Consider the following 65000-nt stretch of genomic DNA (forward strand, 5'->3'; position numbering starts at 1 on the left):
CAAAACACACACACACACACACACACACACACACACACACACACACACACACACACACACACACACACACACACACACACACACACACACACGAAAAAGGCTATTTGGCCAGGCCAGTCACCTGTGGCCAGGGCTGATTTCTGTTGATTTGAAAGTTAGATTGCTTCTGTGATGAATGAGGCTTTTGTAGGCGAGTGGGCAGAGTGAGAGTGTAATGGACTATATAACTATATTACAGTAATCTGATTACACTAAGTTCACTGCTAGTTTTCTGTAGTTACATAAAGAAAAGATGGGGAATACAATTTAAAAGTTGGAGATGTGGTGTTAATGAAATTACTGTGAAGTACAGTAGTTGTGGGGGGACAGTTTGTTTTTTATTTCATAACTTGTTTACCTGCAAAACAAATTGAAAAATACATATTACATTAAGTAATGATTTAGTCATTTTATTTGGAGTAATTCAGCAGTCTACCACAAAATTTATACAAAATACTTTATGGTAAATGAGAGTGAAAAAACAAATCTGTCAGTGGGGATAATGGACAAAAGCTAAACCCAGTCAAAGTTCTTTGGACACACACAGCAAACCACAAATGCAAGTGTGTTGATGCGTGTTATAGTGTGGTCACTGGCAACCAGTAAGTACTTATACGTATATTTAAATCATGGCCGGAGTCAAGTGCAGACTACGTAAAAGCCAGCATCATGTGACCACCAAAGTTCACTATGTACTGTCTCATATAATAAACATAAAAAATCCTAAATTAAACTGCCAGTAATTACCAGGCACACTTACATGACATTATTTACAGGTATATGACACATCCAACATCCAAGTATTACAACATTTTTGATGCTCTTCAGGTTTAACCGTCCTCATGGATTAAAAGTGTTTTTCATGTTTATGTGTAGTATGAAACGTTAGCTACTTTTAGCTTTGTGTGCCGGACACTGGACGAGTATATTTGTTTGGTCATGGCCATGTGGAGCACTAAACCCACACAACTGGATCTGGATCTATCTGAGCATGCACACTAATACAAATGTTAGATACACACATAAGAACAAACATATAATGTACACTCCTGCATGTGCGCACACCACAACCACATCCCCACACACCAAAAACAGATAAATGGGATCAGGGGCCTCTGTAGCCCGTGAATCATGAACAGAGGCCCATAGGGGCCAAAGGTCAAGGTCTTTATGAGGAGCTGAAAGCCCCATGCTCTGAAACACAGGGATGTAATGTACTGTTTTCTGCAGCCTATGCAGATGATGTCATGATTGTGGCTGAAAACTAAAACTCGGAGCCGGGTCTGCAGATGGTGGCTGTGGTCCTGGAGTCCCCAAGGCAGGACTCACAGGCAACCCCTACTAAAAAGTGTGTAATTTGGCGGGGGGTGTCTGGGGAACCTCCTGACCCAAAGGCAGGTGCGCCCCCAGCTAGATAAGTCCACTGCCATTACCACCTTCCTGAGGCACAGGCTTAACATGTCTCCCATAGCTTCTGGTTGTTGATGCTAGATTCTCAACATCTTGGTATTGACCAGAGTCTTGGCCGATCTAGCTTGATAGACATAGCAGAGCCAGCAGGCATTTGAGAACATTGAAGTGTCCCACTGGTAAACTACTGCTACCTTCTCTCTCCTGCTTTGTCTATTAACATGTGACAGACAGAGGGTTGGGAGCATGTATGCATAAAAAGAACTGGATACAGTGTTCCATAAGGAATAAAAATGACCCGGATGATCAGCGCTACAGACTCCGAGACCTCCACCGGCTGAGCCGTCTACTTCCGGTTTAGCGTTCCGGCTAATTTGAATAATGATCAGATGATTTAATTGTGCTGCTTCTAGACTTTCCAAATGTTATCAGACCAAATTATTAATACAATTTTGATAGTGCAATGAGTCATTTCGCTGGGGTTTTTATGCTCAAAAAAATATTTACAGATGTCTCTTTCACCATGTAAGTCTATGAGAAAACAGTTTTTTTTTGTGTCAGAGGGCATGGAAGTTGCAATTCTACCATTTGGCCACTATGGTAAAATTGGCTTTGGACCACTCTGGACCTGTTTGGGAGCCTTTTTACTCCACTCACTCCTAGGAAACGATAACAAAATCTTCACCATTTATGGCTTTAATGGCTGTTAGTTATTGCTAAATCAACCACTCAATTCCTTGCTTAAGCTTGCTTCAAATGTGATTCAACCTGGTATTGAATTCATTCGAAAGATTTCATTCATTCATTCATTCAACCTGGAATTGAAGGTTACACAGCTACACTGATGTGTAATCCATTCTGTAGAGGAACCCCATTCTCTAGCTACTGTATCATGCATCAGGAAAGGCATTATATATATTAGATAAGATGTATAATAATAGCAAACATAGACATCAATCTGTCCTGCTTTTATATTGCATCAGAAGTCCTTCAACTTAGCATCCGTCCAGCATTATACTCTATACTGTATAGTAGAGATCTTCTGCATTTCCCCATACAGTGTAATATGCTTTAATTCCACAGGAATTAAAAAAAACTTCTCCAGAGGGGCTGAGCACAAGTTAAGTGAGCATGCAAAGAGGAACTTTGACAATCGCAACATATGTAGGTACAGATGTTCACACAAGAAGAGATTCAATTAATCATTAAGTCACTCCACATGTCACTGCCTCAGCTAAACAAGGTCCAATGTATCTGAGCCAGAACTACTATACATTCCTGTGTGCGTGCAGGTATGTGAGTGTGTGTGCATGTGTGTGTCTCTGTTTGAGTGTCAGGGCTGATTGCTCTTGACTTCATTAATCTCTGCAGTGTGGTTATGATTAGCTCTCTGAGGCATGCCAGAGGACATCTGACACACACACACACACACACACACACACACACACACACACACACACACACTCACTGTCAGATCTGGCCACCTCTCCAGCCTGTTTCTCTCACGGTCGAACCAATTGGCTGGGAGCAAAGAGAAACAGACTAGCTCCTGTGGTGACAGGACATACACACGCATGCTAAAGGTATGTTATACTTCACACAGACCTAACAGTGTATGTGTGTGTTCAGAATGTCATAATTGCAGAAGAAAAAAACAACTGTGGGGAGAAAGAGAGCGAGAGAAAGAAAAATAAACTAAGAAAGAGGTTAATGTTAAATAAATAGTGGGAAAGAGCAAGACAGTTGTGCAAAATGTAAAAAACAAAAAACAAACAGGCAATGATAAAGCTAGTACTAAGCAATGCAAACCAGACAGAGCAAGCAAAAGATAGATGTGAACCAGAACTAGAGAGCAAGACATGAGCGTAATAGCGGACGGGTAGGGGCAGATAAAAAGAACAAGTGAAGTATAAGTGGTAAAGTGCTACAGAGAGGGAGAATATAGGGAATACTTAGATGCATGCCTACACCCTGCCATGATCAGAGTATGCACTGGATGATTTATTTTCCCTCTCTAATATTGAGTCATTGGAAGAAAAGAAAAATCGACATTCCATTAAACTACTGAGGGTTTTATTTTGAAAGGATTGTGAGGATGTGATTGTGGGTATGGATGTGGATGTGTGGGGGTAAAGGAATGGCCATCAGATGTGGCAATCATGCAACTAAAAATGTATCTCCTTATCTTTATTGTATTCCTATCCTCTTTGATTGCTGTTCTCTCTTTTCTCTCCTTTCTGTAAAATCGGCAATGTATTATGAAAAAAATGCTACCAAATAAGAGAAACTCTTTCAGCCACATTCACTAAGCCTTTGTTTCTGACACATACTGCACGTGTTATGTTATTTTGCAGACTTGCACATCAGCCTACTGTAGAAGAGCAGTTTGTCTGCCATTTGAAATGCACTGTATTTTAGGATTGAACTGCACTTTTCTTAATTTTGCATACATTTGAGGGAAGAGCATGCAACAAACACGAGTAGATATCATATGTGTGACTAACTGCGGGTTACACAATTGCGGGTTACACAATTCGGTTTGGAGATTTGAAAAATTCAGCAAAAAGCAAGATTGTGATCAGAAAGTTATTAAATTATATCAGAAAAATTGTATCAGAGGGCTCAACTACAGTAACATTTTTAGTTTTAATGTAATTTGTAATTTAATAATTATTTCTATTTCGGCATCACATTTAGTTTTTATAAAACCAATTTAATGTTTGTAATTCTGGCCTTGACCGTCTCTATAGAAAACATGGTGCCATATGAATCCGTGTGTCAACACAGACAGCAAAATGACAAATTGTTGAAAAGAAGAATGAGATGAGTAATGATGGAACAATAATGCCACATGTGTACTGCTTGTGTGTGTGTGTGTGTGTGTGTGTGTGTGTGTGTGTGTGTGTGTGTGTGTGTGTGTGTGTGTGTGTGTGTGTGGTGATGAATCTCTCATTGTGACAGTGGGGCCGGCAGCAGCAAATGTCCTTCTGGGTGGGACATACAGACACACACACACACACACACACACACACACACACACACACACACACACACACACACACACACACACACACGCATACGCACAATGAGACACGCATGTACACAGATGGAAACGACCACACTAATGGATCACCCCTGTCTGCACGCAATCCGCCACAAATAATGATGAACCACCCCTGCATTAAACTATTTTACACAATGCTCAATTCATTACTCTCTCTCTCTCTCTCTCTCTCTCTCTCTCTCTCTCTCTCTCTCTCTCTCTCTCTCTATCTCTCTCTCTCAGCCTCTCTGTGAGTATAGGTGAGCTAATAAAGGTATGATATTTCTCCTCCACCAGCACAATCATAGTTTTTATCCATTAGTAGGATATTAGGATGGGGAATGAGGAAAGGTGGGAGGGAGGAGATGGGATGGAGAGGGAAAAAGAGATGGCTTCAAATTGGTTTAAAAGCATTGCCACTGTAAAAAGTAACAGCAGCCCCAGATAGAAAATATTGAGGAGCAATTTGCACAGAGAAGACCAGGTGTAGCTTCGGGCCTTTTCAGGCCCTAGGCTTCTGTGTTGAGGACCCCTCTTTATTTTTCAATAACATTTTAGTGTCACATAGATGACATCAGCTCAAACTGGAAGTCTTTTAATCACTTTTTGGAGTTAGCCCTGTGCGTGTGATGGGGAAATTTAATTGTCTTTAACTGTATTTGACAAAACTGGGAAAATAAGGCCGAAAATAAATAAAATTTGATGAAAACTGTATTTTAAGTAGTTTTTTAAACACTAAACTCACTTTGGAGAACCAAACACTGTACTACCCTCTTTTGTATTCGCCCTTGCCTTAAAGTCTAAAATGAACATTTATTTTATTTTAATTTGTTACCTGATGATTCATATATGTTGCCTGTGTGTGGAGTGGGCTTTGGGACAAGTATCTCACTGTGACCTTTCAAAAACTGTCCTATTGAGAATTTGTGAATCAAGGGAGAATACGTAATAAAATAAGTCTTTTTGTATTCTTTTTATTTTTTTAACTAACATTTTTCCCCTATTAGAAAAAATATTAAACTGTCCACAGCACAGGTAAAATACATTGAGTTATTGGGATAGAAATATGAAGTGGCACAAAAAGGACACATAGCACATACAAGCCAATACAAAGTTTAGATCTTTATTGATTTGGAACAGATTTGTAACAAACATGTGGAGCAGGACATTGTTAAATGTTGGTTTGCACCAGGTGCCAACAGAAAGTAGACTACCCAAAACAAAAAATAAGCTTTGCACAAAGGAAACAGCCCCGTTTTTTTGCTCCTTTTTCGCTGATGCTCTGAGCAAGCCCGGACCAAAATGACTTACAATCATCCATCATACACCTGAGCACATTATTTTGTGATCGGCTTCATTCTAATTAATTCTCAAAGAAAATGTTTATGAAAATATTATGAACCTTTTGTCAACTATGTATTTAATCACAATCCTGTGCTTCGTTTTTTGTTTTGTCTTATTCTATTTAATTTCCTTATTTTATTTGGACTAATAGACAAACAAAACCACACAATTCTTAACTTGGTTTAATGTTTCAGGAAATGCAGTCATCATTGTTTCTTTATTTTACACAAAATCAAGATGTTGTGTGTTACCTTAAAAGTGCTTCAAAACAATATGACAATAGATGATAGAATGATTTGATAATAGCTGATATAAACCACAATTGTTGTCTAAAATATATTTTCCAGCTTCACTTTGCTCAGTGTGGGAGAGAAGAGAAGAAAGAGTCATTATGGATTTCAATTAAGTGATCCCTGGGCAGAGAGGGATGCGTCAGAGTGGGGGAATTAATGTGCTGCGGACAGATGTTTAATAATAATGGCCGAACTGGTCCTGCCGAGAAACACACATTCCATCCACTGCACCCCACTGTGTCTGTAGAAACACACATGCAGACACACACACAGACAGGCCCACATACACAGACACTCACATATAATTACTCATATACTGACACACACAATAATGATTCATACACACGCGCTGTGCAGAGCAATGTGTGACAGTCTCTCTCTCTCTCACACACACACACACACACACACACACACACACACACACACACACACACACACATTATCACATAGACACACTGGTATCCCCATTTGCTTGTGTATGTGCGTCTGTGTCTTTATGACCAGAGCTGGCCACAGCGCATATGGCCCTCATTTAGGAACAATGGGCATGGAGAATGACTGGTTGGATGAGCTTCCTGACTGTGAGAGGTGACTGGAGGCATGTTAAATGACATGCCCCGTATGGAGAGATGGAGCGAGAGAGAAAGAGAGGGAGAAAGAGGCCATACATGTCTAATCCTGGATATGGAATCATTGCCTCGCTGAGCAACAAAAATGTTTTGATTGAGAAGAGACAGAGGATGGTGAAAGAAAAAAAAGGAAAGGAGAAAAGGGGAGAGAGCAACTACATAGGAAGAGAGACGAAAGGGGAGGTACTTGATGGAAGAGTGTATTACAAGAGTAGAGGGACAGGGAGAGGATGATGGTCTGGTTGGGTCTGGAAGTGGGTCATTAGACAGTGTGTAAACAGCATGTCTTTTTATGAAGTGCTCTCGCTCGCCTTTTTGTGTCGTTCTCTCGCAGATACACTACTGGTGACACCTAATCAGTGTTGTGGCAGGACGAATGGCTTCCAGCTGTCCTTACAGTCTTGTCAAAAACAACACTTCCCTCAAAATCTCTCTGTCTCTCTCACTCACATTCGCTGTTCATACCGTCTTGTCACAACAACATTTCTCCGGTAATTACCAGGGTGGCCGCCCTCCTGCCGCCCCTCGATGGATGGGCTGAGCCACCATGGGTTCGCCCCTCCAGCCATAACTCTACCTAGGACGTCTGACTACTGCTCTTCACCACTGTGGTGGCCCTCAGACAGCAAATTAGCCTGAGAGAAAGACAGAGAGACAGAAAAGATACTTAAACAAGCACACTGCCTGGCTCACAGAGGCAGGAATGCCAGTACACAGACATGAAAGAGCATGGAGACAAATACGCACATGCTCATTCACTTTCACTATTTGTCGTTTGCCTGTCTCTAAGGAGTAATTTATAATACAGACAATCTTTTCCTCTGACCATTGGCCAGACAGATGTCTTTTCTCGCACAGATACACAAGTGCACACACACCCTGCTGAGGTGATCATTTTTACAGGTGAAAATCGCTGAAGAGGAATGGGTGAATGACAAGGAGAGGAAATAAGGAAGGAAGAGTGGGGAGAAATGAAGTGATAACTGTATGATGAAGGGTGATAACGTCAGGATAGGGAGGAAATGGATGTTGGGATGGATGGAAGAAAGGCAGCCTGCAGATCAATACTCAGATCCACAATCTGCATCAACAGAGCAGGCTTTTTTTAAATGTCGTTTCTGGGATTTTTTGTCTCACAATAAAATGCAAACATGAATTAATTTTTTTAAAAGAAGATCAAACAAAAACAAGAAGGTTGATGCCTTTAACCTCACAGAAAATCTCGATTTAAAATTATAATAGACAAATATGGACACTTATATCAGCAGAAGGCAGAGGCTTTTTCATTAAAATCCTACTTTTTAGAAGCGTTGAACACATCTCCACCCACTTGGGAAACTGCTGTGTTGTCAAGACAACGGGTAAACTGTCGCCAAAGGAAACATGGCGGAGCTGCTGAAAATAAAACGTGAAGTTGAGGAATTCAAAAAGGAATACTTCTACAGAAACAGGTATTTTTCACATGAGTACGTATCATTAATATATGAAAGACTATTGTGGCTGTTGTTAAAAGTTTGGCAGTTGAAGCCAAATAATTACACCAATTAGCGTAACGTTAGTTGCTAACTAGCCAGATAACGTTACCCAAAATGTCAACAAACGCTAGCGTCATGCTTTTTTCCCTGCTAACTAGGATGTCATGTTAGTACAAAGCGTTAGCTAGCTGTCATTGTTAACCAGCAAACAGCTGTTGCTCGTTGAAAAAACGGAGACAACAGATAGCTCTGTCGTGTTTTAGCAAAGACGATTCTTTAACGTTAGCCAATTAATTACGGTTTAAAAATATATAACGTTATACTGTCAATTGTATGCATCGTCAGTGGTGCCATAACGAAAGCAATTAAAATCTCTGAAGCACAGCTAACGACACATGGAACCCACAGCAAAGGCTATGTACTTGCAAGTGCAGATATTGTACTACTATTGTTTGTATGGCATATTAATGGGCGTTAATATACATATGGGATAATGTAGCTAACATACAGCACACTGTTATTTTTATGTGTCTCTATGTGTGCCTTAGCCAAGCTGAGGAGAACAGACAGAGGGAATACCAGGCCGCCAACCGGATTCAAAGCTGGTTCAGAGCCTCCAAGGTGCGGGCTTACCTCAGGTATGGTGTGTATGTGTACTAGTATGTGTGGTGAGTGTGTTAGTCCAATTTGAATCTTTAAACCAGAGCTTTTTGGTAGGCTACTCCTTCATATGCCATAGGCAAAAAAGAATACAAGCCTTAATATTTTATATACCAATTTAAGGTTTGCTTTACCCCCTCAGGGGTTGGAAAAACATTCAGGCAGGACTCTAAGAGTTAATTTCAAGGGAAACCCTGATAGTAGATTACTCTCATAATTATCCCACTTCTAGAGCTTTGCAAATGGCCTGGAGAAATAAATGTCGCTTGTACTCTATGCTCCTTTCATACACAGAAAAATGAATGTCCCTATGTCTGTGCTTGTTCCTATACTGTGACCCCAGCACCATTCTGCAGGGTCAGCAGACAAACTTCCAGACAGTAGGTTAATTCAGATTACTTTAGTTAATTGATCAATGCATTAAGTGGATAATTAGCAACAATTTTAGCTGCCTAAGTGCAACTCCGGGGTTGTGCTATCCCCGCTATAAGCATTGATTTTCTGGGCATATGAATGGCCTTTTGGAAATTGATGGCCTCATTGGAGGCAGAGAATCGCAGTGGACTTGCATTTAGAGTATGTTTGAAGATGAATACAAATGTGTGCCGCCGACTAAAGGGGGTGAAAGGCTCATCAGACATGATCGAAAAGCCTGGAGGAGCAGAAATGTTGTGCGCGTGTGTGTGAAAGCGTGTGAAAGTGTGTGTTTGTAAGCATAATGTTGCCCTGACCTTTTAATTGAAGTCCTTTACGACCTAACATTTGTATGCAGAAAACAAAAGCACTCTTTTCTTTATTGTTTTTCAGGAAAAAAAACAACAACTAGATCACAGTTTATTAAAGCAGCAGTGATTTTAGGGTATTTTGTGATTTATTTAATTCAATTGTATTATATACAGGAATGCACATTTTTGTAGCTTTTAGTAATTTTTTGTTGCAGCTCCCTTATTTCTAGAAGGTTTACATTTTCGATCTTTTTAAGTATAGTTTTTTTGTATTCTTTCTGAGCATAAAATAGACTATCTAAAGATCAATCTAAGAAATCCACAATTTTCTTCCATGTGTATCTGAACTTTTTTCAGTGTTTTCCTTCATTTCAACTACTATAAACTACATGTCCAATCCTCTCCTCAAATTGACTTTTTTTTTTTTTACAGCCATCTGCACAAGAAGGCAATCATTATACAGAGGATATGGCGGGGCTTCACAGCAAGGGCACGTTTCAGACAAATGGTGAAGGTAAGCCAGCACCGGGAACGGCTATAGATATATTGATTATGTTATGATAGCATGCATTAGAATTCAATTGCTATATTCCTAAGTCCCTGCGTCTGACCTTAAGAAATATAATTCACTCATTACACATTGGGAAATTAGCACTTAGGAAATATGATGCAATATGATAAGGAATTCCATCTATATCGCATCCTGGGATGTATATAGAAAAAGTGTGGAGAGGAATAGAGAGAAGGAAAGAGTAGAGGAGTTTGTGTGTGTATGTGTGTGCTTTAGTAAAACAAGGCCTCATTTTCAGCATATTGCCTCCAACTGCTTCTTAATTGAACAGATTGTTGATACCGGATCCAATACCCAGCGCTCTCACGTATAATTTTCTCCTGGATTGAGTTTTGTAAACGTATCACAACAAGCTATTTATCATGCCTGTAAATTGACTGTTTGCTAAAGCATAACTGCCAGCCGCCGTTTGGGAGGCGTTCAAGAAATGGAAAGGGGGGGTTGGATGGTGGGGGTGGGGTTGAGGAGTGTTAAAATAAACGATGAAGGATGTGTCACAACACACATATGGGCTAAAAAGAGGCTGTTTGGTCTCATTTAGAAACAGACGAGCACTAATTTGAATCACTCAAAATTGCCACAGCGCACTATTTTGAATTAGCCTTGAGAGATTCTATCCTTCCTCTTCTCTCTCTCTCTCTCTCTCTCTCTCTTGTTCTCTCTCTCACTCACTGTCTGTCTTTTTCCTCTCTCACTCGTGCGGACCTTATCATGTGTAATGTGTCATGCACAAAGCCTCATCTCAAAACATCAAGCTGAATTTACAACCTCCTTTCAAGTCTTTGTCATCCTTCCCCTTCCTCTCCTCATTCTCTTCCCTGTCATTATTAAAAAAAGACGTGTTGAGATATGAGTCCCTTTTATGGCCGACTCTCCAGTTTGCTCCTGAAATGTGCCCCCAGTGGTCGGCCTGCACGTTTGGTGTGCGACAGCTCATTGAGTACACCACTGAATATTCTCTGGCCTTTTGTTTGTCACTTCTGGCAGTGCTGTCATTGATTATGAAATCCAGAGGAGAGCGTTTGGCCGTCATACATCTCCATTAGCTCGCTGCTTGACTACCATAGATTTTCTTGGCCCTTGTCTGCGTTGGTGTATTAAGAGAGCACCGTCCTCCCCTTGATACAAAGTCCTGCTAACCTCTCTCTCTCGCTCTCTCTCTCTCTCTCTCTCTCTCGCTCTCTCTCTCTCTATCTCTCTCTCTCCATTCCCCCGACTTCTTGTCTTGTTCCTCTTGTCTCTTTTGCTTTCCCTCTCTCCTTTTCTGCCCCCTTCCCTCCTCCCTCCCCTTTACAGTGGCCCTATCTGGCCTGCCTTTGTGCAATGTATTATGTATAAAGAGCTCTTTATCTTTGACGCCTGCTGTGGACAGATCAGAGGGCTGGGAGACAAGATGTAACACCATCTTTTCCTTTGTGTTCACAGGCGGCATATTTTATCATGAAGATGAATTTCTACGAGGAGATGGCAGTCAGGGTAAATATCACCACAGTGTCTTGTTTTAGCAAATGGAGTGTCTGGGTGGAGGGGACACGCTGTTTCTTTGTGTGTGCTGCGAATGGGAGGCCCATGAAAAGCAGCCTGTAAGCACGTCATCACACCTCTTAATTGCAAACATTATCCATCATAGCAACTTTTTTAAAACTTCCATGCAGTTTTTTGTCTTACTTTTTAACATCTAGCATTGTGTTGACATTCCTGTACAATTTTAGTTTTATACATCATTTAGGCTTTAGAATCAGGTATAATACACAGAAAAGAAAATCCAAATTATGCTATTTCAAAATGTTTTATCGTAATTATGTCTCGACTCATTAGACATTAGTCCATGTACACTGACAACATTGTCCACTTCATTGTCCACTATTAAATCTGGCTTCTATCTCAGTTTTAGCAATATTCATTATTTTTCTCAGTGCTCATGACCATCCAAATGTTCCCTCAGCAGACACTAGTGTTCAACTCATAAATCATAAAACCGTGGCTGTGACTGATGCTTTGGCACTTTTACACAAGGATATTGCACAGAAACCTTATATTTTTACAATTCCATATAGCCTACTCGTTTGGCTAACTGTTTCATTCTGCCTAAACCATTAAAAGGTTTTATAGGCCAACAAAAAAAACCCACTAGTGTTTATTGAAGAGGGTGTGTCGCCGTCCAGCTGGACAGAGATGGTTGCAGTATTTTCATATTGGTGGAAAAGCCTGGAAATTGAAGGCTTTAAGTTTTACACCTAATAGAAATCCAAACAAATAAAGCTGACCACCCCGTCGTTTCTATAAATGTCACATAATAGGAGAGACATAGATCCAGGAGTAGTGTTTGACCGAGCTGTTTTAGGTCACAGGGCGAAAGGTTAGGGTTGATCTCACCATGTAGAGCAGAGCAGAAGCTTCTGAAGTTAGAGAAAATAGGCCTTTATTACCCATATAAAATAACCATAGTTTCCTAAAGGAAGCAATAGGAATTTTAATGGAAAATAAAAATATATGTGAATAGGGCAGCAAAGTGGCTCAGTGGTTAGCAATTCAAGAAGGTACTGGGTTTGAACCCCACAAGGGCCATTTTATTGTGTGCGTCTGTCTGGGTTTTCTCTTTTCCCCTACTTTTCTCCCACCATAAAAGAGATACATGAAGGTATTAGGAAGACGCCTGCCACTATCCTTGACTAAGGCTTTGGCCTCAGCAGTAAAGTTGGTCCCTGAGCACTGCACTGTGTAGTCCTAAAGATATGTCACGGCTAATGTGTAAGTTAATACTTAACAAAGTTAAAAATTGTTATAACTACAATATAATAAAAGGGTATTGTAAAAGTATATGTAGCACCTGGACCTGTTCTTATTCATTATGCCACCTGTTGCTGTGTATGCCAGACTTAACCCCTGTGTTGACTTCGGGTCACATTGGCCTGTTTTTAATTTTTGTTTTATATCAGAAAAAATGGGACGTAGAAATAAGCGCTGAAAATGTGTAGAAGAAAAATTCTTACAATTTAAAACGTTGGAAAAAGCAAAAACAAACTGTGAAAAAAAGTCGTAAAAAACGTCGAAAATAAAGTTGTTTTTTTTTCAAGGTTGATGGGAAGACAACACAAGGGTTAAAGAGAAAGTATGTTAGTATTTTTTAGATTGCTTATATCGTGGAAAATACTGGCAGGACTGTGAGCGCTTAACTACCAACTAACCATTAGAAACTCTTGTGATACATTACACTTTTTGACAGAATGAAGCAATAGTCTTTGTTCATATGTATGAATCTGGAATAGAGAGAAAGAGAGAGGGAGCTACATTCTGCTAAAGTGAATGAGTGAAGGACATCTCTACTCAAAGACCATCTTTTACCAAATAAGTATTCAGTGTGTAAATAAAGGGAAAAAGAAAAAGGGAGACACAAAGGGAGAAACAATCATCTCAGAATCCCCTTGTGACACTTTCTTTGAATCAATTTGGATTCTTTTATTTTTTCTCTCCCCTCCTGTTGTCTTTATCACGGCGTGGTAGCTAACAGAGGATAATGTATTAAGGCCGTAATAGAAACCCGTGTTTACATGCCGCACCTCGGATTTGTATTAGATTCAACAGCATCGATTTCACTAGTCAACAAAGGTCAGCAAGAACTCGGGAGGCGGCAATTACTTTATTTAAAATTATCTATTGACTGGCAGATCAATGCTAATTCTCATTTTGCTCTTTGTTGTTTTTCCCCATCCTCCACTCCGCCTCTTCTCTCCTCTCCCCTCTTCTCATAGTGTGATTATTCTTTTACCTGCCATTGTTTTAATCTCCTAATTAGTCTGAAGGACATCCGCCCCCTTGCTTTAAAACGGTCCACTGGTGTATGTGGGTGTGTGTGTGCTAGCTAATCTGCAGCCTCCACAATCAATGTAGACTGATACAGTTAAACGTTTGGAGCTGTGACAGCTGGCCTCCCTTTGATTGTCCCTCCATCACTGCAGAGGAAAAAACTGCATACATGGTTATACATGGTTTAAAAGTGTTTTTAACATATATGTTAATACCAACATCTATATTATTTTTTATGTTTTTTATTTGTCCTCTGCAAGTTTATGCAATGAGAACAAGCATTGGCAAGACTGTATTTACAGTAGACAGCATATACAATGAGAAGACACATAACAATGTCTGTTGGAAGTGCAAAATTAATCTGAAGAATTAAGACCTGGCATGACATGACATGCCATGATTCTTTACCTAGTAAGGTAAAGAATCTGTTAAGAGCAACACTATTCAGTAATAGTCATTAAAACAATTGCTATGTGAAACAAATTATTTCTTTCATAATTTTTTATAATTAAGCATCAAAGATGCCACACTATTAGATTTTCCATACCCCATGTTGTTGAAAAACATCTGAAGAAAACTTATGTCATTCTTGAATCCTTCACAGATCCAGAAGAGATGGAGAGGATTCTTTGTGAGGAAGTATATTCATAACTACTACGCACGCAAGAGCTATCTGGAAGGACTTTCCAGGAAAAATGAACTTGTGAGGTAAAAAAAAAAGGGCTTGAGGCTCAAGAAAGCAGACAGTTTGATAGCATGGCAATTGAATGAATACTACACATACTGCATGTTAAGGAAAAATTTAAAAATGTAAACATTTTAAATTTAGAAATAAAAAAAAATGTAACAACTCATTTCACATACGTGAAGAAGATTTGGGAGACCTTGATGAATTACAAAGCATGTAATGAACACTCAATTGAGAAGGCAGGACAGTTTAACCATGATGTGTTATCGTGTCGTGCCGTCCCAACTGTCTGAAGGTCCTGTCTTCCTGAAGGTGTATTTAAACTAAGTTTAGCTGAACCTTCGAGGTAAACAAAGATATTGCAGGCTCCCAAATATCTCAGCACAGTCAAAATGTGTTATGTGTTTACTTTCTCTATGGTCTTGGCAGGATGAGAGCACTTGAGGCAGCACTGTCTTATCATACAGCTGTTAGAACTCCCGTCTTTCCATGGAGACACAGAGTTGAAGTAGTCTACTTATCATTGCATTTCTTTCACATCTACTGCAGCCATATTCACTGTGTTCACTCGGAAGGAACCAGAGCACCCTAGGCCAAAGGTCAATGATCGATTTTATAATCGTTTCATCTGATCTGAGGCCGTATGTTTTGGACACTCGGGTGAAGAGAGGGGCAAAGCTGTCAACCGATCACCATCTGGTGGTGAGTTGGGTCAGGGGGTGGGGGAAGACTCTGGACAGACCTGGTAAGCCCAAACGGGTAGTGCGGGTAAATTGGGAACGTCTGAAGGAGGCCCCTGTCTGACAGACTTTCAACTCACACCTCCAGCGGAGCTTTTCGTGCATCCCTGTGGAGGCTGGGGGCATTGAACCCGAGTGGACAATGTTCAAAGTTTCCATTGCTGAAGCTGCGGTCTTAGGTGCCTCAAGGGGCGGTAACCCACAAACACCGTGGTGGACACCGGTGGTCACCGAAGCTGTCTGACTGAAGGAGTCTTTCCGGGAATCGTATCCCAGAGGACTCCGGAGGCAGTTGCAAGGTACCGAAGGGCCCGAAGGGCTGCAGCCTCTGCCGTGAAAGAGGCAAAGCAACGGGTGTGGGAGAAGTTCGGAGAAGACATGGAGAAGGACTTTCGGTCGGCACCAAGGTGCTTCTGGAAAACCGTTCACCACCTCAGGAGGGGGAAGCGGGGAACCGTCCAAGCTGTGTACAGTAAGGATGGGACGCTGTTGACCTCAACTGAGGAGGTAATAGGGCGGTGGAAGGAGCACTTTGACTCCTAAATCCGACTAATACGCCCTCTATGGTAGAGGCAGAGCTAGAGGATGATGGGGGATTGTCGTCAATTTCCCTGGTGGAAGTTGCTGAAGTAGTTAAACAACTCAACAGTGGCAAAGCCCCAGGGATTGATGAGATCCGTCCAGAAATGCTTAAAGTTCTGGGTGTGGAGGGGTTGTCTTGGTTGACACGCCTCTTCAACATTGCGTGGAAGTCTGGGACGGTGCCTAAGGAGTGGCAGACCGGGGTGGTGGTTCCCCTTTTCAAAAAGGGGGACAAGAGGGTGTGTGCCAATTACAGGGGTATCACACTTCTCAGCCTCTCCGGGAAAAGCTACTCCAAGGTGCTGGAAAGGAGGGTTCGGTCGATAGTCGAACCTCAGTTGAAGAGGAACAATGCGGATTCCGTCCTGGTCATGGAACAACGGACCAGATCTTCACTCTCGCAAGGATCCTGGAGGGAGCCTGGGAGTATGCCCAACCGGTCTACATGTGTTTTGTGGATCTGGAGAAGGCGTATGTCCAGGTCCCCCGGGAGATACTGTGGGAGGTGTTGCGGGAGTATGGGGTGAGGGGGTCCCTTCTCAGGGCCATCCAATCTCTGTACGACCAAAGCGAGAGCTGTGTCCGGGTTCTCGGCAGTAAGTCGGACTCGTTTCAGGTGAGAGTTGGCCTCCGCCAGGGCTGCGCTTTGTCACCAATCCTGTTTGTAGTATTTATGGACAGGATATCGAGGCGTAGTCGGGATGGAGAGGGGTTGAAGTTCGGTGGGCTGGGGATCTCATCGCTGCTTTTTGCAGATGATGTGGTCCTGATGGCATCATCGGCCTGTGACCTTCAGCACTCACTGGATCGGTTCGCAGCCGAGTGTGAAGCGGCTGGGATGAGGATCAGCACCTCTAAATCGGAGGCCATGGTTCTCAGCAGGAAACCGATGGAGTGCCTTCTCTAGGTAGGGAATGAGTCCTTACCCCAAGTGAAGGAGTTCAAGTACCTTGGGGTCTTGTTCGCGAGTGATGGGACAATGGAGCGGGAGATTGGTCGGAGAATCGCCGCAGCGGGTGCGGTATTACATTCTATTTATCGCACCGTTGTGACGAAAAGAGAGCTGAACCAGAAGGCAAAGCTCTCAATCTACCGGTCAGTTTTCGTTCCTACCCGCACCTATGGTCATGAAGGCTGGGTCATGACCGAAAGAACAAGATCCAGGGTACAAGCGGCCGAAATGGGTTTCCTCAGGTGGGTGGCTGGCGTCTCCCTTAGAGATAAGGTCAGAAGCTCAGTCATCCGTGAGGAGCTCGGAGTAGAGCCGCTGCTCCTTCGCGTCGAAAGGAGCCAGTTGAGGTGGTTCGGGCATCTGTTAAGGATGGCCCCTGGGCGCCTCCCTAGGGAGGTGTTCCAGGCACGTCCAGCTGGGAGGAGGCCTCAGGGAAGACCCAGGACTAGGTGAAGGGATTATATCTCCAACCTGGCCTGGGAACGCCTCGGGATCCCCCAGTTGGAGCTGGTTAATGTGGCTCGGGAAAGGGAAGTTTGGGGTCCCCTGCTGGAGCTGCTACCCCCACGACCCGATACCGGATAAGTGGACGAAGATGGATGGATGGCAGGCAGATTTTATTTTTAAAGGCCAGTTATTTCATGGATCCAGGACACTATGCATCCTGATAAAGTTCCCCTTGGCCTTTGGAATTAAAATAGCCCCACATCATCACATACCCTTCACCATACCTAGAGATTGGCATGGTTTTATTATGCCAATCTCTAGGTATGGTGAAGGGTATGTGATGTGGGGCTATTTTAATTCCAAAGGCCAAAGGAACTTTATCAGGATGCATAGTATCCTGGATCCATGAAATAACTGGCCTTTAAAAACAAAAATCTGCCTCCGTCTATGGGAATTTAACATAGGGGTGTACTTACTTATGCCCCCTGTATTTTAAGGAAGAACATTTATTTATTTACAATACATTATTCATTCACAAAGAAAATTGGTGTCCCAAGTCCCAACAGATTGGATTTTTCCTCATTTTTTTAATTAAGGCATTAAGATCAATTTGCAAAAGATGATTTTTTTATTCCTCTTAGTCAACTTTAGCATGGGTGTCTGTGTATTTTTTCACATGACTGTATGTGTTGAAATCGACTGGAATTCTCCTTTAAAGAAATGCCATTATACCAGAGCACGTTTTCCTCCCATCCCCGAATGCTGTGTGGAGTAGCTAGAGGGGGTGGCTGGCTGGCTGGCTGGCTGGCTGTGTGTATACATATGTGTGTGTGTGTGTGTGTGTGTGTGTGTGTGTGTGTGTGTGTGTGAAAGCAAGAGCGAGAGAGGTTTTTCGTAAGATCTGTACTTGCGCGGTTGTTACCTCAGAGAAAGAGAACAGGGACAGGGGGAGAGGAAAGGAAAAGTGAAGGGATGAAAGAGACAGAGAGACTAAGAGATACAGAGGGAAGAAGAGAGAGAGAGAGAGAGAGAAGTCCTCTAGAGCGCTCGAGGCTAAGAGAGAGAGAAGTGAACGATGTGAAGAAATTAAAAATTAGCCTCTGACTTGAACCGCAGCTCGTGCATTAATAAAACATCCTGTGCTCTAGGGCTTACTGCTAGAGATACGCCATCTTTTATTTTTGACAAAAAAAACCATCACGTTTAGCTAATAGTCACATTTTTAATGTTGCTAATATATTTTACCGGAAAATATCTTTAGGCTTCTGCTAAAATTAAATGTAAATTTGTTAAAGTGCTCTTTGGATCACTGACTTTCCCCCTCACGTCCCCACCAGCATTCCACCTTTCCCCCACACTCCCTGCCCCTTTTTAGAGGTAAGGGGAACAAGGCTGTTAAGGTCCATTAAGAGTTTTGCCACTTTAGTATTATATCACACTAAGAGAAACACACACAAACACAGACAACTTTGTCAGGTGTTTTGACACTATACTAATGATGAAAGATGGAGAACTGGTAAAACTATGCTTATACTAGTTTATCTTTTTCACTATGTCTTGCAGGAAACAGTCATAGCCACTATATACTTAAACTGAGCATTTACAGAAATCATAGAGAAAATATATTTGTAACGTGTAAAGACCAAAGATTACACAGCTTGTTATAACTTGTAATATGAAAACTGGTAAACTAAGCAAGTATTCTGGATCAGATAAGTTTGCATATTACAGTTCATAACAGTACAATTTTTATTTTGCAATTTTTAGACCCTGCCTAGAAAAACAATGTCTTTTAAATATTGCTTGCTGTCATACACATTTTTCCAATCCTTACATGGTATATTTTAAAAACAATCAAATACAAAGAGTATGTATTTAGAGATTGAGTTGGACTAGATCAGAGAAATGTGGTAGTAAAGAATTGTAAAAAAAAAAAAAATTCAAAGAGCACGAGATGTGATGTCATTTTACTTTTGGTTTGGTCTGACTGTTTCATTATCAACTGTGTGACATTCCCAGTCTTCTCATACACACACACACACACACACACACACACACACACACACACACACACACACACACACACACACACACACACACACACACACACACACACACAGCCCTTCCTCCACAGTGGTTTGGGGTGTTGAGGTCATTTTCTCTCCAGTTAATCACATGTTTATTTTGTGCTGCCGGGTTCACGATCAATTAACGCCATGCCAGCATTTATTTAAAATATCCTTTCTGTGTTAGCCACTGAGCCCTTGGATTGCACGCTGCCTGATCACTCACCCCGCAAAGGTCTGTTTTTTAATCCACCAGCATACTCCCTCCCTCTTGTAAGTCTGTCTGTCTGTCCAACCCGCTGCATAAATTATTCAAAGTTGGACTAATGGTCCCCATTTAGTGCAGGCTGATCGGCTGCGCATGGTAATGATATAGGAGTAATACATAGACTGCCGAACCTCTCTCTCTTCTTTCTGACTCTGTTTTAGCCCCTCTTTCTCTCTCATGACAGATCTCTCCCGCACAAAACCATCTGTGTCATTTCATTAGGTACAGCATCCAGCTAATACACGCTTTTTACACTACCGTCTTCTATCCCCTGCTCTCACTCCGCCTCCCTCCCTCAATCTTTGCCTCTCTCTTTCTCCTTCTCTTCCTCAATCTATTTTGCTCTATATTGTTCTCTCCCTTTCTCTGCCATCGGTACGCTGTGCTTTAGTGTCCATCCTCATTCATCCTTCCTCTCCTTCTGCATAGCCTAATGAAGTCAGGACCCCAGCGCGGTTCCCACTCTGCCACAGTTTTCCTTGATACCCCAACAATTTATCACTTTGTCAGGGAGACACTTAAAGTTCCTGGGCTTTAATAAGGGCATGCAATGGGACGATGGGGGCAATTAGGAAAGCGGAGCAAACCCGCTTTGCATATTTACTAAATGTGCTGGTGTCATCGCTGTTGCCACCAACACGGCCTGTTGACTGCATGAATTATTCCTCTATCTGCAATAAACAGCTGGGTAATTATTACTGCCATAATCAGATAAATAATTCTTCCTGTGATGTCGTAGCGACATGGCAAAATCTTTTAACTTATCCTAAAGAGAACAAGGGAGAATTTATGGACTTGGTGTTGCTAGGCTGTGCAGCACTGGTGTTTTTTTTATTTTTTTTTATTTACATTTTTTTTATTCTTCTCTTCTGGTGTGATGCTGTCTCGCTTCCTCTCTCTACTTTTTCCTGTCTCTCTTTACTCTAGCCTTCTTCATTCCTCCCTCTCTTGTGTCCCTCTCAAGGACATTCATGAAAGGAGAGCTGCTATGGTGGAGAGAGTGCGAGCCTGCCTGCACGCCAGCCCTGCGATCACTCTCTGCTTCTATGCGTCAGTCTTTCTTTTGCTGCTCTTTCTTTCTGATCCAGTTCGGGTGGAGACAAGTTCATTCCTTCAGTCTGATTGGATTTGTGTGTGTGTGTGTGTGTGTGTGTGTGTGTGTGTGTGTGTGTGTGTGTGTGTGTGTGTGTTGAAGTATAATCTGGGTGCTGTGCTCTTCCTGCCTCTTTAGGAAATTACTTTGGAGAGTAAAACAATGGAGAAAAGTATAATGTATGAAATTGTAAATGTTTTTTTTTTTTTTTTTTTTGAATATTAGAGATCATTTAAACGCTGAAATCATACATCGGTTATACTACTTCAGTGAATTAGTTAATCAATCAATCAGTCAGTCACTTAAATGGAAACGCTGTGCTATGAGGGTGTTGAAGACTCAATACATTGAGCCGGTCACTGTCTAAATTGACTGGCTGGCTACCCCCTCATTGCCAACTATTGAATCATTTAATTGGAGCAATTAAAACAGCCAATCAGGTCAAGCCTCCATTAAATATTTAGAACCTGGCCAATTAGCTGCTCTGGTGCTGGCCTGTGCGACCGCAGGTATGGCCTGCTATCCCACAATGCCTCACTTTCTGATATGCCATCAGCCCTTTACACACCGTTGTGAACCAGGTAGTAAATAATTGAGTAAGACGTGAAGAATTTAGTTGTACTATATTAACCATTTTAAATAAGTTAACAGTCCAGGGTGAAAATGTCAGAGTTTCAGTTATTTGAAAGTAGTTTAGTATGCTTGATTAGCTTGTCCAACAGTTCAGCAGCTATCAAAGTAATCTGTAGTCAGAGTGCTCGTACTGCATTACATGGCATGCAAGGACACTATAATTGCCCAATATTCATTGTTATTTTGTATTATTTGCAAAATAACTAACTGTAATCTATATATAAAATAACAATTAATAGCACAACAATGAAACTGTATAAGTACCATATAATGTAATGTACTGACATGATAATGCAATTTTAGCACATTCTAGAAATACTCTTATCTCTTATCAACTATAAAAATATTTTCCAGTAACCAGAGCGCATTAAAGGATAGGTTTACAATTTTTCAAGATTATCTTAAAACAATAATCATGTGCCCATATGTACAGTGAAACAGGTGTTGCTTGCTATAATCACTCCTCCTTTCATACTGGCCATGAAGAGACCACTTACTAAAGTGCTTTCAATGGAAGGGATGGGGGACAAAATCTGCAGTCCTCCTTCCTTGCAATAATGTAATATAATGTAAAAACTCGCTCTTTTTGTGACTATCTCCACTGCAGCTCGATAAGGACACACTGTCCAGAGAAACACAAAGAGGGTGCTTTATACAAAAAGACTAACTTTGGAAGATACCCAATTGATTTGTCTAACTTAGAATGCTCAAGCCTCATATTAGCTTCAGATAAACTTAAAACGCAAAAACCTGTTAAGTGGTAAAATAGCATTGATTGTCGTTGAAATACAATAATGGCAAGTTCATTGTCAAATCCCTTCCAGATGGTTCTCTCGACAAGACTATAGTTATTTGCATGTACTGTCAATGTGAATTAAGTTAATATTTTAATCGATTGACAGCCCTAGTACATTTATGTTTTGCTTTTCAACCATCTCACTCAAGAGAGATACAATTATGACTTTATCTGCATTAAACGCAATATAGTCCTTTCTTTCTTTCTTTCTTCACTTTCACTCAGTCAAATACACACACACACACTCAGGGCATGTGCTGCGTGCCGAACAAGGCTAATGAGGGTTGTATGTTGTGGCGGCTTGTTGGGTCGACACAGATCGAGGTGCCTTCAGCCGTTACAAATCTGTTTGGCTTTTGTCCACTACACAGCAATTAATAACACTGGGACTGGGGGCAGGAAAGCAAAGGTCACCCATTCAGCCCCTGACACACACACACACACACACACACACACACACACACACACACACACACACACACACACACACACACACACACACACACACACACACTCAGCTCAGACACAAGCAGACATATGAGAACAGGTCCTGACCCCCAAAAACATTGCCGGCCTGTTTTTAAGGTGGTATTAATTTATGAACGAACAAAAATACACACATATACTGTAAACATAAACATGCACTATGCAACCAGACTGTCCAACAATAAACCAAAACTTTATATTTTACATTAATAAGTAATATCCCTGTTAGCCAGGTGGACAAATAGAGGCCATGCAACCTCTATATTCTCACACACACACACACACACACACACACACACACACACACACACACACACACACACACACACACACACACACACACACAGAGTGCTCTGCATATTTCATTTATTTTGTAATTTAATCTGGTGCTGAGGAAGGACTGAGAATGCAAAGGCAACGGGAACGGTGTTGTGATTTCTTTTTAAATGTCAGTAGCCGCAGAATGTGTTAACCTCACATTACAGACACACTATGAATATTCTGATTCCTCTGTGAAGGCTTGTAATTGAAAATAGAAGTTATGCAGAGAAAGAAATGATAGAGAAGAAGGAGAGAAAAAGGAGGGATAGAAAAAGACGAAGGATTGTTGATGAGCTATGGCTAAACTCTTATTGGTATTGCTCTAGCGGAATTAGATTGGCTTTACTCTTAGCTTTGTGACCGTGTGTGTATACTTGTGTGATTTAGTAATTGTTTCCAATTCTCTTTCTAAGTTATCACCCCCTTGTAACAATATGGCTGTGTGATTGCGAAATGAAATTGCTGTGTATGGGCTTTTAATGTATCCCATTTAGCCAGCTTCGCTTAACAGATGTTACAGACAGACCTGTCCTGGCTGCGGTGATGAAATATATCCATCATCTCCCACTTATAGCCTCTTGTGCTCTCACTCCGCTGTTTTCCTTCCAAGCTTTCTTATTCATCTGTTTTTCTCCCCTAGCTTCTTTGTCTTTCCATGTCTGTCCCAGTCTCTCTCGTATCATTAGGCAGTTTTTTTACTAATCTGAAGGACACTTCAGGGAATTGTTAGCTTTACAACACAAGAGAGATAAGATCAGCTCAATCTCCAGATAATGTGTAATGTTAATAGGGCTGTCAAACGATTAATTTTAATCGCGATTAATCGCTGAAGTTCTATAGTTAATCGCGATTAATCACATATTTATCACATGATTAAAATTTTATTATCTTGCATTTCAGAACAGTTTTTAAGTACATATTAACAATGGAAAGCAATTCTTACCAGTGTATCTTGACTGGGAATCAAATGAATGCAAAGAAAGTTACTTTATGAACTTGACTTTAAGATTTGTATTTGTTTAGTATTTACTGTAAACAAAAGAAAAATGTGTGAATCTGTCATTATTGCACAATTCCTCGAAGTACCTAACTAAAAATCCCTATCCTTACCAGAGTCAATATAGTGTTTAGTAACCGTCTCATTGCCTCGATGGCAATGAGACGGGTCAGAACATGCCAACCGTAGTGCGTCTTTAAGACCCGAGTCCTCTACGATGCTCACAGGTCTGCAGTTAGTTGCCACCCATTTTGCAAGAGCTGTAGTAATTTTTTGGGATTTGGTTTCATCCACAGGTCGGCAAGTAGCACTCTCCAAAATAGTGCTTTGCCTGAATGGGTAGCATGCTAGTGGGTAGCATCAACCAGAGTCAGGTTAATTAGCTTGTAGGTGGTAGCTCAAGCTTGACGTGCTTCGGTGATATTTTAATTCGGCTTTACACAACGTGCATAGGGCTTTTGACTTGTCTACGAGCCGTCCGGAAGTTTTGGAAAATAAAAAGCGCCATTCAGATTGTGTTGCTGCTGTCTTTCTCCATTATGCCTGCAGCAGCAGGATGTGTTACCAGGAAGTATGGCAGTTTGATGATAAGTAACGGTGCATTAAAGGGTCAAAATAGTAGCCTGTTAGGCACGACGCGAAGCCGAGTGAAGTGTAAAATAAATTCATAAGTGCCGGCATGCGATTAAAAAAAAAAATGTACGCGTTATGCCCGGCCCTTAATCACATCGCGATTAACGCGTTAATGCTGACAGCCCTAGTAATGTAACAGGTAAGGTATCAAATCTGTTATTCCAATATTCCAATCTGTTCTTGTCATTTAGCAAACATGCCTACGTGTATGAGTATGATTAACTATTGGTTCTGTATGATTAACATTGATTAAGACCACTTATAGAGCTACATAATTATATCTAAGATGTTAGTGTAAAATGATGAATACACTTTGTTCATCTTTTTTTAATGTACTGTACAATGTATATGTATTATATTCATATTATTTGACTGCGAGCCCTGTCATGTAAATTGATTAAATGTAAGTTTAGAATTTGAATTGCAAGAAATATTTGTAAATGGTGTGTGTGCCCTGTAGGATGGAGCTGGCAGAACTTGAGGAACTACAGAAGAGAGAGAGAGACTGTGTGGAGATGGTAAAAGAGCAGACAGCCAAGGTCTACCAAGCACACCGGTTACACCACCTCCTCAGCACCAAGCAGGTTGGTCTACAGGAGCACAAACCCATATTCAGACTAATATTTATATTATATATATTATATATATATATATTATATTATATTATATATATATATATATATTATATATATATATATATATATATATATATATATATATATATATATATATATATATATATATATATATATATAGAGAGAGAGAGAGAGAGAAAACATGTTTTCTCTTGTTTGGTGGGTGTGTCTCGGCTCAGGTCACAGGTGATACTCAATCAGCAGAGACGTCTGTAAACTCGTGGTGATAAAACATTTAAAACTGCATCAGCGTTTAATAATGACGTTTGTTTAAGCCATATAACGAGAGGGTTTAATTTCGAGGTCCGAAAGGCACATTACTGAAGTATAGGCCTCCTCAAGTGTAATATTGTGATTATACAACAACGGTTACCAACCAAATAAGTGATCAATCTGTATTCATATTGTGGAGCAATTGGCTCTTGAAATACAAAAAACAGACAGGATTTATAGTCCCTCCCTGTTTAGTAAACCAGCCAAGTTACCGTGGGATTTATCAATCTGAATAAATAAATATTATTAATATATTATGTTATTAATAATAATATGAATTTAATATACAGTCTATGGAGTTCTCCAGGCTGCAGCCATACCCGACTCTAATAAAAAGGCAGAGCGCTCTCTCCCCGTGGGGTCGAAAATCAAGCTGTTCCACTAGCTGCTCCCTCTAGAGGTCTGGAGAACTTCCGTTGTGTAATCTGGATGCTGCTTTTTTTGTTGCATTTGTTTTCTGGGTTTGTGTGCTTTTCTTTTTGCATCGTTTCATATTTGCAGCGCGTTCATGTATTTGGTTGTGTTGTGTGCATTTGTGTGTGTTTGCTGAATGCTGCGCATGTGTTGTCAAATTAATGAAGTTGTTTTCTTAATTTGCTTGTGTTTTGTCTATTTGCGTGTGTTTTCTTAAGTTTCAGGGCATTTGCCCCTGTCGGCCACCGTACTATACACTGTATATCTGCAGCACATTGTTCAAATGCTAACACACGGTTTTCAAAATGGGTAAAAACACATTCAAAGCAGAATGATGCAAATTCTGCATTTCTGCAGTTACCATATTGAAATAAAAACTAAATCTTAGTAGAATGGTTACAATAAAATTAAGTAAAAATGGTTGCATACACAGCTGATTTGAGCTAAAAGATAAGCCATAAGATGATGACAACTTGTGGCCCAATGCAGGAGAGAGGGGGAACTAGAACCCCCAGTACTGTACAGTATGAGTTATTATGTAATTATTATTGCAGCCCTGGAATTTCAGGAATTATTTTTTTTTGTTTCAACTTTTTATTTTTCAAGTAAATTATTAAACTATATGCACAGATATAAAATCAACAGGATTTTGAAGCAAATTTTGGATTAATTGTTGTTACAAACACTTTTGTACAGTCCAAGTGAAATGTGTTATTCTTATTCTATAATGAAATACTGATATATGTGAAAAATCATTCAAAGTTGAATGAGGCTCATTTGCATAGAAAGGGACAAATTTTAGAGTGACGCCAAGATTGAAAATTGGCTGATGGCATGCTACTGTGGTATAAGCCGATCACCTGGCGGCACTGGCCGCTCACTACAGCGGCATGTGTTGGTCGCCGGAGTTCCGCCGGCACACCGTTTAACAGCAGGTGGAAGTGGTGGGCAACTGTCAGTGACAGTAAAGTAATTTCATATATTCTTGCCGATGTATCCAAAGTTAATATTAGATCTAGCCTTTTTACGCCAAATGTATGCATAGTACATAATTTAAATACTTGCAAATAGTACAGAAGCACCAAGACACTTTGCTTGACAGCGCAGTTACTGTTTTCATGTTTTCCGCTTCCCATTTAGCGAAGCTGGCTAAATGTGCTACATTAAAAGCAGTAGTGATAGCAGTTAAATGAATGTGGTCTGTTTTGCGAAGGAGTGGTTAGTGAAGGTGGTTCAGCTAATGATCCGTCAGTGGTGTAGATTATGTCATTCGTCTGCTTGAACTGTGTCTACATAATTATATATACATTTTGTCACTTTAAAGTAGTAATTCAACATGTCTTGCCTTTCAGTTATAAGGAAATTAATTAATCTTAGGTTAATCCTTTATCATTGCTTTTAAATAAAGAGCTGTGTCTCCAAATGTAACTCTATACAATATTTACAACCAGAATATATATCTGACTTTGTAAAATATATTATGTTTAAACTTCAGATTTAACATGGGAAATAGCAAGGGATAGTGTTGCATCATTTTAATTTGATCACATGAAAGGTTGATACAACACCTACACTCTATAGTCATGCATGCACAGTATCTCTGAGACAGAAAAGTTTGAAAAGATCACATTAATGGTTGACTTAGTAGTAGTTAATGGTTAGACTTATATAGTTATTATAATAGGCATGAATGTGAAGCCAAATCAGAGAACACACTGTTAACCTATTTACACTTAAAGCAAATGTGTGGTTATCTGGGTGTTATTGTGTCTGTCTGAAATATATGTCAAAGAGAATATACAGGCAACATCAGCGACTCACTAGAAACTTTGTTCTAAGAAGCACACACATAGCCATACCCATGTATGCACATGCACAGCTAAACATCCAGGGACTCACATAGTCAATGGGATAGAAGTTACAGATAGGGAGCTCTTTCAGAAACAGACTGCAGAGAGAAAAAAGGAATAGTCTCCTTCTTTACTTCTTCCGTTAACACAGACGGGCTGTGTGGCGTTGATGTGTGTGTGAGTAAGTATGTGTCCTCATGGCTCTTCTGATGTGCTGAGTGGAGTATTTTAGTGCTTACCCTGGCACAGGTGGGTATGTGTGTGTGTGTGTGTGTGTGTGTGTGTGTGTGTGTGTGTGTGTGTGTGTGTGTGTGTGTGTGGCATCCACGCTTCTCTGTAACTCCCCACTGGGATCATAATGAAGACAAAGCACACTGGTCACTGTTGATTCAGCACCACTACTTCTCTCTCTCACTATCTCTCTGCCACTATCTCTCTCTCCTTCATGCATGTGCGACCGGCATCGTCATCACCTGGCTTACTACCTATTTCCTGCAGGTATCACATATTGACCTAAAACGCTAACACACAACTAATACTAATACAACTTACAAACATTTTATTATGAAGTTTGTGTAAGCTGGAGTGCAGTAGAGTTTGCATATTGTCAGATTATGGTTTACTCTCCAAATACTTTGGATTGGCTGTATACCCATGTGTTCATTGCTTTTATCAATCATTTTATATATAATTAAAGCTGCAAGCAGCGTTGGCCCTCTCTCCTCTGTGCGCGTCAGGGTTACTGGCGGACGCCGCTCCACGTGACCCTGCATTTGTGCAACGGTCGGACACAGCACACACGGTGGAGCGTGCGGCGTTGGAAATGGTGTATTGCAAATGTTTTACAAAGTAGAGAGGGTGGAGCAACCAGTCACCAATGAAAAGGGAACTCTCTACTGAGTTCAATGATACCTCACACAATAGTCTACATCAAATGGGTCATTAGTTATAAAGCTAATAGGGGGAGGGTCAAACCATCACCAATCAAAAAGGAACTCTGCTGATTTCAATGATACCTCACACAAGACTCTACCTTAAATGGTTTAAAAGTAATAAAATGGGGCGTGGTCTGAGTACATGGGCGTGTTTAAAGTATAGGGGGCGGGTCAGTATCACATGTGGACCACACATTTATAAGTTTCGTGTAAATCAGATGATGTTTGTCATATAAGGCTCATTTCCTGTTGCCAGCAGAGGGCGCTACCAAAAGTAAATTTTAGCTTATAGATGTTCTCAGGCCTGGACCCTTGTTAAAATTGCCAAATTGGACAACGAACAACAACTTCTTCGTTCATCGATAAATGCTTAAAATGGCCGCCACGCCACGTCCACACCGTTGGACGAAAACTCAAGCTTTTAAGAAATTTTCATCTTAAAGGTCTTGAGATGGCACAGAACAAATTTGAAGTCGATTGGATGAAATCTCTAGGAGGAGTTCGTTAAAGTATAGCACCTTGACTTTTAGGCCTACTTCCTATATCCTATCCTATATCAATATCGGCCTGTAGATGTCCTTAGGGTTGGACTCTTATGAATCCTGAAAAGTTTCGAGTCAATTGGACAATGAACACTCAAGTTACACCCACTTCCTGTTTCAATGGCAAAATGCACAAAATGGCCGCTCCGCCACGCATAGGCCCCATGACGAAAAGTTTCTTTTAATAACTTTTCATCTTTAAGGTCTTAAAGTGGCACAGACCACATTTAAAGTCGATCAGACTCAAATCTCAATCATCTCTCAAAAACGCACTAATTTCGAACTTTCAATTCAAAATGGCGGACTTTCTGTTGGGTTAAGGGTATGGTTCCAATGAGGTTTTTTGTTTTTGATATATATGTGTACCAGATTTCGTAAGTCTACGTGAAACGTACTGCAGGGGCACAATGTTTTAATGTTTGTAGGGGGCGCTAGCGAGCCATTTTTAAATGACTATTTATGAAACCATTAAAATATAAAACTTTTCACCAGGCCTGATGCGACCGCCATTTTTGGTGAGTTTATGAGTATGTTAAGCCCCTCAAAAAGGCGATTCATTGCGCGTAATAATAAAGCGTAATAATAATTCCTTCAGTTTCAATAGGGCCTTCACCACTGTCTTCGAAGTAAAGAAAAGGAAGAAGAAAAGTTTGCATGCTCTGTCCCGCCCTCTGTCCATCTCTTTCTCTCTATATATCTCTCGCTCTCTTTCTCTGCATATGGCAGGGGACTCTTTCCCTTCGTAGCTCTGACCTTGTCAGCAGTGAATAGATGGCTCTCCCACACAGTTCATCCTTCCTCACTTCTCGGACCCCAGCCCACACACACAAACACACACATACACACACATACTCACACACACAGCTTACCAAAAGGCCCCAAGTCCCCATGACAGAGACAGAGATGGTGTGTTCCTGGGGTCAACATCATTGCTCTTCTCGTAGCTAGGTTGGTACTTTTGGGCTTGCATGTGTGTATTTGTGTGTGTCTTTAGGAGTGGCGAGAATTACGTTTGTGTTTGTGTGTCTTTGTGTGTGTGTGTGTGTGTGTGTGTCTGTGTGTGTGTGTTTGTGTGTCCCCAGCCGTCTGTCCCTTCCTGTTTGAGTAAGGTGTGTAAACTCATCCCTAATGCATTTTATAGACTGATACTGAACACTTAAGAAATGTCATGAAATACACAGTAAATCCTGATGAAGAGCATTTTGAGTGCCACTTCTTAAGATGTTGCTGAATGGTTTATTGTATGAACAACTTTGAGGGTACATTGTATTCCGTCAACACTTTCTGATATACTTAATTGTAGTCAAATGTTTTGTTGTTTGCCATTTTGTCATTGTAATATTAGTATGTTATATTATAAGGGTCAGGACCTTTTATAAGAAGCTCTTAAAAGAGAGTGTGAATGCAAAGGAACAAGTGCAGTCCTGCTGTAGTAGTGCAGTAATACATTCGTATGAGGAATACAGTATCAGCACGTGGAGTTGGTGCTAGCTTCAGTATTGCTTTTCTGGAGGCACAGAGTGGCAAGGCACAAATATACAGCACTCAAAATATTCAAGGACATACAATGTGCCATTTGTCAAGTAGAATTTATGCTAGAGTAAACACTGAGTTAAACGTTATTTTAGATTACAAGAAGGCAAATACAATTAATTGTAACAATGTACTTGTTTTTGATTATATATTAATTGTCTAACTGTCTCTTGCCAATATTTATTTTATTTACTGTAGTGATTTAAAAAGTTGCAATGCATTAGCCATTTGGGTATACGTGCACAATGATGCTGTGACTGTAAATATTGAACAGCATTGAACCATGCTCTACATGATTACATAAACTGAGAACTTCTATAGCTGGTACTGTATATAATGCCTAAGGTTCTTCTCTTTTACCACCTGAAACGGAAATACCCTGTACATTTGGCAAGCAGCTGTTGATGGCATCATTGGAAAGAAACACCCATGAATTTCAACCAGTTGTGACTCTGGCTTAATCACATTAAAGTTGTATTTTGATGCATGTGTGCCTCCGCTTGCTAGAATCATGAAAACTGTAAGAGGTGGTCCACCCCTTTTGGCTAAACGTAAATAATGCATTAGCTCAACTCTCAGCTTTGTGCTGGCACAAAAAACTGCACCAATACAGAGACCCATCAGTTAAAAATCTGCTGTTGTCTAGTTGTGTCTACAACCAATGGTTAAAGAAATTAGGGTCAGTGGAGTTAAATTAATTTCTCTCTACTCATTCTGAAATACTTGACATTTACGATCAAAAGTACTCATCATGTACTAATGAAACATTTACTAATTAACTAGTCTGTTAATATATTATTTTAAAAAGAGTGAGGTTTGGGTCTATATAGTTGGAGCAATTTCCAACGTATGCCCTTTCTGCTCTCTCTCCATTGTCCCAGTCTTTTAGAGTGGCCTAAATAGCAAGCTGTGTTATTAGCATATAGAGTAGATACAGAGTCCTCCAACTCAAAGCTTTGGTCTGGTAATTAACACACAGGCAAAAGGATCACTGTGATTTGAATAATTATTACTGAGGCTGTCTGTGGCAAACCTCTACCCCACTTCAGAACAGGGGAGGCAAAGTTTTGTATGTGTGTACATGTGTGTATTTGTGTGTGTGTTCTAGTGAACAACTAGATTCAAGTATTGTACAATGCCACATTTGTCACAGATGCAGCTTGGTTGTCCCTGTAGTAATTCGTTGTTATCTATCTATCTGTGTGAAATGCACACACTTAACTGCTCCAGCCAAATATTTAACCTGGCAAAAGCATTTGGTTGGCCAAGAGCCAATAGTGTATGAATTTGAGGCAGTGAAGATCAACAACTGTTGTCAGCAGGGACACAGAATGATGAATTTCACAAAGTTTAGGTTAATATGGATAATATGAAGGGCAATAAAAGGCAAAACTTTGATGAAAAACAGTATGAAAAAGTTAACAAAACTTATGTTTCAAATTACCTCAGAATATTGCCCTTAATAGTTTAAATTACTAACAGTTGTTGGTTTCATTTTAAGTTGTCCCAGGAGGTGGCTGTTGTATTATTTGATGGTCCCCTTGATAAACAAACAGCTTTTAAATTTTCCCAAACTCCAAATGGATTGTAATAAATTATAGTGTCTGGGCAGTATAGCACAAAGAAAAAAAGAGCATTGAGTAAGACTAATATCCTCTTAGCCAGTCAGAAATACAGCTAATGCTCATACTGATACTCTGTGTCTCTCAATCTCTCACTTTCTTCATGATATAGGGTTAATCTCTCTCTCTCTCTCTCTCTCTCTCTCTCTCTCTCTCTCTCTCTTTCTTCAGTGTCCAGGGGTCTTCAACTCTCCATTTAGGCCAGCCCCCCATGAGATGGAACTACTGCTGAGGCAGGTCAAGTACCAGGCCCCCGCCAGGCTGGACCCCAGGGGCAGGGCTTGTCTCATGGGTATGCTTGGCCCAACAGACCCCAGTTTCCCTGGGACTCTTGGATCCCCATGGATTAAAACCACTGGAACCTGCTCCTCCAAGCCCATACTACCCCCCATTTCCAGCAAGAAACAGCAGGTGAGATGGTATAGCTAGGATCATGACAGACAGGAACAGGTGGAGGCAGAGAAACAGAGCGCAACAATATAAAAGAGAATATAAAAGAGACACTTTAAGAGCTATAAGGGGGAAGACTGAGAAAAAAGAAAAGCAATAGAGCATGCACAAGAGGAGAAAGAGAGTAATAATTATACAAAGTGTCATCCTAATTATTAAAGACCCCCAATATCACCTTCTTGTCCCATTGGATATGGCTCTTGATGAAAGCAGAGATCCTTTAAAACTCCTTTTAAAGAAGAATGACATCATTAAAACATGGCAGACAGCTCTCTTGGGGGCTACTGCACAGAGCCGTTTAGTGTCTGTATTTCAGTGAGTACTACTGTGTGACTGTGGCTACGTGTTACTATCAAATGTTCTGTGTACCAGTGAGTCCCATGTGCAGCTCTCATTTGTTTTCCTCATCCATTCAATGTGGCTTGTCCAACCAGTATGAATATATGCTGTGTCAGGCATACAAGGATATATTTTTATATCTTTAGGGACCTTCATGCTACCATATTAAAGCTGTATACTAACTTTTGAACACAGTCATTTTTGAAAAAACTCACAAGAACACAGCATACTGTCAGGTTATCAAGCGATATAAAGCCATGACTTGTTACACATTCAGGAGCACAGCAACATGGACATCCCATTGAAGTTTTATTTCTTGAGAATTTGTCTTATCATAGTCCAGCTGTGCTTTTGTGTGTTGTACATGTGTCTATGTACGAATGTGATTGTGTGCATGCATGCATATGTAGGCGCATGTTGATTATTTGTTGAGGGGCCATTTCACAATTTGTGTTATTTACACTCTGTAGCTTTTTATGGCAAAGCGCTTCCCCTATTATTAGTTTCTAGTAATGTTAAACATAAGTGAGCAGAAGTAAGGCGTGGATCTGTGTCATTTTATAAGCTACACACACACACACACACACACACACACACACATACACATACACACACACTCACTCAGACATGTCTCCAGTTGGCTGTAGTTAGGGTAAGTTCATTAATGGTGGTCAGGAAAGTCTCTTGATGCTGACATGGATAAGAATACATTATACATCTATATTTATAGATGTCTGTCTTTCTCTGTCTCTGCCTCCCTGTGTTTCTCTGTTTTGAGTGTGCAGGATGTTCCCCTTTCTTTTTTTTGCACTTACCCCTACACTCCACACCCCCTCCCTCCCTGGTGTGATAACTATCTAGTGGTGATGGATAAGGTTGAGGTGCTGGCTGTGGAAGTGGTCAGACCAGGCCACCGATCCCGTGGCGATAGGAGCAAGGACAGGGTCCCCGTCCCTCCCTCTATCTCTCCTCCGTCATCCTCCCTCCTTTTTTAACACCAAACAACAACTGAAGGTCACCTCAAACAAAGCAACAACATTTAACAGGGTACCCGCGGGGTCTTAAAAGCATTGAAAAAGTTTTAAATTTGATCATCTCAAATTAAGGCCTTAAAAGCCTTGAATTTGGTATACAAAGGTCTTATATTTTTGCCTTTCCTAGGATTAAGTTCATACCGTAACAAAATTAACTGTTACTAATGTAGGCTAATTAAAAACTGACCGGAGCCCGTCGCTGGACGCACCATAGGACCGAGACACAAAGTAAACACGCCTCTCTGACCGGGGTACCGGGGGGTTAACGGTTAAACTGAGCGGAGGATGTGCGGAATGTGTCGGTGTGTGTCGGAGCCTGGCTGGCCGCTCAGCGCCTTCAGACAAAGCTCAAGCTAACAGGCTAACGGCTTATTAGCTACCCAAACACCGCGCAGTAACATCTGCAAAAATTCTGATCTGATCTGTGAGCGAAACTCAATAGAACGTTGTGTTGCGTTCAGTCCAAGATGGCGGAGCTGCACTCACGTTCCGTTGCAAGCTGCAGCTCGGTCATGGGTGCGTTAAGTTCTAAAGAGTGCCGCTCCGCCATCTTGGACTGAACGCAACACAACTTTCTATTGAGTTTTGCCTCTTGGTACTTCAATACTCTTTGGTGTGCGTCTTATAACAAACACGGACACTAACATCTGTTGATCCGTGCAGGACTTCACTGTAAGCGGACTGTGACCAGCAGGTAACGTTAAAGGTTATCTGCTACTGTAGCAGAGCTGCAAGTTAACGCTGAACTGAGCTGTGTTTTCAGTGTTAAACACTGCTGTAGGTATTCATGCACGACTGTTTACAGAGGTGGAAGACTTACTCAGATCATGTATTGCAGTACAAGTAGAAAAAAACAGAGTTGTAGAGTTACAAATTACTTGTCATTTACAAGTCCTGCATTCAACATCTTCCTTAAGTAATAGTACAAAAGTATTATCAAAATATACTTAAAGTACCAAAAGTAAAAGTGTTTGCGGTGTAATATATCTTATTTTATTGGCTATTATAATCCAATAAATTGTATTAAATATGACTGATAATTTAAATAAAATGTTTTATTTAATTCAAGTAGCCTGCTTGTACATCATTATTTTCTAGGGTTTACAATGTATACAGATTTTACATTTTCCCCTCATACTTCTGTCGGAATGGGTACGAAGTTGGCATTGAATTTAATTTGAAATGGTATTAAAAAGAATGAATTTAAGTTGGAGGATCCTGGGGGTACCCTGTCATCGCGTCTGGCCATCCTAGGTTTCTCATCGCGTCTGGCCATCCTAGGTTTCTCATCGCGTCTGGCCATCCTAGGTTTGTAATTGCGTCTGGCCATCCTAGGTTTGTAATCGCGTCTGGCCATCCTAGGTTTGTAATCGCGTCTGGCCATCCTAGGTTTCTCATCGCGTCTGGCCATCCTAGGTTTCTCATCGCGTCTTTCTATCCTATGTTTCTCATTGTGTCTGGCCATCCTAGGTTTGTCATTGCGTCTGGCCATCCTAGGTTTGTCATTGCGTCTGGCCATCCTAGGTTTCTCATCGCGTCTGGCCATCCTAGGTTTGTCATTGCGTCTGGCCATCCTAGGTTTGTAATTGCGTCTAGCCATCCTAGGTTTGTAATCGCGTCTGGCCATCCTAGGTTTCTCATCGCGTCTTTCTATCCTATGTTTCTCATTGTGTCTGGCCATCCTAGGTTTGTCATCGCGTCTGGCCATCCTAGGTTTGTCATTGCGTCTGGCCATCCTAGGTTTGTGATCGCGTCTGGCCATCCTAGGTTTCTCATCGCGTCTGGCCATCCTAGGTTTCTCATGGCGTCTGGCCATCCTAGGTTTGTCATCGCGTCTGGCCATCCTAGGTTTGTCATCGTGTTTGGCCATCCTAGGTTTGTCATTGCGTCTGGCCATCCTGGGTTTGTTATTGCGTCTGGCCATCCTAGGTTTCTCATCGCGTCTGCACGACTGTTGTTGGTGATTTACAGAAGTGGAAGACTTACTCAGATCATGTATTGCAGTAAAAGTAGAACAAACAGAGTTGTAGAGTTACAAATTACTTGTCAATTACAAGTCCTGCATTCAACATCTTCCTTAAGTAATAGTACAAAAGTATTATCAAAATATTCGTAAAGTACCAAAAGTAAAATGCTCATTATGCAGTGTAATATATCTTAATCCAATAAATTGCATTAAATATGACTGATCATTTAAATAAAATGAATAAATGATTAAAAAAAGTAGCCTACTTGTCCATCATTATTTTCTAGGGTTTAAAATGTATACAGATTTGACATTTTCCCCTCATACTAATAAATGCAAGTCAGAGAGTGAGGTTAGTCAGAGAGGTACAGAATGAATTGGAATGGTATAAAAACAAACTTTCTTTGTCCTTGCAACTTTTATTTGTCAGTATGCATCAGAAACCCATCACTCCAGGGTAGGAGCCACAATGTCAAGAAGATGCACAAGAAATAAAATTGACAGACAGCTGTTCAGAGTATTACTGATTTGTTTGTAAGATTTAGTCCCCAAAATATGTGTGGAAGTTGTGAGAGAGATAACAGGATATATGTCATGCAACTGCATTCCAAGCAGTTTAAGAAGGAATTAAAGATAATGATGGCATTCCTTCATCTTTAAAAAAAAAAAAAAAAAAATCCCCAGAAAAGACCAAAACCAACAATGAATTTAACCTGCATAGAGACATTGTCTGTGGAGCCACAATCTTATATACAGTGGGGAGAACAAGTATTTGATACACTGCCGATTTTGCAGGTTTACCTACTTACAAAGCATGTAGAGGTCTGTAATTTTTATCATAGGTACACTTCAACTGTGATAGACAGAATCTAAAACAAAAATCAAGAAAATCACATTGTATGATTTTTGAATAATTAATTTGCAATTTATTGCATGACATAAGTATTTGATCACCTACGAACCAGTAAGAATTCCGGCTCTCACAGACCTGTTAGTTTTTCTTTAAGAAGCCCTCCTGTTCTCCACTCATTATCTGTATTAACTGCACCTGTTTGAACTCGTTACCTGTATAAAAGACACCTGTCCACACACTCAGTCAAACAGACTCCAACCTCTCCACAATGGCCAAGACCAGAGAGCTGTGTAAGGACATCAGGGATAAAATTGTAGACCTGCACAAGGCTGGAATGGGCTACAGGACAACAGGCAAGCAGCTTGGTGAGAAGGTAACAACTGTTGGCGCAATTATTAGAAAATGGAAGAAGTTCAAGATGACGGTCAATCTCCCTCGGTCTGGGGCTCCATGCAAGAGCTCACCTCGTGGGGCATCAATGATCATGAGGAAGGTGAACGATCAGCCCAGAAATACACAGCAGGACCTGGTCAATGACCTGAAGAGAGCTGGGACCACAGTCTCAAAGAAAACCATTAGTAACACACTACGCAAGGTCCCCCTGCTCAAGCCAGCGCATGTCCAGGCCCATCTGAAGTTTGCCAATGACCATCTGGATGATCCAGAGGAGGAATGGGAGAAGGTCATGTGGTCTGATGAGACAAAAATAGAGCTTTTTGGTCTAAACTCTACTCGCCGTGTTTGGAGGAAGAAGAAGGATGAGTACAACCCCAAGAACACCATCCCAACCGTGAAGCATGGAGGTGGAAACATCATTCTTTGGGGATGCTTTTCTGCAAAAGGGACAGGATGACTGCACGGTATTGAGGGGAGGATGGATGGGGCCATGTATCGTGAGATCTTGGCCAACAACCTCCTTCCCTCAGTAAGAGCATTGAAGATGGGTCATGGCTGGGTCTTCCAGCATGACAACAACCCGAAACACAAAGCCAGGGCAACTAAGGAGTGGCTCCGTAAGAAGCATCTCAAGGTCCAGGAGTGGCCTAGCCCAGTGGTTCCCAACCTGGGGTCCGGGGACCCCTCAGGGGGGCGGCAAAGATCACAGGGGGTGCGCAAGTCTTTATCTGGTTTGAGGTTGAGGTAAAAAAATAAATATTTTCACGTTATGATAATGCAAATTATGATAATACACTAGAATATATAATGTATACAAAAGTCTGTATAAAAACTAATATATTTTTGTTCTCGCTTAAAATTGTAGGCAGGCTACTTAGTAGGCCAAACCTCCGGGACCTCTTAACCTGTGGCCCTTGCTGTCATCAGGTCAGTTGCTAGCTGCTATCATCCTCACTCCTCTGTATCAAAAAAGAAAGTAAGGCTCTATCTCGAGAGTTACCTCAACTTCGGTTTTGGAGGGGGGGCTCAGCTTTTCTTAGACATAAGTAGGGGGGGCGCCAAGGAAAAAAGGTTGGGAACCACTGTCTCCAGACCTGAACCCAATAGAAAATCTTTGGAGGGAGCTGAAAGTCCGTATTGTCCAGCGACAGCCCCGAAACCTGAAGGATCTGGAGGTCTGTATGGAGGAGTGGGCCAAAATCCATGTGCAGTGTGTGCAAACCTGGTCAAGAACTACAGGAAATGTATGATCTCTGTAATTGCAAACAAAGGTTTCTGTACCAAATATTAAGTTCTGCTTTTCTGATGTATCAAATACTTATGTCATGCAATAAAATGCAAATTAATTACTTAAAAATCATACAATGTGATTTTCTGGATTTTTGTTTTAGATTCCGTCACTCACAGTTGAAGAGTACCTATGATAACAATTACAGACCTCTACATGCTTTGTAAGTGGGAAAACCTGCAAAATCGCCAGTGTATCAAATACTTGTTCTCCCCACTGTAGTTTATGCCTCAATTATAAAGAACTTTAATCTTTTCTGTTGTTGCATATTTGTAGACATATTTCTTCATTGTGTCTTCTTACTTAAGGCTTGAGAAATCTTTATCTTTTTTGTATGCACTAAAAACTTTTTATTTGTCCCATTATATTAGTTTCCCACATTGATCACAAAGTTAGATGTCTGTTACAGTAAAACGATGTTTTTTCTTAAGCTTTAATGCTGTGATGATGATGAAGACACGATAAATGACAGGAAATAATTACATGTGGAAAAAAAAAGTGTCTCTGAGGCTAATGAGACTATATAGTAGATGTGTAGCTGAGTGTGTATTATGTTTTCCTCTGTTTTCACCATCTTTTTCACTCTTTGGCGCTCCTCTCCCCTCTCTGTGTCCCTCAATTTTACTCTGGCATGCTTAGTCTCCTCTTTCTATCACCTGATATACTGTAATTTTCTTCACTCTCCCCCTCTCTGCTTATCTTTTGGTCTCTGTGTCACAGGAGGAGAGATGAAGAGGATTGGCCTCTGGTTTTAGCTGTAAGCCATCACTACCTGTGGGAGAGGGATCAGAGAAATAAAGAGGTGGTTGTCCGAAACAAAAAGATACAGTGATCGTTATCTGATTCTTTTGTGTGTCTCTGTGTGTGTTGGTGGTTGTGATTATTCTAGGGTCTGTTCCGACAGCCAGGGGAAGTGTGGGAGCAGCGCATGCTTTGTCCTGACCTGACGTTACGTATACAGACCTCTTACACACACCTGGAGGAGGCCCAGAATCAGCTTCGACACAAGTATATAAGACTCCCCACTGGCAAATTGTGAGAACCCTGTGCAGATGCATAATACATGCAACAAACACACCCACACACAGACACTACAAAAGCATTCTCACATGCAATCACACAGACATAAACCAGAAGTGTTTAGTAAAAGGTTTTTCTTAATTATGTCATTTTTCTTTCATATACACTAAGCCATACATGCTTGTGAAAACATACAAGTTGACATATGTATATTGTATGCACTCAACAAAGTCACAAGCAAATTCATCCAACATTAAGTAGCAAATGGACACATCCTTATGAAAACTAATGGGTGTGTGCCAGGAGATTATTTTAAGACTGCTTCAGACCAGGTTTATTATAAAAAGTCTCTCCCTGATTTATTTCAAGGCATGTATTAGTTTGAATTAGGAATCGTGTGTGTGTGTGTGTGTGTGTGTGTGTGTGTGTGTGTGTGTGTGTGTCTTTGCTGAAACACTTGGCTATAACCTTATTACCACTCACAGGCTAATATACTCAATTGTGTGTGTGTGTGTGTGTGTTTACGTTTGTGTATGTTTGTGAAGTACTGTTATTAACCCTCTGTTTGATCTGTCTCGCACAATAATTCCCCTGACTACCGTATATAAAAGACCACCCAATTTTCTTGCCACTCTAAGCTTCTTCTTTGTCCCACTGCATATATACCGTATACCATATTTGAGTTTGTCCCCGTGTATTTTCAGTGGTTTTGGGTTGGGTTTTTTTGTCTACATTTTCTGCATTATGGATTCATGCTCAACCTAATCACTGTTTGATATTTTACTAAAGACTAACCTGAGCTGAACTGCAAACTTTATGAAATGTAACTTTTTTGTTGTTGTTTCTCTTCACCTACCAGAGGAACAGGAAGTATGCTCCACCATCTGAGCCACAGCAGCAATTCCTTTACTCAGCCAGCCTACGCCAAGAGCTTTAGATAGTAGACTACACACTCACTACAAGAGGAGGTAGGTTAAAAACTACAAACACAACTATAATGAAGTATTGATATTATTATTAACATTTAGTTATCGGGTATAACTACTATGTACCCAAATTTCCTGGACTCAATACACACACTTGCGCATGCAGCCACACACACGCGCACACACACACACACACACACACACACACACACACACACACACACTCACACTCCATCAAGGTGGAAAACACCTTAAAGGACAATTCCGGCACAAAACGAACCTAGGGGTTATTAACAGATGTTTGCATCGCCAGCTTTAAGTCATGACTGGTTTTCAAGACGGTGGCGGCATGTAAACATGAACGTGAGTGACTTTATAATGTATCTTTTCAATAAACTGTCTGTACACTTAAAAAGTTCTCAATAAGTTAACATTTAGGGACACTCATTATGCTACCGTTGAAGTTTGGTGATATTTTGAGCCTTTTTAGTGGTACAAAATAGCGATTTGTTTTTACTTTCCCGGTGCCCCGAATACTAGCGTTGTAAGCTAATCAGCGGTCCGCGCTAGCTTCTTTCAAGCTACAAACACATTTGATTAGCATGAAAACATGTCCCAGAGAACGACAGAGTGGGTACACATCTGTTAATAACCCCTAGGTTCATTTTGCGCTGGAATTGTCCTTTAAAGCCATGTGTGTTACACAGGATAATGAAGATGTGGTGAATGTGCATATGACCCATTTATTTCAGACTGCTGCCAAACATGGTCATCGTTGTTCACCAAAGACTTAGACCAAACACGACTTAAACACATAATTACGCAAGACTATGTATAAATGTATCGTTCTGCCTAACAGCTATTGTGTTTCATTTAATTTAGAGAGGTTGTTGCAATATTCAACATGATTGTGTAGGATTGTTTTATCTCTACATGTCACTTGTTGAAACTGAAGGAGCGCCTAATATCTGCTGAGGATTTAAAGTAATCCTATACTAAGTTAATAGTGATCATACAATTATCAAGAAAATGTCAGATCCATGTTAAACCCAGGTCTAGAGCTGGGACATGAAGCCAGGTCCAACGAGACTTGTCAACCAATTCAGACTGATGGCAGTCACAGGTTTATCCTGGGGTTGCCTGGGTTTTGGTCTCAAAGGTATTATTCTGCTCTAAGAGAACAGAGGAAAAACAGAGATGCTGTGCAGCCTAACCCTTTCAACTTGAGTTGCACAAATTTGTCAAAAGTGACAGCAATTTAATAAATCGCCGCTCTCCATCACACGCATATGCACACCCACCCACACACATTCACACAATTCCCAGTTATGCCCTCCACTGCCCCCTCTCAATGTATACGTAAATTAGGTGTATGCATGGGTGTGTGTGTGTGTGTGTGTGTGTGTGTGAGTATGTAAGAGAGAGAATGTGTGTGCGTGGGCCCTGCGGTCTGGTCCAGGCATTAGGTAATTGACTGTGTCTTTGCTCAAGGCCTTTCATGGATCACCGTCCTTTATTAGCTCACTTTCCAGCACACACACACACACACACACACACACACACACACACACACACACACATCAAGTTCCCAGCAGCTCCACCCCAACCTCTTACCCCCCACCACCAGCACCCAGACCCAATTGCCCGGAAACAAGGAGTGAAAAAAGAGAGAGAGAGAGAGACAGAGAGAAAGAGAGAGAGAGAGAGAGAGAGGCAAGGGAAGAAGGAGGGAGCAGTGACAGGGGAATGAACTAACACGGCCCCAGGAAGTGGAGATAAATAAGTATGGGGAGTGAGTGGGTGGGTGAATGGGGTCTCCTGCAGCTGACAACAGGGGCCGGGGGAGTGAGGTTTTGCTCGATGCATCTATGTTATGTTTGTAAAATACAGTATTGATGGAAAGCTTGTAGGGTCTTTGTGTTTGAGCATGTGTGGTAAAACATCGTTTTCACTGACGCCATTACTGTACAATTAAAGCCATCAGGGATAATTTACCTCACAATTTAAATTAGAGACCCTACATGCAGACATTTGCTAAAGTTGAAACGCATTGCAGGCCGCAAGTCAAAGTATCAGCTGTCATTGAACTTTATTTGCAACAAAACAAACAACAAATAAATTGTATGGTTTGTGAAATGTCATAGCTAGAGATGAGATGACAGAATTGTGTCTACCAGTTCATATTTTGACATACACGTTTATGTCATCATGTCATCCCTCCATGCTTTTGGTGTGCATGCGCTTGTTGGTAGTGCCTGAGAGTCAAACAATGTTCGGATCTGCTTATCAAAACACTCCTTTACATCACCACTAGTGGTCAAAAAGTGCAACACAATATCAGTAAATTATGTTAGATTTGGTGTGTATATAACTATTACCTATAATCTAACTGTCTCTCTGATGGATGCTGCAATATGACAGCTTCCTACTAGCCACTTGCCTAAACAATATGTAACACACACACACTTGCACATGCACACACAAATACATGCATGCATGGAGACAGCCATGAACATGAATACATATTACATCCAGAAACACAATTTTACATGCTGGCTAAACTTGACCTCCCTTTTCTCTGTGATAACACTGCTGCTGCTGTGTAGGGTGTTGTTGAAGAAGAGGATGAAGATAGCGGTGCCTGTTCTCAGCCCAGTCATGTCATTCTGCTGTCACTCAGAGCTCATCAGACTTCAGGTTTCCCCCTTTTCGTCTCTCAGTTTGACGCTCCATCTTTTTGTATCTCTCTCTACCTCTATTTACTCTCTCTTTTTCTTCTCTCACTCTGTGGTAATTAGTGCATTAGTCCTATCGTTGGCATCACCCCCAGCTACAGCAGCATCCAGCAGAGCTCTTGTCACAGCTCAGAGGGCCAATGGAGTGGACAGCTCAACCCTGGTACTCATCATCTTCATACCGTGCCCAGCCAGCTTCCCCCCAGCCACATTATCTAGCTATGTTATCCAGCCATGCTCCTAATTATTTTCAAACCCTAGCCCCAGCCCTCTCACCCAGCCTCTGCCACATTACCTAGCCCTGCTTGTAATCATCACCCTAAGCCTTGCTTCAGCCCTCTGCACAGCCTGAAGCCTCATCATTAACATAGCCCAGTTCTTTCCTGGTTCCAGACCACGGCTCTCTGGCCTGACTATCCCAGCTCTTGGCAGTATGTACACAGCATCCCCAATCCAAACCCAGCCCTAGAAATAGCCGATGACTCATTTATTTACCTTAGCCATCTGTGTCACAGTAAGGAAATCTATCAATGCAAATATAGCCTAGCCTTTCAGGACACACATAATCACATAGATGCCAGTCCCCACCTCTCCAGGAACTCAATGGGCCCCGGCCTAGGCCAAGGGGGGCTGTGTAATGGTTACCCATTCTCCATCTCCTATGTGCCCTTGCCTTGACTTCTCAGGTTCTCTTAAAGCACCATATTTCAACGCCAGCCTGAAATCCAGAGCTCTCCTTGATAATTGTAGCTTTGACTTTACTGTTTTTGTCTAATAGCCATGTCATACCAACACAGTGATGCTGGTTAAACTTGTGGTCGACCTACATAGGTCAACATGCATCATCTAACCGGACTTCGCAACCCTTCTCTAGACCAGGGTGGAATGCGAGTCTCACACTAAACTTGTTTTAAGTCATACTGAATCAATTGCTAAAAGGACAGTGCTGTATTAAGGTGCTCACATGTGTCACTCAAAGATAGCAAGAATGTGAATTGTTTGTGATGAGGAAAGGTTAGGTTTTGTGAGTGAGTGCCTAAACCTCTTAAAGTTGGAAGGCTTAACACAGCCAGCACTGTAATATTCATTGTAAGATAAAATATTCAAAGTTGTTTTAGCTTCTGCACCAGCTAAATGCACCGGCAATGACTAATTTCAAATGCAGATATGGGAAAGCCCTCTCTGCCCATGCTAATTCTGTGGTTGTTATTAGCCATGTCACCAGCAGTACTGCCTGTAACCAAAGAGGATAGCTAATTAGGAGGCTACGTGCTAATCAAGTACACTACAGTGAGTGGTCACGTCTGTGTCTGTCTGCGCTCCAAGCCTTTCCTTCCCCTCACATTAGACTGACACCCATCACAACTTTCCAAAGCTAGCGTCTGATCAGAACCAACACACACTGGTACTCACCAGAACACAGATTTACACAGGCATCCCTGCTATCCTGAACACATGCACATAGACATATACAATCACATGCATGCACATGAATACATGCATATACACAGACGGTTGCCGATAGCCTACCCACACATACACCTTAATGTTGCAACAGCATCATCCTCATTACCTCCTCTTGCCACAACACACACTCTTCTCCCAGATACTCTGGGGTGGCTTTATTATTACCATTGTATTGTGGGTCCAAAGCTTCAGGCAACGGGGACAGGGAAAGTGTGTCTACACACATACAAACACATGGTGGCTCACTCTTAATGGCCTCAGCCATAATGTATTACCATTATGCATACAACTGATGTATGAGGGATCTTTTTAATGGGAACAGTGTTCATTAGCAATTAATACCTAAACTGAAATAGGTCACAAGTAGAGACAAATGAATTAGCTGGGGAAGGGGCTGCAAATGTGTGAACTGATATGTGTCCACCTTTTATGTGTGTCTGTCTGTATATGTATTTCCTACGTTATCACGCCCATCCATCTCTCCGGCTCTCCTGCATTAGTGTCCAGGTTACTGCGGTGAGAAAGAAAGAACGCTAATTCTCCATAACCATTTTACGGCATGTGTAAAACTCTGCAGCCCCTTCATTTGCACAGCCATAAAACATTCCCCCTGCCACACTCCTTCCTACTCAGGACCTCAGATTTATCAATTAACCCAACACTTTGCTTCCATTACAGTGGCATTTTGCACTGCGAGGCGAGTCCTGCATACAGAGTAACACTGAGGGCCGAGCGCACACAACAAGGATATTAAATGGACAATCTCAATTAAATGATTAGCAATCATATTTTGGTGTGACTTGAGAGAAAGAATGACTTTATTATTTATGGATAAAGCTATTGGACCCGACTTGACCAGATTAACCCGGGTCACTTTAGGACCATTTTTTAACTTAATAGAATGAATTTATGTCTATCAAAAGAAACGCCACAAAAGAAAGTCAGGATGATAGGCGAACCTGCTTGACCAGTTTTCTCAGCCGACCATGTCGAAATGGAACGCGCATTGAATGCTAAGTTTTAAAAGTTGAAAGATGCACGACCACGCGCCACAAGAGAAAATTGGGATGATGTCAATTTCTGGCTCGCAAACCTTGCAGTGGGAACACCACGGCGACCATAAACCTAGCTTTACTTGTTTCAAAAGTAATGCTAACAGCTAACTGTTGCCAACTACAACATTAGCTGCCGTCAGCTGGTTAACTCAGCTGTGCTGCCAGGACTGGGAGCTTGGAAAACAGGGTGTTGGTGTTTACACCACTAGTACAGGAACGGGGGGGAATGCTGGCGGGGAGCGGCGCCGTTGTCGTGCCAGAACCGGAGCCTAGCGTGGTGTCATCTCAATTGTCACATGAGCTATGGCTATTTAAAACATAGGTCCGGTAGTTGAATTTATGTCTATCTCTTGTTTAAAACTAATAAATAAATATGGTGTTGACAATTTATCATTAAAAATATTCACAACTTCTCCCTGAAGTAGAATTCAGTAGCAGGTTTAGATTTCTTTATTTAGGCCTGAATGCAACATTCCAACATGACATCATGACTTCGTGGAAACAAACACGCCCACTTTCTTAAGACAAGTGGCGCGTTATCTGTACGCATTTTGAGCTATCCGTGTGTATGTCTACACTGTATACAGCGGACGTAAACATACACGCCACTTTCTAAAGCCAAGTGGCATGTTATCTGTATGCATTTTGAGTGCCATATACAGCGGACGGGTTGGGTTTAGGAAAAGAAGAACCGGTTGGGTTTAGGAAAAGAAGAACAGGGTTGGGTTTAGTAAAAGAACAAAGCGGCGGTTGAGTTTAGGAAACGTGACACGCGGGACACGATCCCCGGTCTCCTGAGTGAAAGTCCTGTGTTTGACCCATCCGCCACCCCGACCAGCCTCCCTACGCAGATTTTCGCCCCTTTCATACTACTCGCTACGACGTAAATTCACACACAATCGCAAGGTAATGTAAGTCAATGGAGACCAAACGGCGTTGATAAACACGCTAAAAAGCGAGTATGCGTCTTGATAACACGGCAGTAATGGCATACGAATTGGCGTGTCATACATACGCATACATATTATGTTATATATGAGGTTAGCGAGAAGTACTACAGTTCAGCAGGAAATGATTAGTTTAGATGGACCATAACAGTGAGAGTAAAAAGAATGAAAATTATTGTGATATTTATCTTTCATATGTTTTGCAGGCTGCCTAGTGACGGTAGTAAACACATCCATGGTACAACACTGACATACCGCCAAACATTGCATTTGTAAACTTATTATTAACGTTACTGTCATTTACCTCCAAGTTATTGTCCGCCTCTCGATGTTACGAACACTCTATCCATTAGACTGTTTTTTAGCTTTGACAAAGTGATCTCTCATGTTTTTCCAAACTATCTTCACTACACTTCTCTTCATTTTTCAGTGTGAAAACTAATTTAAAGCCATTTGGTCTGTACATGACGACCCATACATGTTTGTATAGGCGAACCTGCTTGGCCAGTTTTCCCAGCCGACCATGTTGAAATGGAACGTGCATTGCATGCTAAGTTTTAAAAGTTCAAAGATGCACGAACATGCGCCACAAAAGAAACGCCACAAAAGAAAATCAGGATGATAGGCGAACATGCTTGGCCAGTTTTCTCAACCGACCATGTCGAAATGGAACGCGCATTGCATGCTAAGTTTTAAAAGTTCAAAGATGCACGACCACGCGCCACAAAAGAAAATCGGGATGATGTCAATTTCTGGCTCGCAAACCTTGCAGTGGGAACACCACGGTGACCATAAACCTAGCTTTACTTGTTGCTAAAGTAATGCTAACAGCTAACTGTTGCCAACTACAACGTTAGCTGCCGTCAGCTGGTTAACTTAGCCGTGCTGCCAGGACTGGGAGCTTGGAAAACAGGGTGTTGGTGTTTACACCACTAGCACAGGAGCGGGGGGAAAGCTGGCGGGGAGCGGCGTCGTTGTTGTGCCAGAACCTTTCAAATGGTGCCCCATTTGTAAGGAAGATGCATTTGTGGGATGAGCAGCAGCATGTGGGTTGCGCCCATGAAAAATTTTCCAAATCTTCTCTGCCATTGCCAAACAGGTTATTTTGCTGTTGCTATTGACACTTGTTTTGAGCTTCTGGTACCCCCAGGTGCTGCCAATCAGGTGCCTGATTGGCATCTGATTGGCAGCACCTGTGAGCATGGGCCCTACTACTGTAAGTACAGCTACAGTCAGTAAGTGTCTGCTCCAAGAATCGGCATGCCGCATTTGACTGATCTGGATAGGGCCCTTGCGATAGGGCAACTTCAAGCTTCAAAGCTTGTCATCTTTGGAGATAATCTCAATGTAGAGAGATATAGAGATGAGATTCTGCAACCAGTGGCAATCCCATATCTCCACTCTATCCTCCAAGATGACAACGCTCGCCCCCACAGGGCGGTGTTTATCAGAGACTACCTCCAGAATGTGGAAGTGGAGAGGATGGAATGACCTGCTAGCAGTCCTGACCTCAACCCTATTGAACACTCGTGGGATCAGCTTGGGCATGCTGTTCGTGCCAGAGTGACCAACACAACCACGTTGGCTGATTTGCGACAAATGCTGGTTGAAGAATGGGATGCCATCCCACAGCAGTGTGTGACCAGGCTGGTGACCAGCATGAGGAGGAGGTGCCAGGCTGTTGTGGCTGTGTATGGTTCTTCCACACGCTACTGAGGCTCCTGTTTGTGAAATGAATACATTGTTAAATTGCCAATATGTCTTGTTCCTTCAAACTTCAATCATCCAATCTACCAAACACCAAACGAGTCAATGGCAGAATAAGCTGTTTGGCATTGGCAGAGAAGATTTGGCAAATTTTTCATGGGCGCAACCCACATACTCAGCACTGCTGCTCATCCCACAAATGCATGTTCCTTACAAATGGGGCACCATTTGAAAGGGAACTAAACAGGCTTTTCAACAGTATAAGATTTATTGCCAAAAAGCATTGTTACCACAGAGAAATAATCTACCAAACACAAATTTCCTTACTTTTTGTGCTAAGTTTATATGGACGGAATATTTCGAATAATAACGGACATATTATGTATGTTAAAAAAAGGACTAGTGTAAACCCTAGTTAGCATATATAGAAAAGGCATTATTTCGGGAAACACAACAATACAGCCAATTTAAATGAGATGAATAACCTATAGTTTCAGCCAGAGAAAAAATTAAAATAAAATATATCTACTGTATAAAATGCATTGTCATCATGGTTATTCTGAGGCAAAGTTGAGATGGGAGATTGTTTTCAGGTTTATTTAGATAGTTTCCATCCGTGTATACATGGATGTAAGAGAAAGCAGGCAGACAAGCAGGATAAGGATGTCTGTGCTTTTTAATGGACCGCCTGTCCCTGTGCAGATATGCTCCACTGAACCATACTGTATGTAGTGTGGTATAATCACTGCCTTTCTCTATCTCTATCTTCTGCCATCACTCTTTCTTTCCTTTGCTGTCTTGTTTATTTTTACACTTGTTCTCTTTTTCTCTATCCTCCTCACCTACAGTACCTAGCTGCAACTTTTTTTCTGCCCCCCAACCCCTTTCCTCGCAAACTATGTGTTGTGTGTGTGTGTGTGTGTGTGTGTGTGTGTGTGTAATAGCTGAGTGCACAATACACACACACACACACACACACACACACACACACACACACACACACACACACACACACACACATACATACTTGAGGAACATGACAGCAGTGGGTTGGTGATAGAAGTCAACTCTGGCTGTGAAATGGAAATGAATAAGGATGAAGCTATAGTGTAGATGGACACAGTGGGTGCAGCAGACAGGAAACATAGACTTACATGTGTGTTTTGCATTAGAAAATCGAAAGAATACATTTTCTAATAGCAGGTGGAAGATGTGTTTTGATTCTCTTACGTTGCCTGCTTGCTGCTGCTTCCCTGTCCGTCTGTCTATCTGTCCATCTATCTAACGTCTCACAGACAAGTGTCTTTTGGTGATACAAGCTTTGTGTGCGTGAAAGCATGGGTTTTTCCAATGTGTTTGTGATTGGTATATTTTGTTTTGTAGACTTGGTAAGCAGCCTGATTTTTATGTGAAAGCCACACCACACCTATACCTATGCTATTAGATTGCTGATATATGTGCATGCCTGTGTGTGTCTTATTGCAGGCTCATATGGTCTCTAGCCAGCACAGGGAGCATGTGGGGGGGGATCTGGAAAGGGAAGCAATCACAAACACTTAAATCTGCAAATGGCCTTGATGTCCTGTGCTAAGCAGTCTGTGCTGACTGATGAGCCTGTTAACCCTGGCTGAAACAACTCCAGCACAGGGGATTAGACAGCAACGCTGGTCCCGGCTGTTCCTGGCCCATTTTGCATGGGAATTGTGCATATTTAATCTAAGGTGTGCCGAGGTCCAAAGACAAGCCCCCCTCTTCTCTGTTTCTCATTATAGATGTGTAATAGCACCCTGAGGCCGGGGCTTTAATTCACCAGTCCCAGTCTTAATCTTACCCTCAATCTCAGCGCACACCTTCCCCCATGGCCTACTCTCAACTCAAATCAGTCCTAGTCCCAGCTGTCTTCTCAATAATTGTCTCTCCTAGTCCTATACATTGTGCATTAGCCTAAACCCTGCAAGTCCTAGGACAAAGCTCAGACAGTAAGCAGCCCAGCGTTAAAACAACGCAAGGGGCTGTGCTGGTGGGGGGAGCCCTGTTTGAGTACATCAATGAATTTAAAGGGTTATCAGAAGACAAAATACTGCACAAAGGTTTATAATTAGTGCTGTCAGTTAAACACGTTATTAATGGCGTTAACGCAAACCCATTTTAATGCCGTCAATTTTGTTATCGCGAGATTAACGTTCTTTTTGACCTAGCAAACTTTTTAGTTTTTTTCACATGCTGTTGCAACAACTAGTAACGTTAGAAAAACTACAACACCACACCGGATCTAGCTAGACCGGAAACAAAACAACAGACACACTTGTTTGGGCTTGCGAGCCGGCGAAAGAGTAGTACACACCTGCAATCGCTTTTCGGCAAAAATCGCCGTTTTGAATGGGAAAATGTCATCCACGTGAATCGTGTAGATCCAAAGAGTTTTTATTGGGGGGAGGGGAGGGTCCGAGACCCGGTGCTAATACGGCACCGGTGCCTTAACGACCGTTATCTACCGGACCGAATAGCAACGCAGATTTCGGTGCTTTATTTAGGTGCCACTTAAATGCCTGCGCTTCTCTCTGATGCTCCGAAAACGGACGTTAGAGGGAACTGAAACATCGCCGCACGGGACGCTAGTCAACACTACACTTAGCAGCAGCTAATGTTAACCTACTGTTAGCTAGCAGCTGGAGTAAACACGGTTAAAATGCTGACAGCTAAACGGTGTAAAGCGTGACTGTATTTCACTGGAGAGGAATCTAACACAAGACTGACAGCTGCCGTTGAAAAAACACAGACTCAGCCTCGTGGTGCATTCAGAGTTATTGTAAAATACCCTTTTTCCATCCAGTGACTGTTTTCGCCGTTTTGTGCTCCTTTGTTTTTTTAGATCAACTTTTTATTGTTTTATATTTTTGAACATACAGAACAGACAAATACAATGGAATAAGGTGCTCCTTTTTTATATATATATATATATATATATATATATATATATATATATATATATATATATCTCTTTCGGTTCAGGCACCGTTTTAAAAGTATTGTTGTATAATGTTGATAAGAGCATTAAAATGAGAAAAAATAATGGGACAAAAAGAAATCAAGGGACATTTAGAATAGAGAAAAATGTGTGATTAATTGCGAGTTAGCTGGCAAGAACACTGTTAAATGTGACAGTTAAGATTATGTGTTTCAAGTAATTCTGGTTAAGGCTACATTTCTTTTCTTAAAAGATTATTTGTTGGGCATTTTTGGCCTTTATTTTTGTAGGACAGCTGAAGACATGAAGGGGGAGAGAGAGGGGGAATGACATGCAGCAAAGGGCCGCAGGTTGTAGTCGAACCCGGGCCCGCTGCGTCGAAGAGTAAATCTCTATATATGGGCGTGCGCTCTACCAGGTGAGCTACCCAGGTGCCCAGGTTACATTTCTACATGGTGGAGATTCATGTATGAGACTGATTTCCTGAGTATTACTGTAATGTATTACTTTTCTGCACCATGTACAGACACATGTCAGCTGTAGCCGCTCATTACTTCAGTAGTTGTGTCCGTGTATGGACTTGCTGCTGCTTTTTGTTTAAATGGTTTCTTTGTTTCTTCATGTTGCATTAGTTGGGGATTCTGCAACCATTCCCTGATTAATGCGCTTGAGTGTCAATGACAAGAGCTCTCTGAAGCATCTATCCATCTAATTCCATCTATCACTCAATCTCTTTCTCTCGGTCCTCTCATCCCCCTCTAATCCAGTCAACACTTCTCTGCAGGACAGAACAATTTATGTGTCTTCTCGTTTACTCGTTCCTCTTACCCTCATCTTTTCTTTTTTCCCTCTTCCTTTTCTTCATATTCCCTTTCAGAGAATTTTGTCATGCATCTCTCATGCATCATATTACTACCTTATTAGAGGAAAGTATGTGTAGAGTGGCTGTGTGTGCATGTACTGTACATAGTTCCAAGAGGGACCCCATGCTGTGTGTGTAATTTGTCTGTGTTTGTACATGGTCCCAAACATCTTTGACCACTGCAGAGCAGGAGAGAGATGTTTAGAGAGACAGAGAGGGTGAACAAAAAAAGATTGAGAAAAAAGGAAAGAGAGGGGGGGAGAGAGGGGAAAAACAGGATGATAACAAAAGCAGCTTGGATTTCACAGAAGCATATTTCATCAATCATGTGAATAAGTCGTGGTGATTATGCATGGCGGTGGCAGGCCGAGGGGGGGCTGATTACCATACACCATAAAGGCTGCTTTCTTATCTCACACACACTGATTAGTTTCTGTCTACAGATAGCCTCTCACTCTTCGCTCTTTTTTCACACACACACACACACACACACACACATAAACCTACACAGACACTCATGTGGTGCGTCTATCTCTGGCATACACATGCATGCGTGTGTGCTCATGCAAACGCACACACACGTTGATGCTAAAATTCCAGGTAAATGGAATTTACCTGGTGACAGGAGGTCAACCCCAAGAGCCAGATGAGAAAGGTTCCTGGAGCCTCTCATTGCTCACTGGTTTTACTTAATCAGGAGTCAGAATAATCTTCAAGAGAACTGTGGTAAAACCATGGAAAATGCACTAGAGATCGCCCAATCACAATTTTAGCCGCCAATACTGATTGTCGATTGTCAATGAGCAAAATTGTCCGATAAATGGCTGATACCAATCGTTTTTGTGTTGTTTTGTTTAGTTATTGCAGCTGATATAGCTGTAAGCCAGTTTGCCTGTTTGTAGTGTACTGGGATCTCCACCAGGTGGAAGCTAACCTAGCTATAAATGGTTTATGACTCTATAGTATGAATAAGAATCACAAGTCAGTCTTGTTTGTTTCTTATATCCTTTTCACTTAAGATTTAGCGCATATATGCAGGTTTTTTAAACAGGAAAATCCGCTAATGATAGATCCTTTCCCCATTGCCAGTAGACAAGTTTGCCTTTGTTTTTTTGTCACGTTTAATGTCACGAACGTGTGACGCAGGAATGTGTTCCTGCTACAGCTTTGACACAGTGCACAAAACTGCTAACTTTGCTGTACCCTTCTTATTATACCTCCATGTGCTGTACTCTCACTTGATATATTCGCTGCTAAACTTAAACTCTCCTCTGCTCTGACCGCTTGCTGTGCAGTCTCACCCGGTCCACCACACACTCCCCAGACACACACTATGTTCTGGCTCTGCTATTCCCCGTCCATTCAATCAACGGAGCAGTAGGCTACGAGGAGCAATGCAACAAGCTAAAGTAAGACTAGGACAACTAGAATAGGCAATGTAATAATTACATACCAATATGTGAATTGAGTGGCTGGTCGTCCAGCCCTATAAATTTCATGACTTTTCTTGTGATAGTGAATATTCTGTAATATATTGCAATTTATTACCTTTTTTCCAACTTCAAATTTTTCCCAATTTCAAATTATGTCCCCAAAAAGAAACTTTCAACATTTTTTGTTTTTTTTGTTTGTTCATCTCACTTCAATTTTATTGCTGCAAAATGGGTTTGTCAAGCAGACAAACTGACCAACACATATATAATAAAAGATTGATACTTGGCGTCTGTGTATCGATACAGTATTGCCACGGAAAATGCGGAAACATTTTGTTTTTCTTCTGACTCTCACAGTCGTACGGGCGGGTGGTCTCTTTCGTTGTTTGTTTTTCCTGGCGTTTGAGTGCCGAATTACATTTATCGTGTTAAATTTGTTTATTTTGCTTACCCCACGTTGCAGATGGCATATGTAATATCAGTCTCACACACTTTGTAGAAGTTCCACACCACTGACATGTTTTGTTTGTAATAGCGTGCGTGTGCCTGAGCAACTACATGTGCAGCTCCTGGCCAATGAGGTGGGTGGGAGGCGCCTGGGGGACTTCACTACACATGAAGTCAGGCACAGGTAGGGCTGGGTATCGTTCAAATATTTTCGATACCGGTACCGATACCAATACCGTGATTTCGATACCGGTTCCTAAACAATAAATTTTTCAATACCAATTTAATAAAACAAAAATAAATTGCGGCACAAATCTTTTTATTTATTTTACCGCTCCTACTACGTGAGCCCCGTCTCTGTGCGTAACGTAGAGTTTTTCCTGCCTGCCTCTGCGTCGTGTAACGTTAGACAGCCAATCACAAAAATTATTAGATCTTGGTAGATGCTTATTGGCTCAGTGACGCTGATGAGACTTACTCCTTACGTATTGAAATTGGGTATTGAATGGCGAAGCATTTTTCGATACTCGATACTTTAGAGGCAATTTGTCGGTGCCTAAAAAATATTGAATTCGGTACCCAGCCCTAGACACAGGCACGCGGTTGTTGCTCTTGGCCGCATGAATGAAATTGTAACCATATGTGTGTAGTTTATCGGAGACTAAGAGATTAATGCCAATCGCTCGCTTGTGTGTTTTTAGTAAATATCAGGGATGAACCGAATTCAGGATTCGCCTTTGGATTCAGCCGAATTTTGGGCTTTTTGACGGGGTTCGGTTTCTGCTTGCGCTACGCTGGTCGACGTAATGACGCCACCGTTGATTACAGGAAGGTGTTTACGTAGGTGGACCATTCAATGCAGTAGGCTGTGAAAAAGTGAAAATGGAACTCGTGAGCAGAAACAGTGTTGTTTGGCAGTACTTTCAGTCAAAAGAAGGCGATTCAAGTCAAGCTACATGTTCAATTTGCAATGCCGATTTGTCTCGTGGTGGCAAGGACCCTAAACAATACACAACATCGCCGCTGTTAAAACATTTGCGTAAGAAACATCCAAAAGAATACGAGTTGTGCATGAAGGAATCTACAGACAGCAGCCAAAATGCAACTTCAGGTACGACAAAGGAAGGACAGTCATAGCTAAATACTTGTGTTAACCAGACAACGGATTCGGTATTCGGATTCGGATTCAGCAGAATCTTAAGCAGTGGATTCGGCCGAACCCCAAAAATCTGGATTTGGTGCATCCCTAGTAAATATCGGCCAATAATGATCGGCAGGCGATCAATCAGGGAATCACTAAAATGCACCGAACACTTTGGTTTCTGAATGGCACAAGTGACCACTATGTGGGCAGACGATAAACAGAATGTAGTAGGTTGCTGACATGGTTAGACAGGTTTCAAGGCTCTTTCTACAAGTTGAATCAAGGTTTGGTGTGCCACCACACTGCTGTGTAAAACGGTTGATGCAGTTATGTGAAAACCACATTCTAGCAAATGTTGTATTCTCTTTGCAGGAAACACAATAATCCACAATATAAATACCATTCTTCTGTATCTTAAAATAAGGTTGTTTCTAAAAAGTAAAAACATTTATTTTACAATAGGACTTTTACACCTTTTGTAAGCCAACATTTATGTCCACTTTGCTTTACCTTTTATTTTAATGGTCATTAGGAAATTGAAAACAAAGTCTTACTATATTATTCTCATGCGTTGTTGTGGTCCTGTTTTGGTACTGTAGGTCATTTTCCTGGAATTGTGGCTTTTACATGATGCAGAACGGGCGAGAGAAAGCAGAGGAGCATGAGGAGGTGAGGCTGGGGCAAAATTAGCTACGTATGAAAGGCCTCGCTTTGTGTCTCAACCAGGGAATTAGAAATTACTCTTTTCTCTTGCACTCCCCTCTCTCTCTAACTCAGATATATAATGTAAACTCATTTGGTATAACTAGGCACGAGCTGCGTTGGGCTGTGTGTCTGCATGTGAGAAGTGCGCCTGGGATGCATTAGGGCCTCCTGACAGGGGCCTGGGTGAAATAAGTGAAATTAATGGAGCTCCTTTCATGTCGGACAAGGCCGCGGCACCCCTTTCACGCCGTGTACAGTCACAGAAAAGTCAATACTTTTTTATTACTCCTCGCTTGCCCTACATTCCCCGCTACAAGTGCTCTGCTCACTAATTGGTTTGAGTTTGCAGAGAAAGAGAGAGAGAAACAGGTGAGAAAGCGAGGGAGAGGACTCCATCCCAAAGAACACTGAAGCAAATAAATCAATCTCATATTTTTTTCTCCCCGCTGTCTTTTTTCATTGAGTAGCATCATGGCAGAGAGAGGGAGAAATGAGAGAGAGAAATAGAGGAGAGAGGGTAAATGGTTGGTTAGAGCACGCCTGGTCCCCAGGGAGCATAATGATATCTGGGAGCCTGTTAATGGAGACGAGTGGTTAAAGTGGTCTGGGGCCTGGGCCAGGTCACCCCTGGGGGTTTCTAACCAGCAACCTCCCCTCAGTTGGCTGCTTGCGCTCTGGGCTCAGAGACACAATGGAACATCCCACCAAAATATAATTTCAGGCAAACGCTTTGATAGATTTGCAGAAAATGGCATGTAGCTCAACTATGTGTGTGTGTGTGTGTGTGTGTGTGTGTGTGTGTGTGTGTGTGTGTGTGTGTGTGTGTGTGTGTGTGTGTGTGTGTGGATGTTAAGTTTAAGATGTTAAGATCAGTCTTAAAATACATCAAGATCTGTTTAGCGATTGTTTCCATGGTGTTGCATTTCTCAAGCCTTGCTGCATTAATGTCATCCTGTATGTAAAATTACCAGAAATACTGTCAGTATGTGTTGTTATTTTGTATTATGGCACGTGGTGCTGAAGGAACACATATTATAGTTAATATAATAAGAATGTTTTGCAGTAGTAAATCAAAATGACAACGCAACACATACACCTTGTGAAGGGTTTGGAATTTCCCTACTGTAAAAACTTTATAACTGTGTGCCTGCATTTCTACAAGTATACCTGTGTGTGTGTGTGTGTGTGTGTGTGTGTGTGTGTGTGTGTGTGTGTGTGTGTGTGTGTGTGTGTGTGTGTGTGTACTGTATGTATGTGCCCTGTCTGACAGTATGCTGTTCACTGTTGTGCTAAGCTTAAGTGGCAGTGGGGTTAGCCTCTTTCAGAAACAGCGCAGCCACAAATTGATGTGACACTTTGAACCCCCCCTGCCCCCCTCTCCCTCCCCACCAGCCCACCACCTCCCACAAACACACACCAATCAGCCTCCAGTTAAAAGGAGGTTCCACCAGTCTCGTTTTCTTTCTGCATCCCAGCTTTCACAGCTCTAGAGTGTGGGCTAGGGTAGGTTTGGGGGGGTTACAGCATGCGTGGATGTGTGTGCGTGCAAGCGTGTGCATATGTGTGTGAAGGAGCTGTCACACAGGGCTGGCATCACCATCCAGTTTGCCATCTCTTCTTCAGCTTGACAAGTCCCTGCTCCCTACCCCATGGCTAACACACACACACACACACACACACACACCCCATCTCTCTGTCTCTCTCACTCCTGTCTCACAGACACACACACACACATATGTGATTACACCGATAACAAACTCACATGCACTGTATAAATACATACAATGAATACATTAATAAGCACAAAAAACCCACACACACGCACAAATGTATCGAGATGCACAGGCAACCACATGGTGCATATTACACAATGAATGTGTTTCACAAAACACGCAGCATGCTCTAAAAACTGTGACAGTACCACATCACATCATTGGTACTGAAAACTGTTGAAAAGCTGAATTTAGAATTTGCTTCAAGTTTTGTGTACAAGAGATTCTCTTTGTGTGGCATCACCGTTTGCTGGTCGTTTGTGTGTGTAAAACGTGTGTGAGATCTTCTCCGCAGTTGTTGGCGTCAGATTGCGGAGGGCTTCTGTTTGTTACAAGGACAGGCTTGTCCCCGCCCCCAGGCGTCTGCATTACGATGATTGTCATGGCGATGGAGTGTGAGTGACAGGCGGGATCACATGTGGTAGCCGGGGAGCAGGAAGCCCGCACCGCCCCAGTCCCTGACATTAGTTTGTCCTTCATCAAAACTTTACACTCGTTTATAACTACTCACTCCCTCTGTTGCAAAATCGCTCTCATTTACTTCTTTTTTTTTTACCATCTGTCTCTCTCATGTACTGATCTCTCTTTCTCCCTTTTATTTATCTTTCTTTGGTTCTTTCTCTCTCATTTACATTTCATTTAATACTCTTATATCTCCACTTCTCTTTCTCTCATTTATTTCTCAATTTCTTTCTTGCAGTCTTCTTCCAGTGCCAACCTTAACACATCTTTTTTTTTTCTTCTGGAAAACACACACGTCATATGCACAATGCACTCCCCGACCACCCAGGCTGGTTATTAAAGTGGGTTTAGAAACACCTATGGAAAACACACACGTGTGTGTGTGTGTGTGTGTGTGTGTGTGTGTGTGTGTGTGTGTGTGTGTGTGTGTGTGTCCGTGTGTGCAATGCATTTTTATCCATGTGCATTTGCCTCAGCAGTTTTTATTTGTCAAGATGTATATGTTGATGCAAACTTATGCCTGTGTGTGTATATACCCAAATGCATGTTTATGAGTGTGTTTTGGTGAGAGAGCTAGAGCTTTTTGTGCATAACAGCAGAAAAGGAGGTCAGGGTTTGCGTGGAGACTCAGGCATTTATCATTAGCCTGCTGCCGCTGCCGGTAATGTTGCCTGTTACAGCCGTGATTAAGAGCCCCGCTTAGTTCCAGCAGCCGGTGCAGACGCACAAACACACACTTACATGTGTGGTACCAACTACGTCTCAGGTCCTCTGTAGTTTTACAGGAAACTCTCTCTTTTACACCCAGTTTGGTTCATGCGTTCATGTTAGTGTGTGTTTGTTGTTTGGGGGCTGAACTGTACATGGTCTCTAACTGTGAGGAGGCTTCAGGGCCTGATGAGAAACCTGTCACAGTCACTCATGAAAAGAGCAATTCACTGCTACACACACACACACACACACACACACACACACACACACACACACACACACGCGCACACACACACACACACAGAGCAGGAAAGTTGCACATGGTGAGTGTATTTGTGAATCATAATGGATGGATGTACACCTTCTTCCCCATTTATGAAAGCCAGAAAACTCTCATGGCAGCCTTAGTGTCATTCAGTCATCTCCATTGGAAAAGGGTATTCCTTTAAGGTAATTCCTTTTTAAAACCACTTTTGCCTCTCACATATTCACATGCTCATCATTAAACACTACACAATTGCATCCTTACAACTCTACTTTTTTAAATTATTCAGTATGTATCCAGGTACAAAGAGAGAGAGAGATGCACATTGTCATTGAATAGAGATGAATATAAGACACAGTCTGTGTTCCCTGTTGAACAGGTCATCTCCTAATTGTCTTGGGCCTTTGATTGGTTTGCAGAATTTTTGAAATGGATGAAAAATTACTTTTTTGACACATTTGAAGTGGGTGACCACTGGTGTTTGTTTTGTTTTAACCTTCTATTAGCCTTATGTTTAAACTCTGATATTTTAACTTGATGAAGGCAAAACAAGATTGAATTTCCTTCCTTTTCTCTATTTCCCCCCCCCCCACCATTTCTCTCCATCCATCCTCCTGGTGTCCTCTCTGCCTTGCCTCTCCTTCCTCCAGCCGGTCAAGACTGTTCGCCACCAACAACATCTTTCATAAGTGTGCTCCTCTCTACTCCAAGGCAGGCATCATTGTGTGACATACCTCCTTCTGGCCTGAGAAAATTGAGAGAAGTACAAATAAAGATTGCTTAATGTATTTATTATGTTGTTTTTATTTCAGTGGCTGATGTGTCCATGTGAACATTTTCTTTCTTTGAGTTTTTAAGTTCAGCATCACTGAATGGGAATGTGCAAAAAAGCAGGTCTAATCTGGCGACTCATTCTAAGAGACAGCACGTATACCTGTAGGCAGTGATAGTGCCAGCATTCTAAACATATCGCAAACTATTTCTATCGCAAATCAATTTTGTGTCAGGTGAGAAACACCCATCACATAAATAATTTTCCATGAATGCAGAAGTTCACTTTCCTTTTTAGCAATAAAAGGCCAAAAGCAGCTTTGGTACTTACATTTGGTGATTTCACAACCATTAATTGATTGTGAACACAACAAAATAATTCATGAACATTGTTTAATTCTACTATTTGGCCAGTCTGGATAAGTAAGTGTATTTTTATAATATGGTACAAGATGCCAGATTTGTGTCATTATAGATGTCATATGGATTTAAAATCACACCATGGCTAAAATGATGATACTAATCATACCGTTATTACTAATATATAATAATCCTGTAGGATTGGAGCAACATGCTAGATTATAAGGCTGGCTTGCTGGGGGTCATTGAGGACCAAAATGGATTTAAAAAAGGTCCAATATTTTAAACAATGGCTGATCATGTTGGGTAATTCAACATATAATAGTGACTGAATTACACAGTTTTTGACTTTGATGTATTAGACTTGCTTCCTGTTAACTGACCTTTCGTTATCAGAACATGTGAACTTAGCATATCACATTTCTTGTTTTGTCCGACCAACTATCCAAAACCCAAATCGCAGAAGACTAAGAAAACCATAAAATATTCACATTTGATAAGTTGAAACCAGTAATTTCTTTTTTTGCATTTTTTGCTTAAAAACCAAAAAGAAACAATAATTAGGTAGTTGTTTCAGCTCTAAAAAATACTTGAAACAATATCTTCCTCAGATGTATCAAGTTCCTTTATTCTGAAACCTTTTGAAATACTTTATTTAAAATTTGATTTTACATTATTTATACTAGCACTGAACTTTGTCTTGAAGTGAAGACTTCACATGACACCTTCTCCTGCTAGGCCCTGAGGCAGGACTTCATCACATAGTTGGCTGTATAAAGTGGTTTCATTGTCTCTACTCTCCATCACTTTCTGTCTCTGTCACAGACACAGGACACAGCAGTTTTATTATTTATTATTATTTTATTAAAGCTCCTTGTTAATTCTCTCAAACTTCCCCCTGTCTTCATATGCTTTTTCTTCTTTTTTTCCTTTCTGTCTGTCTTCCCTCTTCTTCTCTTCCCCTCCTCTGTGTTGCTGGCATTCCCCTGAGCCTGTGCTATAAGGCGTGGAAGAGGAGCAGAGACGGAGCATTTAGTAATGGCTTCTTAATGGGCTTGTCGACAGCCACATTAGAGCGCACAGGCAGCGGGCGAGGCCGGGCAACGATATGCCAAGCCAGATGCCATGCCAGCTGTGGCACTCCGCTCTCTCACTCACACTCTCATTTGTAATCACATTTCTCATACGGATGGACACCATGTGCGTAAAAGAGAGAAAGCAGACAGACAGGCATGTCCTCTCCCAATTCCTGTCAGTATATTCTTTTCATCTGCTCTGTTCTGTTTGTTTCTATCTTGCTCTGCTGCACTGGGTTCTTCTAATTCACAGTCTTAGGCTGCAACAAAACAGTTTTTAGGTTTTTTACCAGGGTGTAGTGGTATGAAAAAACATAAATAAACTGAACGATAGTCAGTGAATGCAACTTAAACAAAAATTGGAGGTCATCAACACTGTGATAACTTTGTACTCACCACTTGTTGAGCTCTAAACAGCAATGATGCTAAAAAAGAAGTACAACAGAGCAAGAAACACAGGCAGTCAGAGGATCATACATTCACCTTCCCATCATGTATTTGCACGACCTACTTCCCACAATAGGCAGTCCATTCAAACATTTAGCGCTCATTCAGTCAGCATACAACAACGCTGAGCTCTATATCCTCACTGCTACACCCTCACTGCTACACCGCTGCCTGCTTTCAGAAATGTAACTCCATCAACCTCCCCAGTCTCCTGCATGAGCATTTAGTTGTATGTGAATTTTGAATGTTTTATCCGTGTTCATTAAATGTTGTGTATCACAGGCTCTGCCAGTGCTCTGTTCAAGCCTGCTCAGATCTGTTCCAGAGAATCACAAAGGGAATTAAGTTAATGAAAAAAGAAGGGGGAAAAAACAAGAAAGGAAAAAATAATGGAGGGGAGGAAAAGGGAGGAAACAAAAATCAAAAGGAAGAGTACAAGATGCAAGTTTAGCAACTAAGTATATAAAAGAATGCTGCAGGAAGGAGAGAACGAATAGTTTGATTAAAGTGAGGGGAAAAGGATGTCAGAGTTAGGGTGGAGTGATTAAATGAATAGATGGATGATCGAATCAATTAATGAATGTTAATGTGCTACAGTGTAACCAGGGACTGGAATGTCATTGTCAAAGGTCTTATAGGTCTCCAGTAGGGGGAGCCATGTGTCAGTGACTCCAGTCTGTGTCAAAGACCTTCATCAGTGTGTGTGTGTGTGTGTGTGTGTGTGTGTGTGTGTGTGTGTGTGTGTGTGTGTGTGTGTGTGTGTGTGTGTGTGTGTGTGTGTGTGTGTGTGTGTGTGTGTGTGTGTGTGTGTGTGCTGCCAAAGATTGAATAGTCAGAAGGTGGTTCTTTGTTTCCTCATCTGATCTGATCTTGTTGCTATCAAACCACATTTTCCTGCGTCAGCGATGATCAAGTGTGATGAGGATCCAAAGAGAATAAGGTAAGTGTGTGTTTTTGTGCTTCCGTGCATGTCGGGCTGTGTGTGTGTGTGAGTTCATGTATTGGCAGCTGATGGCATTTTAAGAGTTGAATCCTATATACTGACTGGCGGCCCTCTACACTATCGACAGCTGCCAATTGTCACTCTGATGACTGACAGTTCTGTATTGATGGACGGGACCGAGACAGAGACTGCTGACAGAGAGATGGAGGACAAAACAAAAGGAAACAGAGCATCATTGGCGGAGAGGGGCAGAGGAGACGGCAAAGAGAAGGAGGAATAAGGCCGGGGGAGTGCGCTGACTGGGACCAATAAACTTTCTCAATGTCATGGGTAAAGGGAAAGGGGAAGATGAGTGGACCTGGGTCTGGATCAGTCCAAACTCAGATCTCTTATGTATCACAAGTACATTTTCTTTAAAATTCTAGCTATGAAAATTGTTTATTTTACAAAAAAGAACTTGTTTCTTTTATTCAATGTTTTATTCAACTGTATCAGAGACGTTGAGACCAAACAGAAGTACTATACTAATATGATTGCAGTAAAACTCATGACACTTTTTGGTGTTTATTTATTGTCCAACTGTATTACATTACATTAATTTGGCACTTTTGTCCAAAGAGATTTACAATAGGTCTTTTTCACAGCAGATATTTTGACTTGCTAAAGTGCTAAAAGTTTTTTTTTTCTGGTTTTGTTGCTTTTAGGAAATGAGATGCTAGCAAAGGCTAGCATAGCAAGTTTTAGGTGTAGTCTGAAAGGGTGCATTTTCAGCCTGCTGCAGAAGATGGGCAGTAGCATCAGAGACTGCAGGAGAGTGATGTGGCTGCCAGTTGTCCAGAGGCAGAGAAGTGAAGTTTGTTAAAACACTGCAGTCTTGAACTGGATGCAAGCTGCAACAGGAAGCCAGTTTAGTTTCATGTAACTAATAATTTGTATGCATATACGTATATGTATGTAATCTGTACATATTAAATGTACACCTTTAACGTTTTTCAAGTACAAAATCAGGCATTTAACATAAAAGGTACAGAAACTAATCTTAGTCTTATTAAAGTTTGTTTTTTGGCTTGCTTGCTTTTTTGGGCTTTAATCTCAAAAGCCTCTAAACTGAAAGGTGTCATGGCTCTGTAAAGGAGGAAAGGTCTGATAATTACTTTTTCTTGTTTCCTATTGTTTTGGCAGGGTATTTTTGGACTGAGCCGTGATCTTTGTGTGTCTCCTGACTGACCTTCTTAGCCACAATATTTTATATACTCTCACGTACAGTACACACACGTGTGTGTGTGTGTGTGTGTGTGTGTGTGTGTGTGTGTGTGTGTGTGTGTTTTGCCTCACCTCAGGAAACTTGTGGCTAATTCCATTAGTGGGAGGAGAGAGTATGTAAATGAGGGGAGACAGCTGGTGGTGAGGGGAGGTTGATGGAGTGAGCCTGGGGGGCCACTGACACACACACACACACACACACACTCATTACACTTTCACACGTGAAGACATCGTCTTCATAACAATACTTCAGTAACTCAAACTGAACGTTATTGTATGTGTATGCATAAACACAGCAGATTTCAGGTTATAATGACAATGCGCACAAAACATGGTGTTACACATACAAATAATATAATAACAAGGCTTTTGTTGGGTAGATAGTATGTAGTATAGAGCAGTCAATGAAGGAGGGAAAAGAGAGAGATGGGGAATTACTTAGTTTAGGTTATAAAATCAGGTATACGATTAGTTTTCAACAGCAATTAGCACTGCAATCACCAATTAGCAAATATTTTGGTTGAAACCAAAACATTTGGTAATGCTGCTGGAATTAAATGTTTTATCAACAAAATGAGGATACGATATTAATTAACATCCACTCGTAGCAACTAAAGTATGATTTAACTTTTGTATGGTTATTATTAGGCACTCAAATCACTAAGTTAAGGTTAGGGAAACATTGG

The 65000-nt window shown here is 41.4% G+C and overlaps 1 protein-coding gene across 1 annotated transcript; it reads left to right on the forward strand.

Annotated features, from left to right (window-relative positions):
• Positions 1-8141: 8141 nt before the first annotated feature.
• Positions 8142-40789, forward strand: spata17 (spermatogenesis associated 17). Its single transcript, XM_078257886.1, has 9 exons — positions 8142-8209; positions 8782-8871; positions 10051-10132; positions 11615-11665; positions 14601-14704; positions 25159-25282; positions 32674-32913; positions 39718-39836; positions 40708-40789. Exons 1-9 carry the CDS (start codon positions 8142-8144, stop codon positions 40787-40789), a joined length of 960 nt encoding a protein of 319 aa, XP_078114012.1.
• The last annotated feature ends 24211 nt before the right edge of the window (positions 40790-65000 follow it).

The sequence above is a fragment of the Sander vitreus genome, chromosome 1 (genome assembly GCF_031162955.1).
Source record: "Sander vitreus isolate 19-12246 chromosome 1, sanVit1, whole genome shotgun sequence".
Taxonomy (NCBI): domain Eukaryota; kingdom Metazoa; phylum Chordata; class Actinopteri; order Perciformes; family Percidae; genus Sander; species Sander vitreus.

Bases quoted from the DNA above. Each gene is read 5' to 3' on its own strand.
- spata17 (XM_078257886.1), top strand. From the start codon at position 8,142: ATGGCGGAGCTGCTGAAAATAAAACGTGAAGTTGAGGAATTCAAAAAG. The intron at 10,133-11,614 runs GTAAGCCAGCAC...TTGTGTTCACAG, and splicing joins GTTTCAGACAAATGGTGAAG to GCGGCATATTTTATCATGAA. The intron at 32,914-39,717 runs GTGAGATGGTAT...TGATTATTCTAG, and splicing joins TTTCCAGCAAGAAACAGCAG to GGTCTGTTCCGACAGCCAGG.